The sequence below is a fragment of the Triticum dicoccoides genome, chromosome 5A (assembly GCF_002162155.2).
Source record: "Triticum dicoccoides isolate Atlit2015 ecotype Zavitan chromosome 5A, WEW_v2.0, whole genome shotgun sequence".
In the NCBI taxonomy this organism is placed as follows: Eukaryota; Viridiplantae; Streptophyta; class Magnoliopsida; order Poales; family Poaceae; genus Triticum; species Triticum dicoccoides.
Window position 1 is genome coordinate 640937996 of NC_041388.1, and position 71589 is coordinate 641009584.

At 45.1% G+C, this 71589-nt stretch overlaps 4 protein-coding genes, 4 non-coding genes and 1 pseudogene across 8 annotated transcripts; all 9 read left to right on the forward strand.

The window, feature by feature from the left end:
* The first annotated feature begins 20777 nt into the window (after positions 1–20777).
* Positions 20778–31609, forward strand: LOC119300283 (annotated as a pseudogene).
* LOC119303673 lies at positions 21943–24104 on the forward strand. Its single transcript, XM_037580804.1, has one exon. The coding sequence runs from the start codon at positions 22856–22858 to the stop codon at positions 23732–23734; it is 879 nt and encodes a 292-aa protein (XP_037436701.1). The 5' UTR covers positions 21943–22855; the 3' UTR covers positions 23735–24104.
* On the forward strand, positions 27714–27937 carry LOC119304748. Its single transcript, XR_005148460.1, has one exon. It is a non-coding gene; the product is annotated as a small nucleolar RNA U3 (small nucleolar RNA).
* Positions 31171–31390, forward strand: LOC119304747. Its single transcript, XR_005148459.1, has one exon. It is a non-coding gene; the product is annotated as a small nucleolar RNA U3 (small nucleolar RNA).
* A 1233-nt stretch (positions 31610–32842) lies between the features above and the next one.
* LOC119304749 lies at positions 32843–33061 on the forward strand. Its single transcript, XR_005148461.1, has one exon. It is a non-coding gene; the product is annotated as a small nucleolar RNA U3 (small nucleolar RNA).
* A 3723-nt stretch (positions 33062–36784) lies between these two features.
* LOC119304746 lies at positions 36785–37004 on the forward strand. The gene has a single exon (XR_005148458.1). It is a non-coding gene; the product is annotated as a small nucleolar RNA U3 (small nucleolar RNA).
* A 2206-nt stretch (positions 37005–39210) lies between these two features.
* Positions 39211–43212, forward strand: LOC119303674 (putative D-cysteine desulfhydrase 1, mitochondrial). Its single transcript, XM_037580805.1, has 2 exons — positions 39211–41018; positions 43093–43212. Exon 1 carries the CDS (start codon positions 39246–39248, stop codon positions 40452–40454), a length of 1209 nt encoding a protein of 402 aa, XP_037436702.1. The 5' UTR covers positions 39211–39245; the 3' UTR covers positions 40455–41018; positions 43093–43212.
* A 183-nt stretch (positions 43213–43395) lies between these two features.
* Positions 43396–44260, forward strand: LOC119303675. Its single transcript, XM_037580806.1, has 2 exons — positions 43396–43531; positions 43691–44260. Exons 1-2 carry the CDS (start codon positions 43459–43461, stop codon positions 43810–43812), a joined length of 195 nt encoding a protein of 64 aa, XP_037436703.1. The 5' UTR covers positions 43396–43458; the 3' UTR covers positions 43813–44260.
* A 20604-nt stretch (positions 44261–64864) lies between these two features.
* LOC119303676 (cytochrome b-c1 complex subunit 7-like) lies at positions 64865–67639 on the forward strand. The gene is made up of 4 exons (XM_037580807.1): positions 64865–65073; positions 65179–65336; positions 66458–66505; positions 67332–67639. The coding sequence occupies exons 1-4, from the start codon at positions 64968–64970 to the stop codon at positions 67398–67400; spliced, it is 381 nt and encodes a 126-aa protein (XP_037436704.1). The 5' UTR covers positions 64865–64967; the 3' UTR covers positions 67401–67639.
* The last annotated feature ends 3950 nt before the right edge of the window (positions 67640–71589 follow it).

Consider the following 71589-nt stretch of genomic DNA (forward strand, 5'->3'; position numbering starts at 1 on the left):
ATCACCGTCACCTTCCTTCCTCCAGCCACCAGAACCTTTTCATCAGACAGATGCTCTAGTAAACCCTTTGGATGTTAGTCACATGGAGATGTGAACTAGATTATTGACTCTAGTGCAAGTGGGAGACTGAAGGAAATATGCCCTAGAGGCAATAATAAAGTTATTATGTATTTCCTTATATCATGGTAAATGTTTATTATTCATGCTAGAACTGTATTAACCGGAAACATGGTACATGTGTGAATACATAGACAAACAGAGTGTCACTAGTATGCCTCTACTAGACTAGCTCATTAATCAAAGATGATTATGTTTCCTAACCATAGACATGAGTTGTCATTTTATTAATGGGATCAACTCATTAGGAGAATGATGTGATTGACTTGACCCATTCCGTTAGCTTAGCACTTGATCGTTTAGTATGTTGCTATTCCTTTCTTCATGACTTATACATGTTCCTATGACTATGAGATTATGCAACTCCCGTTTACCGAAGGAACACTTTGTGTGCTACCAAACGTCACAACGTAACTGGGTGATTATAAACGTGCACTACACGTGTCTGCGAAGGTACTTGTTGGGTTGGCGTATTTCGAGATTAGGATATGTCACTCCGATTGTCGGACAGGTATCTCTGGGCCCACTCGATAATGCACATCACTATAAGCCTTGCAAGCATTGTAACTAATGAGTTAGTTACGGGATGATTTCTTATGAAATGGGTAAAGAGACTTGCCGGTAACGAGATTGAACTAGGTATTGAGATACCGACGATCGAATCTCGGGCAAGTAACATACCAATGACAAAGGGAACAACGTATGTTGTTATGCGGTTTGACTAATAAAGATCTTCGTAGAATATGTAGGAACCAATATGAGCATCCAGGTTCTGCTATTGGTTATTGACGGGAGACATGTCTCGGTCATGTCTACATAGTTCTCGAACCCGTAGGGTCCGCACACTTAAATTCGGTGACGATCTGTATTGACAGTTTATGTGCTTTGATGTATCGAAGGTAGTTCGGAGTCCCGGATGAGATTGGGGACATGACGAGGAGTCTCGAAATGGTCGAGACGTAAAGATTGATATATTGGACAACTATATTCGGACATCGGAAAGGTTCCGAGTGATTCGGGTATTTTTCGAAGTACTGGAGAGTTACGGGAATTCATATTGGGCCTTAATGGGCCATACGGGAAAGGAGAGAAAGGCCTCAAAGGGTGGCCGCACCCCTCCCCATGGACTGGTCCGAATTGGACTATGGAGGGGGCGCCCCCTTCCTTCCTTCTCCTTTTCCCTTCCTTTTTTCCTATTCCATGTGGGAGGTGGAATCCTACTAGGACTAGGGAGTCCTAGTAGGACTCCACACTTGGGCGCACCCTATGAGGGCTGGCCTCCCCCCTTGCTCCTTTATATACGGGGGCAGGGGGCACCCTAAAACACAAAAATTGATCATTGATCGTTTAGCCGTGTGTGGTGCCCCCCTCCACCATAATCCACCTCGATCATATTGTAGCGGTGCTTAGGCGAAGCCCTGCGTTGGTAGCATCATCATCACCATCATCACGCCGTCGTGCTGACGGAACTCTCCCTCGAAGCTCTGCTAGATCGGAGTTCGTGGGACGTCATCGAGCTGAACATGTGCTGAACTCGGAGGTGTCGTACGTTGGGTACTTGGATCGGTCGGATCGTGAAGACGTATGACTACATCAACCACCTTGTTCTAACGCTTCCGCATTCGGTCTACGAGGGTACGTGGACAACACTCTCCCCTCTCGTTGCTATGCATCACCATGATCTTGCATGTGCATAGGATTTTTTTTAAATTATTACGTTCCCCAACAGAAAACTTGTGCTAACCCCTATGCATAAGTTCACAAGGTCACGAAACTCGCAAGTTGATCACCAAAACATGCATCAAGTGGATCACGTGATATCCCATTGTCACCACAAATAAGCACATGCAAGACATACATCAAGTGTTCTCAAATCCTCAAAGACTCAATCCGATAAGATAACTTTAAAGGGAAAACTCAATTCATCACAAGAGAGTAGAGGGGGAGAAACATCATAGGATCCAACTATAATAGCAAAGGTCGCGATACATCAAGATCATACCACCTCATGGACACGAGAAAGATAGATCAAACACATAGCTACTGGTACATACCCTCAGCCCCGAGGGAGAACTACTCCCTCCTCGTCATGGAGAGCGCCGGGATGGTGAAGATGGCCTCCGGAGAGGGATTCCCCCTCTGGAAGGGTGCCGGAACGGGTCAAGATTGGTTTTCGGTGGCTATGGAGGCTTCTGGTGATGGAACTCCCGATCTAGGTTTCTTTCTGGAAGTTTTGGGTTATATAAGAGGTGTTGGAGTCGGGAACAAGGCAGGGGGGTCGCCGGGCTGTCCAGAGGCAGGGGGCGCGCCCAGGGGGGTGGGCGTGCCCCCACCCTCGTGGGCAGCACGAGACTCTTCTGGCCCAATTCTTCTACTTCTTGGCCTTCTTCTGGTTCAAAAATAAGTTCCGTGAAGTTTCAGGTCAATTGGACTCCATTTGGTTTTCCTTTTCTGCAATACTCAAAAACAACGAAAAAACAGAAACTGGCACTGGGCTCTAGGGTAATAGGTTAGTCCCAAAAATCATATAAAATAGCATATAAATGCATATAAAACATCCAAGGTTGATGATATAATAGCATGGAACAATCAAAAATTATAGATACGTTGGAGACGTATCAGGAAGCAGGCCCATAAAAGGTGTCGAGGTCGATGCAATGCATAGTGTGCCTCCTTCAATCTCTTCTTCCTCTGCTTCTCCACTGCATCCTCCTCTGCTCCCTACGCCTTCGCTCGGTCCATGCGCATTCCGTCGCCATGGTGAAGGACAAGACGGCGGCCTTGGAACGCGCAAAAAAGGCAACGGCGGCGGCGAAAGACAAGAAGACGGCTCGGGGGACGTCGTCGCGATCCGGTCTGCCGCCGGGTTGGATCCAGGGGGACTGGATCCGCTCCACCATCGAGCGGGAAGATCTGGAGAGGCTTGCTGAGGACGGCATGATTGCCATTGGATTTTGGAGGCTGCCGGAGGGGGAATCTGAGCCTCAGTCGCGCGAGGGTGAGCATGTCCTTCTCACCACCCATGTCGACCGAGGTCTTTCTCTTCCTCCGCACCCGTTCTTTAGGGGTTTCTTGAACTTTTTCGGTGCGCAAATCCACCATTTTCCCCAAACTCAATCACGTATCTTGCTGCGTTCATCTTGTTGTGCGAAAACTCCTGGGTTGTCCACCACACTGGGGTCTGTTCAAACACATATTTACTTGTCGTTCCCAGTCGGCGAAGAAGGCAAATCCGAATGACGAAAAGACACATGTGAACCAGGTGTGTGGGGGTTTAGGAATTCAAACTAGGGGTAGAAGCACCTTTCCTTCCATGACCCTTCCCGAGTCAATTCGGGGATGGCAGTCGACCTGGTTCTACTGCAAAGACGTCCCGACTCCTGGTCAGTCGACCAGTCTCCCCCCTTTCACCATGGAGCGACTTCGCCAACCTTCTTCATTGATTGTGACCCCAGAGGAGAAAGGCGAGGTATCTCTTTTAGTCGACCAGGTCGTTAACTTAGTCCAGGAGGGTGTGACTGGCATGGAACTGTTGGAGGTGTTCCTCAGTCGACACATCCAGCCTCTCCAAGCCTGAGACCACCCGATGTGGATGTACTCAGGCCCTGGAGACACCGCTCGGGTCCACCCAGAGGAGGTCGCCGAGGAGACGGTGGCTCAGTGGCTGCAAAGCATCATCGGAAACAAGGATAACCCCAGGGGGTCCATGAGAGTTCAGCCATTCGACACCAACCACGAGCCGGAAGAGGCGAGGCTCAAAATACTGAGTGCTTTCTTCTTTCGATATGCAATTGCTTTTGAATCTGATTGACTCTTGTTGACTTGCGCCTTGCAGATTTATATCAAGATGTATTCGATGCCAAACGGGAAATAGCTCTAGGAGGGAGAGGAGAGCGCAGACGAAAGCGCCGATTGGCAATCCGAAGATGATAGCGACGACCCGGGCAGCAGCGAGGAGGTCGACTCGCCGCCCCGCTCAGAGTGTCATTCCAAACAATCCCAAGACCCTGCAGGTGGGCGCGGCAAGGCAGTTCCACCAAGCACACAAGTGCCAAAGCACACTCGGACTTCGACTCCAGAACCATTGGAGAAGGCTGCTAAGCAGCCCAAGGTTGTCCCGCTGAAGCCTCGGAAGGCCCTGCCCAAGATCAAGGTGGATGTCCCTGTTTCTTCTGCGTAAGTGTTTGTTTCTTCTCTTTGTCTTCTATGTTATTGTCGACTCGTCCACTTGCTTGATCGAGTGAGTTTTGGAGCTTTCAGTGCTGCTACTTCTAGGACGTCCATGTATATCGACAAGGAGCAAGATGACGAGGAAACTGCAGACGCGGCCACTTCTGGAGCAGGTACAGCTCCACAGCCATGCTCTTGCTTTGTCAACTGTCCCATCGGTCGACTGAATTCTTACGGTCGAGTGTTTTTGTAGCGCCACAACATGTTATTGAACTTCGAGACGACGATGACCATGAAGACGTGCCACAAAAGAACACAAGGAGAAGGGGCAGGACTTTGAGCAAGAAGGTGCCTGATAGCAAAGTGTCTCACTCGACATTAGCATCAAAACCAGTCGTTCAGCAACTTGGTGATCCGGTCCGTACTTCTGTTTCTTTTGTCGATCCGGTGTCGACTGATCAACCTTCGGCGTCGTGCAGACGGAACTCATCTACTACCTCGACATCTTCTTGGATCAAGAATGCGAGGGATGTCACCGAGTTGAACTTATGCAGAACTCCAAAGTGTTGTACGTTCGATACTTGATCGGTCGGAGTTAGAAGAAGTTCGACTACATCAACCGCGTTGTCAAACGCTTCCGCTTTTGGTCTATGAGGGTGCGTAGACACACTCTCCCCCTCGTTGCTATGCATCTTCAAGATAGACCTTGCGTGAGTGTAGGATTTTTTTTTTGAAATTGCATGCTACATTTCTCAACAGCGAGTGCCATCCTTTTTTGTATGCCGGCAAGTGTGTTGGCATGACCACGGCCGTGATGATGTGGTCGAACTCCCGCCTCTTTTTTGTGTGCTGGCATGTGTGTCGGCCGCTGGCAAGTGTGCCAACCCAACTATGTGGTTTTTTCTGAAGCTGGCATTGTATGCCGGCGTTGACATGGTGCCAGCATGAACTTTCGGGCGAAGACATGGCCGTTGGCATGAACTATGGTCACGGGCATTTTTTAAAAATTTATGAACGGACATGAAATAGGTCGACGCGTTGGACGCACTGTCGACACAAATCTCAAATGAGACGGACGCCGAACAAGCGACCGACCCAAACAAACGAAAAACGGACAAAAAACATCATCCGTTTAGCTTGGTGCGTTGGAGTTGCTCTTAGAGCATGTGCAACCAGGCGTCCACGGACAGGCTCGCTCGCGCATTTGAGCGGATACCTGGCGTGCTTCGTTCAGAGCGGTGACACGAACAAAGCAGTGGCCCGGAAGGCCGGAACGGAGCATTGGGAATACGCACGCACGCGCGCCGACGACAAGCACGCACATGGGGACACGTCGGCGGCGGCACCATGCATGCACACAAGCGCTCACACAGCACACACGCCGCCGACGATACGAGCACGTTGAGCAGCGCGTTGGGGAGGTAGTTGACGTTCTTCATGGTGGCTGTAGACTGGGGAAGGAATGAGAGAATGCACCTTGGGTGCTCTGAGTGTATTACTCAGGCTAATATACGGGGGGCGCCGAGCGCAGTTACATGAGGCGCGAGGTGGAGCTACAACGTGGGCGTGCACGAATACGTGCATGAGTGCTAGATTAGAGAAGTTACAGTCAACAGTGGCGAGGCGAGCAACGGCGGCCAGCATCGTACGGAGCACGCGCGGCAGAGCCATGGGACCGCGAACTGCTCAACCACGACGCCTTTTCAAGCCCAGTGGAGCCGCCGTCCCGTGATCGCGCACCGATCTGGGAAGACAAGGCCGCCGGCGCCGGGCATGGAGCGGGAGCAGATTCGGCGTTGCTCTTGCCGGAGCTGCCGCCCGTGGGTGGCACTGGCAGGCCCAACGAACCACTGACAACGCCGGGCCTTGAATGCGGATGCGAGGACCGTGGGACCAAACCAGAGGCCGGTCGATAGAGCAGTTATTGACGCGGTGCCGCGACCAGTTAGTAACGAATTCTACACCCATCTGCTTGCACCCTGTAATGAATTCGAGGGTGTTTGTTTTCAGAAACTTATTGGTCTAGGGAATAAGACTCTCAAGAAGGGACTTAGGGACTTACAGTTGTAATATGGCCTTATAGAGACTTATAAGTCTCGGAAACCAAACATGTAAGGATTTTTTAGAGACTTGAGACTTATAAGTTGGGACTAAAAAAAGTCTTAAGACTTATGAACCAAATAGGGCCGAAATCTGCCCTGAATCATCAGCCTGGTCGAGGCGACGTGTCATGCCGATGCCGCGCGTCGATCCATCAATCTGATGTATACCAGCGTACGTACGTATGTAGTACTCCCTCCGTTCCTAAATATAAATCTTTGTAGAGATTTTACTATAAACTACATACGGTGTATATAGATGTATTTTAGAGTGGCTGATGAATCAACAATCTCCCCTCCCCTCCCCTCCCCTTATTGGCTGAGTGCTTCGTGGAACCAAGCCAGCCACCTCAACTGACACTTGAACAGTACACATGCATATACGTAGGACGGTACTGGGAGTTAGCTAGCCCTCCCCCGTCACGTACAGTACATATACAACAGACGCAGCGGGTATGACACGTGCGCCTGTCCGAACGAGGGAATCCGACGTGCACCATTTGCTTCCATGAGCATTTTTTTTTATCAAAAAAGGGCTTGCCCCCTTCCGATTTTCATTACTGAAAACCATCCCAATATCCAACAGAGTTCTGAACAAACACCCACTACAGTGACACTAAACGCTGGCAGGTTCGAAACCGAAAGACCAAAAGGTCACCACTAGTAGAAAAGGGGGCTTTGGTCCAGGCCGGGTAACCCCATTAGTCCCGGTTCAGTTCAGAACCGGGACCAATGGGGGCATTGGTCCCGGTTCGTGAGCCCAGGGGCCGGCCGAGCCACGTGGGCCATTGGTCCCGGTTCATCTAGACCTTTTGGTCCCGGTTGGTGGGATGAACCGGGACCAATGGGCCTCGCTCCTGGCCCACAATCATTGGTCCCGGTTCGTGCCACAAACCGGAACTAAAGATAAGACCTTTAGTCCCGGTTTGAGGCACGAACCGGGACTAATGGGGATGAGACCTTTAGTCCCGGTTCGTGCCATGAACCGATACTAAAGGTCCCATTTTCAAACTATACCCCCCCCCCGATCGCCTTTTCAGTTTTAAAAAAAATAAACGAAAATGATGGAAATGTCAAAAAAATAAAAGAAAATAAGTTTTCCATGTGATATGTGGTCTAGTTGTTGGAAAAATTTGCAAATGTGAATTTTGACCTTATTTGCAAAATCTCTCTGAAATTTGTAAAAATTGGCATAACTTTTGCATACTAACTCGGATGAAAAAGTTTTTTATATGAAAAATCATCTACTCGAAAAGTTACATCCAAATTTAACCGGGGGAACCCCGTTAAACATTTTCAAAATCCTCAAAAACCTAATAGAAAAAAAGTTACAGGGCTTTTAAGATCTAGAGTGAAAAAAATCGAAAAAAATTCAAACAGTGGGCAAACTGTGGTCAAACAATGGTCAAACTAATTATTCTAGAATATTAGTGTTACTAAATAATTATTTCAGTTATTTCAATTTTGGTCAAATCTGGTCAAACAATGGTCAAACTAATTATTCAAGAAATATTAGTGTTACTAAATAATTATTGTTTTTTAAAACAATAGTTTCAAAATAAAACTATGAAATGTGTCACTTCATGCTCAAGCAAAATTCCTGAAGGTTAATAGGATTGACATCTTAGTATTGTCAGGAAAACAACAAGTGCAGACTTGGAACGAGGGAGAATAGAACCCGGAAGTTAAGCGTGCTCAGGCTGGGGGAGTGGGAGGATGGGTGACCGTTCGGGAAGTTAGATGATTTGAAATGATGAGGGGTGATTAGAGGATAAATTGAGAAGTGATGAGGGGTGGTGATTACAGACTAGAGGTTAAAATAATTCAGAAATTTGAAAATAAAAAAATTCAAAAAAAAACATAAAAAGGTGTAGCTCCACGTGGCCGCGCCCTTTAGTCCCGGATCTGGATTGAACCGGGACTAAAGGGAGAGGCATTAGTACCGACATTTTAGTCCCGGTTTCAGAACCGGAACTAAAGGCCCTTATGAATCGGGACTAAAGGCCATTTTTCTACTAGTGCACGTTGAGAGCTAGCCACAGCCAGCCCCCCCCCACTGCAGCCAACATCCAGCTTACTAGGAATCAGTCTAGAAACAATCAGGATAACAAAATAAAAGAAGCCCTGAAGCTAACAGCCACTAAAACAAAGCAGCAACGTCCGGATCCACAGCAGCAACAGTTCCAGCCTCCAATCTAGCGACGTTGATTTTCCATCCTTGCCTGGCTATGAACACCTCATTTGCTGCCCGTTCTAGTATTCTTGCTCCCAGCTCCAACATTTTTTTTGGCGGCTCCTTTATCTGCAAAATAGACCAGTCAATCAACCATCTGCACATCAGTTTGACAATATATAAAGGATCATTTATCCTTTTTTTCTCAAATATAATCGCATTTCTTCTTTTCCAAATAGCCCAGAACAGGGCAGAAACCCCTACCATGAGCATTTTCTTATCATCTTTGTTGAATTTTTTAATCCAGTCTCCAAAGCAATCTTTTACATTTAGAGGGACAGTTTTTAAACCACACACACATCTAACCAAACTCCATAACAGAGAAGCCACAGAACAAGAGAACAGGAGATGGTCAATTGATTCATTTTTCCCACAGGAAACACAATCTTTCCCTCCCTTCCATCCTCTTTTTAATAGATTATCTCTAGTTAAGATCCTTTTTTTATTGACTAACCATAGAAAGACTTTTAACTTTGCTGGTACCTTAACTTTCCACAAGTATTTTTGTGGGAAATTCACCCCTATAGTAATGATTTTCCTATACAAGGACCCCACAGAAAACTTATGATCAGCAGTGAGGGTCCAGGAAATTTTATCAGCCCCTCCCTTCATAGGGATTTCTTCACATCTTTTTTTTCATGCTTTTCCATAGCCCAAGGGTCTCCCTATGCCAAGTTCTCCTGAATTTGAACCCATGCCACCCTTTTTGGATAGCTTCTTCCACAGTAATGTTGTGGTCAAAGCATATGTCATATAATCTGGGATAAGCATCTCTCAGGGGTTTGTTATCCACCCAAGTATCTTCCCAAAATCTAGTGTTCTTTCCATTTCTCAATTCTTTTTTAACAAATTTATAAAAGATCTCTTTGATTTTTATCAGGCTTGTCCAGAACTGGGAATCTCCAGGTTTCTCACTAAATAATGCTAGACAGCCTCCTTTTCTATATTTTTCATCTAATACATCTTGCCAAAGCCCTTTTTCAGTTTCCAACTTCCAAAACCACTTAGCCAGCAATGATATATTCATAATTTCCAAATTAAGAATCCCTAAGCCACCTACATCTTTAGGTAGACAGCATTTTTCCCATTTAACTAGGTGATATTTTTTCACATTTTCATCTTCCTGCCAGACTAACCTAGCCCTGAAGAAATCAGCTTTTTTAACAATCCCTTTTGGGATTGCATAAAAGGACATCATGAACAAGGGGATATTGGGGAGACATGCCTGCACCAGAGTGATTCTTCCAGCAATGGACCCCAACAACTTCCCTTGCCAGCAGCAGCACCTTTTTTCAATTTTATCAGTTACACAGTTCCAATGAATATTTCTAATCCTATTTCCTGACACAGGCATTCCCAAGTATTTAATAGGAAGGTCCCCCATTTTACATGTTAAAATTTCCTGATATATCATCTGTTTTTCTTTGGCTTTGCCAAATAACAATAATTCACTTTTTATGGAAATTTATTTTGAGACCAGACATCTATTCAAAAGCCCCCAAAATAAACTTGAGGTTCTTCACACTTTCTATCTCATCTTTGATCAGAAAGATGGTGTCATCAGCATATTGTAGCATGTTTATTCCCTTATTATCTCCTGCTCTCAGCACCCCTTTGACTATATCCTGCCTCAGAGCATTGTTTATTAAAATAGCCAAGGCATCAGCAGCAAGTAAGGGAGACATAGCATCCCCTTGTCTCAACCCTTTAAATGTTTTAAAATATGGGCCAATCTCATCATTCACCCTAATTCCTACATGTCCCCCTCTCATAGTCTCCATTACCCAATCACACCATTTATCTGGGAAGTTTTTCAGCTTCAGCATCTGAATTACAAAAGGCCATTTAATTTATAATATGCCTTCTCAAAATCAACTTTGAAGACCAGAGCATCTTCTTTATTTTTGTGAAAAGAGTTAAGGGCTTCATGTAGAATAACCACCCCTGCCATTATATATATGCCTTTAGTAAAAGCAGTTTGCGTTTTGGAAATGACACGCGCCACACATCTAGCCGGTCTATTCATCAGCACTTTAGTTATGATCTTAAAGCTGGCATTTAGCAGACAGATAGGTCTGAATTTTTGAATTTGTTTGCCATCTTTGGTTTTAGGCACCAAAGTGATGATGCCATAATTGAGCCTAGCAATATTGACATCTCCTCTTGCAAAACTATCAACTAAAGCCTTCAAATCCCATTTGACCAGATCCCAGAAATCCTGATAGAAGTCAGCAGGAAATCCATCAGGGCCTGGACTCTTATTCCTCTTCATCTCAAAAACCACCTGGTGGATTTCATTTAGGGAGAAGGGAGCTAACAGCTCCTCTCTGTCTTGTGCATTAATTTTCACCATCTCTATCTCCTTTAAAGAAATATCAGACTCCTCTGGATGTCCAAATAGATTTTTGTAAAACTTAGTAATATATTCCATCAGTTTGTCTTCTCCTTCAATCACCCCATCCTCCTGTTCCAATGAGACAATCCTATTCTTCCTTCTCCTCCCATTCACCTTTGCATGATAGTATCTAGTATTCCCATCTCCATCTTTAATTTCTGCATCTTTATATCTTTGTAGCCATTTCATTTCTTCCTGTACCATAATTCTTTTTAATTGAGCTCTAAGCTCTTTCTGCTCCACTCTATCTACACTAGATAGCCCCATTATCTCAGCTCTCTTGTCCAACTCATCTAATTCTCTGATGATTTCTATTTTAATTTCTTTATACCAAGCATCCACATTCTTATTCCATCCTTTGGCTTTTTTCTCATATTTCTCAATCTCAATTGCCATCTTTCTAAAATATCACCTTTATATCTCTCATTCCATGTTTTATATACTAACTCTTTGAATCCCTCTCTTAGGACCCAAGCATTTTCATATCTAAATATGTACTTGTCTTTGTGTTCCTCCCATGTATCCAAGAACAGGGGGGTGTGATCAGATATCTCTCTGGTAAACGCTTGAAGAAAGGCTAGGGGATATTTCTCTTCCCAGGCTGGACACATAAGAACTCTATCTAATTTCTCAAAAGTAGGCTCTTCCTGATTATTAGCCCAAGTATATTGTCTCCCATTCAAAGGCAATTCCCTCAACCCAGCCTGTTCAATAATAGCATTAAACATAAAGGGCCATTGATCATTTGACATAGGTTTATCTTTTTCCTTGTCATTTCTGATTATGTTAAAATCCCCTCCCACCAAACAGGGCAAAAGGGTTATCATGATACAATCTTGCTAGTTCAGCTAGGAAGCTAGCTTTCCTCTCCTTCTAAGCATCTCCATATATAGTTATTAAATTCCAGTGCATTTTGATTTTTTTTATCAAAGACTAGGACTCTTAAAAAATATTTTCCCTTCTCCACCCCCTCAACATCAAAGATATCTTTGTTGATCCCAACTAGGATCCCTCCAGACATTCCTCTGGGAGGGTTCCAGTACCATTGGTAGTTTTTCCCCCCACACAAGTTGTGAAGTTCATTTTTGGTGAAATCTTTCTTTATTGTCTCAGATATCCCAATGAAATCTAGCTTTTGATCAATAATCATTTCCCTAATATATCTCTTTTTGTGATCTTGTCCTATACCTCTAACATTCCAAAAAAAACCTCATTATTCCTTTTTATTGAGTTTTATTCTGTCTTCCTTTCTTTTTCCTTTGCAAAACCCCAATCCCAACTGTTTGCTTCACACAGTCTAATGCTGGCGAGCTTTTTTTTGCTGCTTTTCTTCCCTGAGAGCAATCCTCTCAATTTTCTGATTTGTTTCTCCTCAATATCAGCATCTGAATGTTCAAAATCAGAACATATTTCATCAAGTTCCACATCTCCAGTATGAATATATACTGGTGTGTCTTTCAGCCCTTCTGTTTTCCCCTCAGGAATTCCTTTTTCCTCATCTCTTTTTTCTTTTTTTATATTCTGAAAATATATGTCTCTTCTAGCTCCCCCCCCTGTATGTCCATCCCCACCCCCTCGATTGAATCTAGCAGCTCCAAACCCTCTCCCAAAGTTTCCAGACATCTCCAACTCTACAGTCGGCGAGGGGAGGAGAAGGGGAAACCCTAACTGTTGGGATTGCATTCCTCCCATCTATGTCCCCTCTTTTATACCAGCCAGGGCCCTCCTTCCTTTTTTGGGTGGGCTGAGATTTGGCCCATAAGGCCTCCACCAAGATAGGCTCACGTCCACATCAGCATCAATCCTTTTTCCAATTGTGCCCCCAAAAAAGATTGGGGGTCCCAGACTTTCCAGAACATTATTTTGTTTAGATTTACCCTCTTTTGGAGCCAAATAGGCTGCAAGTGGGGTCATTTGAACTATAGTTTCCCCAAAATCAACATCCTCTCCCCCAAACCAGGGTGTGATGGGATATATTTTATTTCTTTTCATGTGTTCTTGCACAATTCTGGCATCTATCCTAGTAGGATTGAGATAATCTCTTTTTTTGTCACCCCCCTCATCCCAATTTCCATGAGCTTTATCTGAACCACAATAACCAACCAAAATCATATTGCCAACATCAGGATCCCCTAATCTAGGTCCTTTACGGATTCTGTTAATAGCATTTTTCCTATTCCCTAGTTTGTTTCTCCTGAATCCAGTGTCATCTACCTCAATCGAGGTAGTACCAACTAGGTATTTTGCAGGATTGAGCAAACCTGCTTTGACAACGGCGACCTCCCCCTCCCCTCCTCCTCAGAGCCCTCTCCGGCCAGCAGCCAGAATCGACTGCCAGCAGGAGAGCGCCCTACTGGCGGCGGGAGAGAGCCAGGAGGCGAGGTGAGCGCCTCGGGAAGCGCGGTGAGCGGCGCGAAAGCGAAGTCAGGGTCGCTGGCGCCCTGGCCCTCCGTCGTGGCGGCACATCCGCCTGAGCAGCCGCCGCCATGTCCTCTTCGATCTCGATTGGGAGCCACCTGGACCCCAGGGCTGGGATCCCCATCACCACCTCCTGTGGCTGCGCCGGTGGCGGCGCCCGAGGCTGGATCAGGCGGAAGCGGAGGGAGCGAAAGACCTTCCACTTCTCCCTCTGCTCCGGGATCAGAGATTCCGCCTCAAGCATCGCCCAGAGGATCACCCCCATCGCAGGCTGACGCTCATAGTTGGGGAAGCATTTGAAGATCTCCTCGCCCCGCAGCTTGTCCCGCACCATTCCAGATGCGTCGTTGAGAGCCTTCGCCGTCGGAAACCATCGATCTATCTCCTGAAGCCGTCCCATCAGCACCTCGTCGCCGGCGGACAACTCCCACATCTGCTACTCGCGGGTCGTCATGGAACCCTAACTCTCGGAGCAGCGGGGCGCAGTAGTTTTCGCAGATGAGATTTGGGTGGAGGGATGAGGCGGAGAGCCGAGTCGACGGCCAATTAACCTCGCCCTCTCTCCCCCACTCGCCATTACTCACCTCGATAACCGCTCCATTGCCGCCCCACCAGTCAGCCGCCGCGATATTCGCAACGTGGCAAGGGGACGAGATGATCTGACCCACCCGCAGCGCCGCGTCGTCGCACCAACCGCACGAATCCACCACCACCCCATCGGCGTCGAGGAGTTCCACCCGCTGCCCGCGCCGGCGAATCGTGCCAGGCCGGGGCACCGGCCGCACTGTGCCGAAATCAGGCACATAGGCGCAGGGGAGGCGTGCACCGCACGCGCTGTCCATCCCCCGGGCTTATCGGTCCCTTTTCACAACAGTTCCTCGTCTGCTCGTGTTGCCGCTTCCATGAGCATGAGACAAACAAAACAATCTGGCCGGCTCCAAGTTTGCACGCACGTGTGCCTGCCCGTGCATGCACATCGCAATTCCCCTCCGTACGTATCGAGACGAAAGCTCCAACCAACGGCAAAAAAAAGAGCGACAGAGAGAGTTGATGATTTGCGTAGTACTACATGCTCTTGGTTAAAAGAGTGAGCAAAAAGTACGTAGAGGAGATGTAAAATAAGCAACCCAACGACCCAAATCAAGCTCAATCTCCCTACATAGACATGCCAAGAGCGACAAGATGTACTACTAGTACGTACTGTATTTAGCATCACCGAACTATATGTGGGCTCGTTGGGATTAAAAACATGATCAGTGCACGATGGAAGCTGCGTCTAGTGCTTCCGAGGGATCTGATCCGATCACCTAATCGATCGATATTAGTAAGTGAATTTGTAATATACTCCAGAGTCCAGTCCAATCTACGTACGTACTCATAATCAGCTCCATACTGCCATACTGGTAGAAGTATACAGTGATCGATGGAGCTTAGTTGGAAGAAGAAGAATGTGAGGAGCATGTGGTTGTTAATTAATCGATCAGCACCATGCATCTTTTGTCTCACATCACAGCACACAAACGCAGCCAAACTGGCAAGCCCACACGTACGTGAGCGAGACACGGAACGTGGGCTGGTCCGGCCGCATGCATGGGACACGGCACGGACAGGTCGATCGGCCGTGCAGCAGGTTGCACACGTACGTACAGGACCATGGAGACCGACCGGCCCGGTCGATCGAGTCAGTCGGTCACTCACGTACACACCCGGACGGACCGGCGATTGATCGAGTGCGACGCAACGGGCAGCGATCCAGTAAGTTGGGCAACGACCGTCGTACAGTAGGTGCGTACGCTGAGTTTTGCAGGCAGGACGATCGAGGATCGATGAGAGACCGGCCGACTCGAGACTCGACCCATATTGTTGCGCGTGCGCGTGCGGCCGAAAGGTCTTCTGTAGTACCCGGCCACTCCAACCACGCGCTACCGAGATCACTGGAAGGCATTTGTGACACCGGTAACGTTGGATTTCTTTAGACCATCCACCAGCACCTGCTGTTAGCTCATTCTGAGCTCCCGATATTCCTACTGTTACAGCAACTTCAACGCGCGGACCCAAACGGACGACGATTTCGTCCGTTTTTTATCTGTTTGGATCGATCAGACGAACACGGATGTCCGTTTTCGCATTTGGGTCGTGCGCGTGCACCCAACGTTGGCCTGAACCCATTTTTAACGGCGCAAAAAAAAATGAACGTATGCATATTAAAAAAGAAAAACAACATTAATTAAACATTAAAGCCGGCCACGAAGACCGGCGAGAGTCCACGCGTCCACATTTTCATTTAAAAAAAATAAAAAACAGCCTAAACTACGAGGCGGCGCGCTGCCCTAGACATCCTCGTCGCCGTTCTCGGGGTCCGTGAGGTCGATGAGCGTCGACGCCGGCCCGGCCCAGGCGAACGCCGTGTTCTAGAGCGCCGTCATGTCGGGCAGTGCCGGCGCGGGGGTTTGTGCGGCTGCCTGTGCAGCCTCGGCCTGGTGCACCTCCTCCTCGGCCTCGCGCTGCTCCTCCTCGAGGTCGCGCTCGAGCATCTCGAGGTACTCGCCGTCGCGGCGCTCCTTGGTCACCCTGATGCTGCGCCAGTGCTCGAGGTACGCCTGCTCCTGCGCCGGCGTCGCTCTCATCCAGACCGGCGGTGCGCGTACCCACTCGCGCACTACTCCCATCCAGGAGTAGCACTCGATGGGGGACGGCTCGGACTCCGCCTCCGGCTTGATGGGGGACGGCGAGGCCACCGGCGGCACCACGCCGTCGCCCGCCGCGAAGAGGCAAAGGCCTGCGCTATTGCCGCCTCATACCGAGCCTCCTCTTTTGCCTCCGCCGCCTCCGCCCTGCGCCGCTCGTCCTCCTCGCACTCCCGGAAGTCGGCCGCAACTGCCGCCTGGTCCTCCTCGCGGACGACGAGCGCCGGTGGCGGCGACCTCCGGTCGACCTCGCACACGCCTCGTCGCCTCGCCTCCTCGTGCTCGAAGGCGAACCACCTCGCCCAGTTGGGCGAATCGGTTGCGTAGGTGGCCTCGCGGCGCTGCTCCGGCGTCAGCAGCGCCCGCCGGCTCCGCACCTCCTCCGCGTGAGCATAAGCCGACCGCGGCGCCGCCGCCACTGGGATCCTCTCTGGATCCAGATGTCAGTCGTGCGGCAGCGTCACGTCGGGATACGCCAGAGGCTGGCGGTGCTGCCAGTGCCACTCCGCCTGGTGCACTGGCACGTTCACGCGCTGCCTCTGCCGGCGAGGCGCCGGCGCCGGCGGAGGCGGGAGGAAAGGGGTGGCAGGGGAATTGCCCTTGGCCTTGCTGCCGCTGGCGCCGGAGAAGAGACCCATCTCTGTTGTGGTTGTGGTGGCTAGGGTTTGTCGGCGACGAGGGAGCAAAGGATGGCAGATGTGGACGGCGAGTTTGGATGAGGACGGCCCCGCCGCACGGTCGGCTTAAAAAGGACGAGCGTCGTCGCTGACGCGTGGGTCCGTCGTCATAATTTAAGTTGACCACGTGAGCAGCGGGTAGTTGGACGGCCGTCATGTGGGGACGCGACGGACAGCGGGAAGACGCGCGAAGCGTCCGTTCGGCGTCCGCGCCGACGAATTTGGGGCGCAAATTTGGGCCGCAAATGCGTCGGCGCGGACACGACGCGGACATGATTTGGGTTTGGGTCGGTGCGTTGGGCCACCATTTTTGTCCGCCCCGATCCAAACGGACACAGACGGACGAAATGGATCGGCCCTTTGGAGTTGCTCTTACCACCTTTTTATTAGCCGATTGATGGTGTAGTAATCCTTAATGATGATGACAAATAGGGAGGCACAGCACGCTGTTTGCTGTAGTAATACAGAAGCCTCTCGCCTGGTCTTGGTCCCGCTTTCGCGTAACCCCGAACCCAAACCACTGCTAAAAAGCTAACCCCAAACACAAGCCGCGCCGATGGTCGGGCAATCAAGCATCACTAGCTACTGTTACAAAAGTTAACTCTACTACCAGTAGCACCACAAAAGCAAGCAGAGGCTCATCACCGGTTGGGATCCTGACAAAGCGACAAGGCATAGCATGGCAAGAGCAATTAGCAAGCGTTCTGAGCGGCTCTTTAATCTTCCATGCCCCCAAAAGCACGAAGGATAAGTGAGGATCAAGCAAAGCCCCCGGCCCTAGGCCGGTGGCATGAGCGTGCATGCACGCTCCTCCGCCCGCATCCACGGCGCTGTCAGTGTCGCGCACACTGTGCCTGTGCATGACTATCTATCTATCTATCCAGCGTATGGTAGGAGTATCGATCATGAGCGATGAGTGCAACTTTTGACGCCGTGCGCGTGTCGTGTGCGACGGTGTGAGCTGTGATGAGTGCATAGCCGTAGGGAGGACGACAGTGTAGTGTGGAGGTGTCTCCGTGGCCCGCCAACTGGTGTCCCTATCATGGTGAGTGCCCGAGTGGCGCTAGCTGCTTGATGCTGGATTTCTTGGGCGATTTCCAAATGCGCATGTACAATACATGTTTGATTCCAACATATTCAGGGCTATTGTTTTTCGAAACGGAGTATCAAGGGAAGTTTGAATACGACTGCCGATGACCAACCGTCCGACTCACAGCTCAAAGCATGTCGGCGCATACACGCACACAGAAAAACAACCTGAATTCCATATATGCTTTGATGTTATGTTGTGATTCAAATTCAAGTACAAAGATAAAGGCTGACTTCTGACGAGCGGAGGGGCCCGTCCTTGATCATCCCCGAGATATGATCGTGTGGCGACACTTACAGAAGAAGGTGTGATGTGGACTCCTGCACATGTTTACATAGCAGGCAAAGACCACGGTTTGACCACACCCAACGCTCTAGATGCATGATCTGCCCTCCAAGTGATGTATGGAGCTAAGAATTCCACCCGACATTGTGCGACGTAACTGACAATATGCCACCGAGGAATTCCGCTTGTTAAGCTTTTCTTGTGGTACAATAAAACAGGTTTTATTATGCATCATTGTCTTTTTAATTATTGTAGAATTCAACATGTATGCTTTCCATGTATCTTTCATACAAAAGTCAGTGTGATGGCTCCTCCAGTGTGAATAATGCGCCCCAAGTATCTTTTCACATTCTTTTTTTCTTCTATTCCCACACGTTTGGAATTCTACTAACCAAAAGGCCCGTATCTTTTTCGTGTATGTTTTCATACAAAAGCAAGTGTGAATTATTTTGACATTCTAGCGTAAAAGATGATGGATTTAGAAAGAGACTAGAGTGGATGATGTTCCACTCGGTCAAGAAAACATATGGCATATACATGGAAGTTATCTTTTGGAGAGAATTTTCTAAACAAGCTAGGGTGGAGGCCACTTAACTAACATGATTCTTTTAGTTATCTTGTTTGTTTCTTCAATCCTAAACAATTGTATACTTACCTACATCAAGTATCATTACAGCTAACATCAATGCACCCGTATCACATACAAAAGATCTTATATAATGGTAATGTATGATACTTTTTGTCCCTGATGGTAGGCTTTTGCCCTAATGATGTAAAGACATTATTCATTAGCCACCTTTACCTTTTCCTTGTGATCATTATCACAGAATCAGGGGCATGCAAGAGCTTGTTCTGCCTTTACAACATAAACATGCATTTTTTTTTGTAATTTTCTCATATATTCAGGCCTCAGAAAATGCGCAATAACCTCCTGGGAACATAACTGCCTACATGGCAAAGGTCAAGATATGTCGAACATTGCCAAAGTGCCATGTCTCAATCAAAACCATTCGACGTCATCACTAAAACCTCTTGGAACGGGATGCTAGATCAAAGATGTACAATTCTACTAGTTAAGAGACTATTTTTCAGCTTTGGGGTTAGAGACCAGATATAGACTTTCAAAACAATCGAGAGATAAAAAACATATACTTTCCTCGGAAATTAAAGGAGGAAATTGAATGGTACATGGCTTTTGCCCTTTTGCTTTGTTGTACTAGCATTGTATTTTTTTCCCTGTAAGACAGTGACTGCCATATTACGACCCGCCATGAATTGTCTCTATTATTCGAAGGACCGACACACCCTTTTTCTTTTAAAGGACAGAGCTACACAATCTTCTTGTCACCCCCCAAATTAGCTCCATCCCACTAACGTTTTCTGGATGCAAAGCATCAGAAAATACCCAGCTGATGGACAAAATAATATATATTTCTCAGAAACACACGATGCTCCATATATTTATAGGGAAAGCAATAAGTAGCTATCTGTGAACATCAAATGCCTTTTTTTTTCCTTTTTGCTTTTCAGCATTGGAAATTCGAAAATTACACTTTCTTGTGAGATAGTGGCGGCCATATTATGATCCCCTCGACCCGCCATGAATTGTCTCTATTATTCGAAGGACCAACATATCTTTTCTTTTAAAGGACACAGCAACACAATCTTCTTGCCACCCCCCAAAATAACTCTATCCCACTAACGTTTTCTGGATGCAGGCATCAGAGATACCCAACCCAGCTCGGCCGTACACAGATTTGCATGCAAAGGAAAGCTGGGCATGCAGGGTGTAGGTGGCATCGTGCCAAATTTGCCAGCGCGTCAGAAAGCAAAGGGACAACCACGGGTCTGCATTATTCTACTACTACTACTAGTACACAGCACATTCCTACCTAGATTACACATGATGATGTACCATGAATCCGGAACTTTGCACGCTTTCTGGTGCTCAGGTAGGTTGACAGCAGAGCACTCTATGGTAGTGCAATTTACATTGCATTCATACTGTGGAAAACTTACAAGAGGGTACTGGATAATTACTTTCTTTTTTACTTCTTTTTATATTTTTTTCTCCTTTTGCAAATATTATTTTTGTATAATGAAAATCACCTTATAACTATTGTCCTACAGTTCAGGTTTCAAAAAAAAACTTACATCACCTAAGGGCATCTCCAAAGCGGATTCTCAAAGTCACCACATGCATGGTCCCCACCTACTATTTTTCTCTGTCCGGATACTTTGTGATTAGCATTGGATGACTCCCTCCCGCAATGTCCGCGGACCACGTTCGGACATAAAAATGGACATATACCAGAGACATTTGCGGGTCAACTTTGGAGTGCCCTAATAATGATTTTCTAGCTCCAGGTCTTTGTCTTCTCCATGCAGATTGCAGATCAACAAAAAGTCCCATGAGAAATTTTAGTTTCTATATATATAATTCATTCTAGTAATATAAGTAGGCCTTTTTGGACTTTCAGAATTTCTAAAATATCTTTTCCTTTAAATGCAAGTAATATGTGCATCCACCTCCCCTCCCGTTTCTATCAGACGGCCCTACATCCTTTCAATTTCACTTGCCAATATGGTCATGCGAAGACATCGTCATGGTCGCGTGCCTTTGCGTGGAGAGGAAGCAGAGGGAGAAAGGAAAGAGGAGTGAGTACTTGGATCGCCAGGAGGTGAGTAAATGCGAGCTCGTGGGTGTGCAGTTAACGGGTGAGATGGGCGGGGCCCAGGCCCAGGAAAACCGTTGTCCTTCTCATTGATGTCAGTTACCTCACGTCACTTTTGGGCTCTGGGCCAGCGGTTTTGGTTTGTTGCTCCAAAAGAAAATTAAGCGCCAGTTTGATTTGTTTTTTCAATCCATTTCTTCACCTATTTATTCACTAGTAGAAAAAACCCAATATTATACGCCACATGTGGTATAAAATATTTTGTATGGTGGGACCGGCATCACTGGTTGCTTCACATGATCTAAAGTCAAATTTGGGGAGGCACTATTGTATGCAGTGGAATTCTAAGCTGCGCACACACACCCGATGACCCAATCATGGAGTGCATGTACGGAAAAAAATACAATAATGTGATGATGTATAAGCAGTTGATGTGAGGGCAATAATTGAGAAAGCATGTGTCGACATGTAAGTATACACCATCTCTGATTAAAAAAAAAATTGGGTGACAATGGCAGGGCAATTCTCAAGTTGCCTTTGGTTTTTATTTGATTTATTTGGAGGCATCATCACCTACAAACACAAGTACTAGAGCCACCTTGCACCCACTGTACTATAATCAACCAAGTGGCCAAACATTTTTTTACAAAAAAATTAAAATCTCTCTCTCTCTCTCTCTCTCGCTAGAAGAAGAAATTACAACTAATTAAATTTTGGTCTAGAAAAGAAAAGGGACATCAAGAGATGGGCGCAGGGCAGCCGTGCATGGAGTAAACACTGGCTGCATTCGCTGTAGCAGGGTACAGACTCGAGTCATTTTGCACTGCAGTGCATGTGAACCTGTCCTCCTCCCACAACTCCCAACATTTTTCAAAAAGCTGCTGCTGGTTTTCTCATGGCAAAGGCAGCAGACCTCAAGAGAGAGCAAAAACCCAAGAGGAGAAAGTACTCCACCACACACAAGAGAGGGCCAAAATCTTTTTGGAAGGTTGCAAGCAGCAAATTGGCATGAGAGACAATTGTCTCCACGCACGCACCTCAGGAATCTCCCGCCTCATCCTCCTCATTCAGCCCACCGATCCAGATATCATCCAACGCCAGTAAAAAAAGGATCAGAAACTCCCCCTGCTTTTTCCTTTGTTGCTGTCTCAAGTCTCAACAGCAATGTCCCTCCCAACCTTCGGCCAGTGCCAACTGAAACTGTACTGTAGTGGCACGCACGCAAGCGCGCAAGAAAAGAAAACCATGGGCAATGGCAGCAGTTACTACAATGGCAATGGCAATGGCATGGCACCTGCTCCTCCTCCTCCTCCCTCCGTCTTCCGCCGTGAGCGTGAGTTGGCTGGCTGACAGTGAGCGCTGCGTGTCGTGCTGCGTTGTTGCCTTGTCTGGTAGGGCTGCCCCCATTGATTTGATCCCCCCGGACCTTTTGTCTCCTTCCTTTCCTTTCCCTTCCCTTCCCCCTCACCACTGCCGCTCGCCTACTACTACTACTTGTTCTCACTTCTTGGCCGCTGCTTCTGCTTGCTTCCTCGCTCTTCCCCCTCGTCCCTCCCCTCGCCTCCCTCCTCTGGCCGCTAGCTAGCTAGATACTGCAGTGGTTGCTGCTTGGCTTTGGCTTTGGTTGCTTGCTGGTGCTCTCCCCACTCCAGCTTGCTCCCCTCTCCACACCCCCCTCGGCGGCTTCTGCGGTGAAGGTGCGAGCTCCGGGCATGCCCCCCCGAGCTTGATTGCGGTCGACGGGGGTGAAGGTGGAAGCTTGCTGCCGGATCGATTGGGGCGCTTGCTTTCCGGGCGGTGCCGCTTTCGGCAGTAAAGGCGGGGGGATCTTGCGCCCACCTGCCGCCGGATCGACAAATCCCCCGCGGCAGCAATCCGTGTGGCTGCGGGCAGGAGGGTGCCGCGCGCCGCCGCTCCCCCTGTCCGGCATTGCGGGGAGCTCCGCCGAGCTCTGAGCGGGGGCCGCACGCACGCAAGGTGTTTGGTGAAAAGCGCGGCGCGGGCGAGCCATGAGGGACTTCCCGTCCTGCTTCGGGGAGAGCGGCGTCCAGATCGCGGACGCCGCGTCCTCCTCCAGCAGCGCCGGCAAGGGCGCGGCGCAGAACCTGGTCACCTGCCTCTACCAGACGCAGCTCGCCGGCCGGCCCTGCGTCGTCTCCGTCACCTGGAGCAAGAGCCTCATGGGGCAGGGCCTCAGCGTCGCCGTCGACGGCCTCTCCGGCCAGAGCCTCTGCAAGGCGGACATCAAGCCCTGGCTCTTCTCCAAGAAGAAGGGCTCCAAGAGCCTCGACGTCGACGGCGGCAAGGTCGACATCTTCTGGGACCTCTCCGCCGCCAGGTTCGGCGCCGGGCCGGAGCCGCTGGAGAGCTTCTACGTCGCGCTGGTCTCCGACCTCGAGCTCGCGCTCCTGCTCGGCGACATGAAGAAGGACGCCTACCGCAAGACCGGCGCCAACCGGCCGGCGCTCAACGCCGCCTTCGTCGCCAGGAAGGAGCACATCTACGGCAAGAAGATTTACTCCGCCAAGGCGCAGTTCTGCGACAATGGCCAGTTCCACGACCTGGTGATAGAGTGCGACACCGTCGGCCTCAAGGACCCGTGCCTTGAGATACGCATCGACAAGAAGCCGGTGATGCAGGTGAAGAGGCTGGCATGGAAGTTCAGGGGAAACCAGACGATCCTCGTCGACGGCCTGCCGGTGGAGGTGTTCTGGGACGTCCACAGCTGGCTCTTCGGGCCGACGACGGCGAGCAACGCGGTGTTCATGTTCCAGACATGCCAGGCGCCCGAGAAGTCGATGCCGTGGTCGTACTCGCAGATTTTTAGGGAGTCCCAGCTGCAGGGCCTCGGCTTCTCGCTCATCCTACATGCATGGAAGATTGAGTAGGTGCTTGCAGATCATAAGTTGCTTCTGCGGCCGCCTCCTTTCCAGTGCTAACAAGATGTTCCATTCAGTGTCTGTCTGTTCTTCCGAGTGCTATGGGAAACTCCAATATATGTTCTTTCAATTTATTTTATTCCTTTTCGGTTTCGCCATCTTCATAAACGATGTGTTCGAATTGTCTGGCAAGTTCCAGTGATATTCCAGTCTGTTTTTGTCATCTCTTCCCCTCCCCTGTGTTTTGTTCCTTAAGTGAGATCGGTTCCAATGCTCCAAGTAGTTGAACTATGGCAATGTTCTAAGAAAGAATGCTGTCATGTGTGTATACTGAAAGTTCAGATTTATAATTTTTGTGTATGGTAACAGTATTGTCTGATGATTGTTCCCCAATTTGTTCCCTGATGATCAGTAACAAATATTATCACAATGTAACTTTGGTCCATGTGCAAAAGTGGAGGTTTTAAGGAATCAAGACACATGGATTGCTTGAGCATCAAGTCTGTTACATTGATGACAGTCCTTTTTGTGCTTATCTGTAGATATCTGAATATGCCCATCTTTTGCAGGAGACAGATCATCCTACTGAGGATCATGGAGCTCAGATGATAAAACTTACTGAAGATCACCATATTCTGTGCAATTTGGTTGGTACTACCATTTTTATAGATCTCCCAAAATGATCATCTTGTGACTTCCTTTCTGTGGTTTCTTGGTGCTCTCTTGCAGTACTTTTCTTATTTCTTGTAGTCATCTGCATTGTGTGGCTAGCCAGTAAGGTGGGTGCAGCTCTACTTTTTATTTTCCCTAAGTGAGGAGGTTGCATTGACATCGCCACATCGGCTATGATGATCAATAGAATTAAGCAGCCTTTCCGCTTGCTGGACCACTTCAGCTGTGTTTTGAGATATTAAATAGCGTATTATCCCGAATCATACACAGTACATTCAAATCAGAGAGCCTGATTTTTCTCTCTCTCTTTCTGATAAGGACACCACTTTATATCTTCTTTTCCTGTTTGCATTTTGTAATTATCCTTATTGCATTTAATTCACTTGATGCTTCCGTTCCAACAGAAATTTTAGGTTCATCAATCGCTTTATACACGTTTTTTTAAACGTCAGTCAAAATCATGGGCCTCTGAAACGGGCTGAGTACTATTAAACCAGGCTAGACATGAATTAACTATGCTGTAGGTTGGCATTTGGTTTTCATTGGTTTGTTTATATGGATATTGTAAAGATACTCCTTTGGGGTTTGTTGTATCTCTCTCTACTCTGTGTGCATAGATAGACTTGAGTGGAACATTGTGTGGTTAACATAGATTGGGCTGCAAAGCTTCCTTCTTTTTGGTTACCTTGTTTCATCTGTCTGGATCAACCTCAAACTTATCAATTCAGTCTTTTAAATTGCAATAGAGGCTTCATAACCAGATTTATTTAACGTGCACTGAGACCATTCCATATGGACAGTTTTTGGTGGCTAAACGACTTGCTGACGATTCGCTTCTTTTGGACACAGTGTGCTGTTTGCTAGTTCCTGTCGATACATTTGGGGATTTATTGTAGCTACAATTTGGTTAGTTTCAAATATATTTGAAGCTTTATAAAAGCTTGCATTTGTAGTGAATGCAGACAGAGTATATGGCCTCCCTGAATGGTGAATATGGCTCTGCTTGACTTTGCATGTGTGTGTAATGAATCATTATTTCATTGCAAGCATATGACATTCGGAAAAAAAATGTGATTCGCTCTGCCACAGATTGCAGTGTGTTTTACATCCTGGGAATGCATGGTTTTATGCTCTGGCTTCGCCCTGTTTTGCATCATGACGTCTATAAGCACCTGTTTTACTAGATGAAGTGAATCAATTCTTCATTTGGAGGACACTGAGCAAGACACATAATTGCAACCACAATTCGTGTTCAAAATGGTGCGCATAAACAGGTAAAGGCAACTGGCAAAGACAGAGTTATAGTCTCTGCTGGTACTGATGTCCTTCTTTCGACTATTTGGAAAACAAAAATAATTCATTCCCTGCAGATCCCACTAATGTTATGTTTTCTTGGTGCTCTCTGCTGGACTCATGGTCTGCTGTAGAATGAGTGGAAAGTGCTTTGCTCTAAACTTATGGTTCCATTTTCTTAGTTACCACACAGGCCATGAGAAGTTATCATTTTTTTCCTGACATTAGTATTTGCACATTTTTGTGGTAGTACGAAGGTTATCTCTAGGGACTACGATAAACCATCTACTGTATAACCGATGAAACGCACATTAGTGTATTCTTATTGTTTACATGCCTCAATCAACGCTTAATTCTGCTGATTTTGTTCTTGCTACAGATAAAATTTTAGTTAATGAGTTCTGCCATAGATATGCAACCTGTTTGCTCTTTGTAGTTGTTCAAGTAAGAAATATAATGCCCCGGCCAAGCAACAGAATTGTTCCTTCAGTTTTCTTTTGATACTGAGTATTAGCACAAGATGTGATTGTTATAAGTCGTCTAATCATTGTTCCTGTAACCTCGTAACTTTGCAGATATGCCGAGCACTTGCTTATATACATAATTGTGTTGTCATCTGCCACCATGATATCAAACCACAGAACATTCTAGTGAGATTTTTAACCTCCTTTTCTATGCTTAATATGTTGTGCTGTTGTGTTTTACATATCTTCCATCAAATCCTGCAGAATTGTTTGGCTAGTTGGGCTTTCTTTACATCTGGAAGAACATTTACTAATCAAATTTGAATAACCACTACTCCAAGGAGTAATACATTTTTGCTAACCTAGTAAGCTTTCCACTGTAGGTTAACCCACATAACACGAGCTCAAAATCTAAATCTGTGATTTTGGCAGTGCAAAAGTCTTGGTAAGTTATCTTCTATAATAAGGTAGAAATTTAAATGTTCGAGTACTGCTGATTTCGAAAAGAACATGCTAAACTTTCTTGATAAGAACAAAAAAAAGGGTGTGCACTTATGCCAGTAACCTACCCAGAAATGATGATTTCTAAATTGTTTTCAAAGTAATGCTTTGCATATATCTCCTACATTTACTCAAGATATTACCGAGCACCAGAACTATATTTGGTGCAACTGAATGTACTACTGCCATTATTTTGTTGTGGTTTTGTTCACTGCAGACTGAATATCTGCTCTGTCATGGCAGAACTGCTTCCCCCATAGATTTTTTCATTCATGCATATAGTCTTTTACTCCCTGCGTCTCAAAATAAGTGTTGCTGATTTAGTAGAACATTAGTACAAAGTTGTACTAAATCAACGACATTTATTTTGGGATGGAAGGAGTATTTTACTCTCTAGCTTGTTCTCATAGTATTCATCCATCCATGCAGCCTCTTTTTCCTGGGGGGAAGTGGAGTTGATCAACCGGTTGTGATTACCAAGGTGAAATCTTGCAGTATGACATTTGGTAACTGTTTTCTCCTGCGACCTGCATTCTTTACAATGATATGTTCGGTCATAATGCGTCGCAGGTCTTGGGGTACTCCAACCAGGGAAGAGATCAAGTGCATGAATCCAACCCACACGGAGTTCAAGTTCCCACAGATTAAGGCTCGCCCGTGTCACAAGGTAATGTGTGCATATTTTACCCGTCATGCAAAATTGCCCGGTCTGCACAATTGCTGTTCTAGTTGGCGTGTACTTTCGGGACAGGGAGAGTTTTAACATTGGCACCAAAATAAGCATTCCTCAGATACTTAACAAAAAAGAAAATAAATTACAACGGACAAAAATGGAAAGCTGATGCAATGAGAAAAAAGGGCCAGGCGAGAAAGATGTTTCTCAGATGGGCCGGGCTCTGCCTGTGTTTCCAGCAGGCAGCAGCCCAACCTCACGGGCCAGCACCCAAAAAGCTCCCACCGAGGGGGAGCTGCGTGGCTGCACTCCTAACATTAGTCCCACCTCGCCAGTTTAAGGGGAGCGGAACCAGCTTATAAGCCGAGGCGCGGTAGGAGGTAGCACGACCTTACTTGAACAGGATCTGTTCTATAGGCTCGTACTGTTGCATCCTTTACCAATAAGGAGGCAAGCACTTCAGTCTGGTTGATGTATTCTGACCTCTGGGCCAGAGCGTGATTAACGGTCAGGATTACCCTGATGGGGCAATCTGATGGCTGTAGAGGATCGTTCCTGCCTGGCTCTCTCACGCCTGTGCAGGGTGGCCCAGAGGTTGTCTGACAGACTACGACATCTTTTTTTGCCTTGTGCTCGTTTTTTAAGTCTCTTTTTCAGTCACTCATTCTACATTCAGTATGTATTTCTATTTGCAATCACACATCTCAAATTATCTTTTTGCAATCACTCATTCTACATTCTCCCCCCGTTCACTTTTATAGATAAAGAAGACCAAAAATGAAGAATAATAAGAATACTGATGATAACTAAGGTAATGAACAAAGAGAGAACAATGAATTAAGGAAAAAAAAGTGATGTGGCTAAAAAAGGAGAGTGAAATCTGAACAAAAGACTGGACTAAACAGTTACCAGCTTTATGCACATATGCTAACTCCATTTTATCAAGAATTTTCGTAAAGTATGACATGTTTTTTTTGGTGGTTGGTTCGCTTCTTTTGGACACAATGTGCTGTTTGTTAGTCCCTGTCCATTCATTTGGGGATTTATTGTAGCTACAATTTCGTCAGTTGCAAATATATTTGAAGCTTTATAAAAGCTTGCATTTGTAGTGAATGCAGACAGGGTATATGCCCTCCCTGAATAGTGAATATGGCTCTGCTTGATTTTGCGTGTGTGTGTAATGAATCATTATTTCGTTGCAAGCATATGTGCTTCGCAAAAAGAAAGTATGCGACTCACTCTGCCGCAGATTTGCAGTGTATTTTATGCTCTGGCTTCGCCCTGTTTGACATCATGACGTCTATAAGCACCCTGTTTTACTAGATGAAGTGACTCAATTCTTCATTTGCAGGAGACCGAGCCAGATGTGGTTGCAGATTCTGGTGCTGAATATGGTCACATATTTGCAAGCACAATCCGTGGCCAAAATGGTCTGCCTAAACAGGTAAAGGCAACTGGCAAAGACAGAGTTATTGTTTCTGCCGGTGCTGCTGGCCTTCTGTGGACTACTTGGAAAACAAGAAATAGATCTTGTTTCCAAGGTGTATTCCATGGAGATCCTACTTATGTTTTTTTTTGTGCTCTCTGCTGGATTTGTGGCCTGTCCTGTAAAAAAGAGGGGTGCAGGTGCCAAACATGCCGCGTCAGGTGTCTAGGAAGCTTAACCAAGTAACACGCGAAATCCTCAGTCGTGAGTGAGATTTCCAAATTGTTTTGAAAGTAATGTTTTGCATATATGCAGGTCAAGTGAGAGCTGAATATCTCCTACATTTTCTCAAGATATTACATAGCACCAGAACAAATTTGGTGCAACTGAATATACCGCTGCCATTTGATTTGTTGTGGTTTTCTTCACGGCAGACTGAATATCTGCTGTGTCATGGCAGAGCTGCTTCTCGGACAGGTTCTGTTCATGCATGTAGTCTTTTATTTTATTCTCTAGCTTCATAATATTCATTCATCAATGCAGCCTCTTTTTCCTGGAGAAAGTGGAGTTGATCAGCCGGTTGAGCTTATCAAGGTGAAATCTTGTATGACATTTGAAACTGTTTTCTCCCTCGACCTGCATCCTTTACAATGACATTTGTTCAGTCATAAGTTAAAAAAGAAGACATTTGTTCAGTCATAATAGTGGGTCGCAGGTCTTGGGTACTCCAACAAGGGAAGAGATCAAGTGCATGAATACAAACTACACGAAGTTCAAGTTCTCCCGAACTAAGACTCGTCCGTGGCACAAGGTAATGTGCATGTATTGTGTTTGTCATGCAAAATTGCCTGGTCTGCACAATTGCTGTTCTAGTTGGCGCATACTTTCGGAACAGGGAGAGCTTTACCGTTGACTAGGGTGCTGATAAACTGCGAGAAAATTCTCGAAACAGGCTTTCGCCCCACTTTATATATAAAACAACAACACGGTACAATACATGGCCCTCTTACAAAGCAGATAGAAAGATATAACAAGAAGCCTATAGCTAGCCTAATGCCTCACCTAGGACCGACCGACGACATCAAAACTCCATGGCAACACCCCCAGGAGGGTGACGGCGCAATGCGTTGGCGCTGCCGAGTCTGAGTACAAACAAGGGTTTTCACCCGGAGGCTTGGCACATGAACAAGACCCACGACTACGTCTTCAAGAAGATAACGACACCCGCGGGCGCCGCCGGTGCTGGCGCCAAGTGCGAAGCTTTCGTTCAGGAACTCGCCAATCTCACTAGGAGGTGCCCTGGTCACCACCACAACGAGAGTCAGGCCAACCCCACCAGATTAGGGCACCAACAGAGGAGGCTAGAGCCTTCTGCCACCCTTGCCGCCCACACGGCCAAGAGGTGAAGGCACCACTGCCACCATGGAGCCTGCCGGAAAGCCCACCGTGGATCCCGCCAACCGGGGCCGCTGCCCCGGCATCCTCAGACAACTCAACACCGACGCCAAAACACGTGTCCGCCACCCCAACCAAGCCACGAGCCTCCACCTCGACATGGACAGAGAGGGCCCGGAGCACGCGCAGGAGAGCAACCAGCCCTAGCAGAAGGACCAAGTTCAACCGCTGCTCCGGCGGCCAACCGCGTCACTTGCCAATTGCCAACTACTCCCTCCGTTTCAAATTACTCGTCACAGAAATGAATGTATCTAAAACTAAAATACATCTAGATACATCCATTTCTGCGACAAGTAATTCAAAACGAAGGGAGTAGTACTACCGGGAGAGGAGGGCGTCTTCCCATTAGAAATGGACACTCTAGATCCAGGGGGGGGGGGGGCATGGCAACCGGCACCTCCGGCTGCCAAGCACCCAATTCCATCGGATCCCTGTGACTCGCTCCGCCCCCTTTGCACCACCGCTCCAATCTACAACAACCTGTCGCCATGCGCCTGCAGTCGAAGATCGTCACCGCTACCCGATGTCACCGGGCAGGCACCCCCACCCCCACCCCCACCCTGGAGGGAGCATGGAGGAGGCCGCCGACCTTGAGAAAATCAAGGCTCATCAATTTAGAGTTTCTCAGTTTTTTTAGTAGACGAGTTTCTCAGATAATCCGGCCAAAAAAAGCATTCCTCAAATACTTTTGACAAAAAGGAAAATAAGTTACAACGAATGATGCAACGAAAAGGAAACGAAAAAGCCACACGAGATAGATGTTTCTCAGATGGGCCAGACTCTGTGTATCCAGCAGGCAGGAGCCCAACCTCACGGGCCAGCAGCCCAGCACCCACGAGTCAGCCCTTCTAAGCTCCCATCGAGGGCGTTGCTGCGCAGCTGCACGCTTAACATTAGTCCCACCTCGCCAGTTTGCGGGGAGCGGAACCAGCTTATAAGCCGAGGCGCGGCAGGAGGTAGCACGACCTTACTTGAACAGGATCTGTTCTATAGGCTCGTACCGCTGCATCCTTTACCAATAAGGAGGCAAGCACTTCAGTCTGGTTGATGCATTCTGACCTCTGGGCCAGAGCGTGATTAACGGCCAGGATTTCCCTGATGGGGCAATCCGACGGCTGTAGAGGATCGTTCCTGCCTGGCTCACACCTGTGCAGTGTGGCCCAGAGGTTGTCTGACAGACTACAAATCTTTTTTTTTTCACTTCTTTTTTTAGACTGCAGTTGTCTCTGTAATAATCTGCAGAACGAGCTGCACTTGACTTCCTGGAACACGACGTCTGCCGGCACGAGCTGCAGCTGCAGCTTGAGCGCGCATCTGACCTGGAACTTGCACCTCGAACAACCCCCGTCGCGTTCTCCTTCCTGAACTCGGCCACACTGGCGTCGCCTATCAGAAAATGAACACGGATGGAACTGAAGAGTAATCAAATATATACAGAGGGAACGATAACTGAAGATTGAGGGATGAAACTCATGAAAGACAAACATAACTGGCAAGTTTTTTCCTTTTCGGTTTGTCATCTTCATAAACGATGTGTTTGAATTGTCTGGCAAGTTCCAGTGATATTCCAGTCTGTTTTTGTCATCTCTTCCCCTCTCCCTGTGTTTGTGCCTTAAGTGAGATCGGTTCTAATGCTCCAAGTAGTTGAACTATGGCAATGCTCTAAGAAAGAATGCTGTCATGATGTAAGGTATATACTGAGAGTTCAGATTTATATTTGGTATTTGTTTATGGTAACAGTATTGTCTAATGATGGCTCTTCCCCTTTGTTCCATTATGATCAGTAACAAAAATTATCACAATGTAACTTTGGTCCATGTGCGAAAGTGGAGGTTTTAAGGTCTGTTACATTGATGACAATCCTTTTGTGCTTACCTCTAGTTATCTGAATAGGCCCATCTTTTGCAGGAGACAGATGATCCATCTGAGGATCATGGAGTTCAAATGCTAAAACCTAAGTTAGTGCAAAGTTGAGTCATCTATTTTGGAACGGAGGGAACTGAAGATTACCGTATTGTGTGCAATTTGGTTGGTACCATTTTTATAGATCTCCGAAAATGATCATCTTGTGACTTCCTTTGTGTGGTTTCTTGGTGCTCTCCTGCAGTATTTTTCTTATTCTTTTAGTCATCTGCATTGTGTTACTAGCCAGTAAGGTGGGTGCAGCTCTACTTTTCCTTTTCTAATCAAGTGCATGAATCCAAACTACACGGAGTTCAAGTTCCCGTAAATTAAGGTTCGTGGCACAAGGTAATGTGTCATGCACAACTGCTGTTCTAATTTATTTTTATTTTTTGAAAGCAATTGCTTTCTAGTTGGCACATACTTTTGGAACAGCGAGAGCTTTAACACTGAGAAGTGTGCTGATAAACTGTGAGAAGTTAAGGCTCGTCAAACAATTTAGAATTTCTCAGATATCCCCACCAAGAAAATCATTCCTCAGATGGGCCGGGCTTGTGTACTCAGAAGGCATCGGCCCAACCTCACGGGCCAGCACAGCACACCCACCCACGAGACCTTCTAAAAGCTCCCAGGGGGTGCTGTTGCGCAGCTGCACGCCTAACATTAGTCCCACCTCGCCAGTTTACAGGGAGCGGAACCAGGTTATAAGGCGAGGCGCTGCAGAAGGTAGCACGACCTTACTTGAACAGGATCTGTTCTATAGGCTCGTACCGCTGCATCCTTTACCAATAAGGAGGCAAGCACTTCAGTCTGGTTGATGCATTCTGCCCTCTGGGCCAGAGCGTGATTAACGGCCAGGATTCCCTGATGGGGCAATCCGACGGCTGTAGAGGATCGTTCCTGCCTGGCTCACACCTGTGCAGGGTGGCTCAGAGTCTGTCTGACAGACTACACAATCTTTTTTTTTGCCTTGTGCTCGTTTTTAGCCAGCATCTTTTTTCAGTATCTTTTTACATTCAGTCTCCTATACATTGTCTACGTTTCCATTTTCGGACAGTTTTAACCACATATTCTATTTGCAATCACACATCTCAAATTATCTATGACATGAGTATATAGCTCATAATATAACGGTGGCAAGAAAATCTGAATAACTAATGGCTGGATGACAAGAAAATCTGAAGAACTAATTTTGTGTGTGTGTGTGTGTGTGGTGTGTGTCTGTGTGTAATGATTCATTATTTCGTTGCAAGCATGTCTGATTTGCCAAAAGAAAAGAAAAACTATTGGTTCACTCTACCATAGATTTGCAGTGACTTTTACATCCTGGGAATGGATGGTTTTCTGATCTGGCTTCGCCCTGTTATGGCTCATTATTCACACAAAGCCTAGGCAAAATTGTTGATCAAGTTTGTACCTTGTTTCTAGATGAAGTGACTCAATTCTTCATTTCCTGGACACTGAGCCAGATAAGGTTGCAGATTCTGGTGCTGAAGCTGGTCACATAATTGCAACCACAATCCTTGGCCGAAAATGGTCTGCCTAAACACTAAACAGGTAAACGCAATGCTACATTAATCTCTAAAATCTACATTGTGGCTGTGAAGCAAAATTTGCTGATATGGCGGTTAATGAAATAGTCTGTCAGGGAAACTTCTGATGATAACTTCTGTCAGGGAAACTTCTTTTGGGGTTGTATTTCAGGGAACTGGTTCTTTTGGGGTTGTATTTCAGGGAAACTTCTGGCCTTTGTATTTTCTAAACTGGCCTCTATGCTCAACTGATTGTCGAAGGCATATAACCTGTTATTGTCAACTCTTCAGGCCAAACGTCAGGAAACGGGAGAAGTTGTTGCCATAAAAAAGATTCTTCAAGATAACTGGTACAAAAACAGGGAATTGTAAATTATGTATATGCTTGACCATCCTGACATTGTCGGTCTTAAGCAGTACCTTTTTTAACCACTAAAGGGGATGGGCTTTATCTTAATCTTGTCCTTGAGTTCGTTCCAGAGCCAGTAAACCGGATGAAAAGACAGTACAACAGAATGAATCAAAGAGTGCCCCTCATTTATGCCAAACTATAGACTTATCAGGTCTGATATGACTTGGCAGTCCTTTTTCTGAACGAGATGTTATGCTTTACAGTTACACAATTGTCCTCCATCTCCACTTTTTTTACAAAAAACTATTCTACTGTTAATCTTTGCACTAGGCATACATGTTACCAAAATTATCTACATGCTGTCATGTGGAGCTCATGCTACAGAATTTCCTTGGTTACTAAATACATCAGTATATGATATGTTCCCTATTTAGTTGCAGCACTTTTTTGTCCTCAGGCCTGCTCTAAACTTATGTTCCAATAGTTGAGTACTGTATTGGGACCTTTCTACAAGTTTCAGATTAGTGGCTTCACTAACAATCTAAAATGAATTCTGAGACATTCAAGCATACAGCTGAGCTAGTCTGTCAGTTCTACTGTCTTTGGATTTATTTTCTAGTACAACTTTCTTCTTGTATGTTTAGTTAATTGTAAGGTTCTCTTTTCTTAGTATATATCAGTATATCACGCAGGCGATGAGATGCTATCATTTTTTTCTGAGATAAGTATGTGCACATTTTTGTGGAAGTATGAAGGTTTATCTCTAGGGACTACGATAATATAACTGATGAATTGCACATTAGTGCATCCTTATTATTTGTATGCTTCAACTAATGCGTGATTCTGCTGATTTTTTTCTTGCTACAGATGAAATTTTAGTTAGGGAATTCTCCATACATTTGTAATCTGTCTGCTCTTTGTAGTTGTTCAAGTCAGAAATGTAATGTCCTGGCCATGCAGCAGAGTTGTTCCTTCAGTTTCCTTTTGATACCGAGTATTAGCACAATATGTGATTGTTATAAGTCGTCTAACCATTGTTCCTGTAATATAATTGTGTTGGCATCTGCCACCGTGATATTTTTGAGGGAAACAGCAGGACTCTGGACTCTGCTGCATATTTTTATTAATTTTCAAATAAATGGTACAAATAGGAATTCTTAAAAAGAAAATAAAGAGCTATACAGGGAAAAAATCGAAGGAAACTACAAGAAATAAACAAGAGATACAACAAAATACAGCAGGTACAAGGTGTGTAGATCATCTGAATGCTGCCACCCAGTGAGCCACGCCACTGTACTCCTTCCTCTGAGCTCTGTAAGTAGGCCATTTCATCTCCTCCTTGAAACACCGTCTGCAATTATACATATTTGGAGGAATTTGGTTGAAGATGAAATCATTTCTGGTAATCCAGATTGCTCAGGAAATCAATAAAATAAAAACCCGCAAAAAATAAAAGGTAGGTTGATCAAATGCTTGAGTTGCTCAACTTCCTCCTGAACATCTGACTGGGTTGATGTCCAAGAAGGACAAATATATTGCCAGCACATTTTAGCAAATGGGCATAGGAAAAACAAGCGATCTCTTGTTTCCAGCATTTGCCTGTTACACATAACACAGGTATAATCCTGTAAAAAGAAGCTCTTTCTCTGTAGCATGGCCCTAGTATTCTGTCTGAGTGTCTGTTATTCACCAGAAGCCGCCACCGTGATATTAAACCATAGAACGTTGTCGTGAGATTTTTAACCTCCTTTTCTATGCTTAGTATGTTGTCCCAAACATATGTTTCCCCAAATTCCGCTTGGTTGTTTGGCTAGTTGAGCTTTCTTTAGATCAGGAAAAACATTCTCAAATCAAATTTGAATAACCACTAGTACATTCTGTACTAACCTAGTAAGCTTTCCACTGTTGGTTAACCCACATATCAAAATCTGTGATTTTGGCCGTGCAAAAGCCTTGGTAAGTTATCTTCTATAATTAGGTAGAAATTTAAATGCACGAGTCCTGCTGATTGCGAAAATAACATGCGAAACATTCTTGGTAAGAACAAAAAGAAAAGGTGCGCACTAATGCTAGTGAGAATTCAGTTGATCAGCTGGTTGAGATTATCAAGGTGAAATCTTGTACAGTACGTACGACATTTGGAACTGTTTTCTCCTGCGACCTGCATTCTTTACAATGACATGTTCAGTCATAGTGCGATCGCAGGTCTTGGGGGTACTCCAACAAGGGAAGAGACCAAGTGCATGAATCCAAACCACACGGAGTTCAAGTTCCCACAGATTAAGGCTCGTCCGTGTCACAAGGTAATGTGTGCATATTATATTTACCTGTCATGCAAAATTGCCTGGTCTGCACAATTGTTGTTCTAGTTGGCGCGTACTTTCAGGACATGGAGAGTTTTAACATTGACTAGCGTGCTGATAATTTGTGAGAAATAATAAGTGACAAGTGGATACTGTAACATTTGAGAACAACTTCTGAACTGTTACTAGTAACAAAAATGGAAAGCTGATGCAACGAAAAAGGAAACAAAAAAGCCATACTTTTTTTTGAGGTAGGAAAGAAAAGCCATACGAGACTGATGTTTCTCAGATGGGCCGGGCTCTGTCTATCTAACAGGCAGCAGCCCACCAACCTCACGGGCCAGCACTTACCAGTCCTAAAAGCTCGCACCGAGGGGGCGTTGGCCGTTGGCGCTGCTGTGCAGCAGCATGCCTAACATTAGTCCCACCTCGCCAGTTTACAGGGAGCAGAACCAGCTTATAAGCCGAGGCGCAGCAGCAGGTAGCACGACCTTACTTGAACAGGATCTGTTCTATAGGCTCGTACCGCTGCATCCTTTACCAATAAGGAGGCAAGCACTTCAGTCTGGTTGATGCATTCTGACCTCTGGGCCAGAGCGTGATTAACGGCCAGGATTTCCCTGATGGGGCAATCCGACGGCTGTAGAGGATCGTCCCTGCCTGGCTCACACCTGTGCAGGGTGGCCCAGAGGTTGTCTGACAGACTACAAATATTTTTCCCTTCTGTTTTTTAAGCCAGCCTCTTTTTTTCAAAATAACTGAAGAAGTGATAGTTAAGTACTCTAAGTTACTGAACAAAGTGATGGCTAAAAAAGGAGAGTGAAATCTGAACAAAAGACCGGGGACTAAACAGTTACCAACTTTATGCACATACGCTAACTCGGTTTTATCAAGAATTCTTGTAAAGTATGACAAGCTTTTTAAACTAAAATTTCTAAAAACTGATCCTAAAACTGAGAAAAATGTCTGAAGATTAGCACATAGCTAAACTCTCATGACTGAACACTGACAAGACTAAGGACTAGTAATTAAAACTCAGAAGCTCTGGCTACAGTTGGTGGGTGACTGACCTCGCCCGACAGCACCACCTCCACTTCAAACTTCTATTTTTTCTCTTAGAAAAACAGTATGTAAGTTCTCCATGTAGGGTGCTGCCGTATTGATACTCGACCTAGCGCTTAGTATAGCTGAAGAAGAATACACTGAAATCTGATATGAGCCTTCATGTTCCTAGAAAATTATAACTGGCAGAAAAGCAAATGGATATTAGTAATGAAAAGCAAATGAAATTACAAGAGTCTGAAACCTGAGCTGAGACTTCATGTTTCTAAATAAGTTATAACTGGCAGAAGAAGAACAAGAAAATGCAATGTCTGGTGACCAAAAGGCCAAAGAGACCAAAAACCGCCTACTGACTAGTGATTTTTTAACGGAAGATTACTCACTATTGGTGCAAAACAAAACTCCCCTTGTAATGAACTAGCAATAGGCAAATGAAGAAAGCTGCACAAAAACTACTAGTAGCACAGATGGTTGCACTAGGCCATCAAAAAGAAAAACAGGAAGCAAAAGCTAGCAGCAAGCACCAAGCACCACTTGAAAGATTGTGCATTAATCCATACAGATGTATAGTTCTTCACAGAAAAAGGACAGTAACGTGTTAAAAAACAAGTTATATTCCGTTAACAGAGTTCAGTACTAGAAACTATGTAAGCAAAAAAAATATGATTTGCGAGTAAAATTGGTGAAATTATCCTAAAAATGATTAACACTAGTTAGTCGCTCCAGAAAACAAAATGAACCCCACGCAACTAGTTGGTAAGATGAAAGAAATAGCCTCACGAGCATTACACTTTCACATTGCTATAGCAGCATCAACAAGATAAAAATGATCTACTGTCCACGCGATGAACAAGATGAAATGGGCCGGCAAAAACCACCACTAGTCACAATATGTTACTGTAGCTTGCTTCTAGCTGGCTTTCTACCAATTTTTTTTACTTGATAATCAGGGGCTCTCCCACCGGCTCCATTTTGTATAAAAATGATCCCAGTTCAGTTTTTTTTGTAGCAGCAGAAAGTAAAACAGGAAACTTTCACTCAACTCTGGTCTAAGAAGTAAGAACAGCACTGTCCAGATACTGCACTCGTACAGCCCATATTTTCAGCAGTTATGACTGTACTAAGCAGCAGGAATCAAACACACGGAGGGAACAGATTACAACACTCAGGCCTGATCACATCACATGAATGCTATCATCGAGCTCTGGATGCAGATTTAGGAACTGTACCAAAAATTCATGTCTGCCTCAATTAAAATGGACCCATCTTAGGCAAAGGCAGGAGCAGGGTACATGGCGAACCTTGCAAGAATCTGGAACTGAGTCACAAAACCGAACAGAGGAGCAAGGTTCTGAAACAAAGCTCCCTGAACCGAACGGAGGGCCAAGCACACGGCTGACTGGGGAAACCAAGCCATGGTGCCCGTCGACTGGGTGGCGCGCATCGGCGCCTCCAGCCGCGGCGACTACCGGCGGATGGGACGAGGCACTGAGCGAATGGGGGCAAAGGCGGGGCTCGCCGTACCTGCCTCGCCGGCGACTCACCACTCGCTCTTGGCAGGGCCAATGGGGGAGCCCCCGCCGTGCTCCTCTCCATCCCCTCCATTTCCTGCCTCGTTCCCTCGCCGGCAGCTCGCCTCCCCGCCCTCGTCCCGCTGCGATGTGACAATGGTGAACTGACACGTGCCTCCGCATATAGGAAAAAAAAAGCGTGGGCGCCCTGGAAACTGGGCGGGCCGGGCTTCAAACCCGGTAAAAAACGTCGCCCAAAGCCCACATGAGCGACAGGCCCGACGGACAAACCCACGAGAACATCGCTCTTTGACTCAAAAGAAAAAAAAAACGAGAACATCGGTCTGAGATTTCAATCCGCCGCCGCCGGAGCAATGGCGCTCGGCACCTGCGTCCTCCCTTCGTTCTCTCCCCAGGCTGCCGTCCTCCGCCGTACGTCCACCGTAGCCAGCGCAGCTGCAGCCTCCCGGATCGGCGGCTTCCTCTCCAGCAAGCCCTACGCGCTGCCGCCCTGGGCGTCGGGCCTTTCCCACGCCCCGTCCCACACCTTCTCCCTCGGCCACTTCCCGACCCCGATCCACCGGTGGAACCTGCCCAACCTGCCCAAGGGCACGGAGGTGTGGATCAAGCGGGACGACCTCGCCGGCATGCAGCTGAGCGGCAACAAGGCGCGGAAGCTCGAGTTCCTCGTGGCGGACGCCGCCGCGCGGGGCGCCGACTGCGTCGTCACCGCCGGCGGCATCCAGAGCAACCACTGCCGGGCCACCGCCGTGGCCGCCAAGTACGCCGGCCTCGACTCCTATCTGATACTCTGCACCCCCAAGCTCCTCGTGGACCGGGACCCCGGCCTGGTCGGCAACCTGCTCGTCGAGAGGCTGCTGGGCGCGCACATCGACCTGGTCTCGCAGAGAGAATTTTTGAAGTTTGGGAGCGTGGCTCTCACCGAACTGCTGAAGAAGAGGCTCCTGGAAGAGGGGCGGCGGCCGTACGTGATCCCTGCCGGCGGATCGAACGCACTGGGGAATTGGGGATACATCGAAGCAGTAAGGGAGATTGAGGAACAAATTCAGTCATCTGATGGTGGTCTTCAGTTTGATGACATTGTTGTCGCGTGCGGCAGCGGCGGAACCGTCGCCGGCCTCGCTTTGGGATCGCAGCTGAGTAGCCTGAAGGCCAAAGTCCACGCCTTCTCTGTCTGCTATGGCCCTAAATACTTCTATGACTGTGTTCAAGGTCTGATCGATGGGCTTCAGTCTGGTCTGGACTCACATGATATAGTCAGCATTGAAGATGCCAAGGGCTTGGGTTATGCCAAGAGCACGGGTGATGAACTTAGATTTGTGAAGGATGTCGCTGCGGCGACAGGCATCGTGCTCGATCCGGTCTACACCGGGAAGGCGGCTTACGGTATGCTGAAGGACATGTCAGATAATCAAGCCAAGTGGGAAGGGCGAAAGGTCCTGTTTGTTCACACCGGTGGTCTCCTTGGGTTGTATGATAAGGTGGATCAGTTGTCGTCTTTGGCCGGGGGCTGGCGCAGAATGGACCTTGAAGAACCTGTGCTCCATGCAAATCTCAACTAGGACTGGCTGTTTATCTTTTTTGACTAGTGTTCCTGATTTTGTGCACCCACGACCACGAGGCCACGGCCATAGCATTTGAATACTACTCCCTCCGTTCCAAATTACTCGTCGTGGTTTTAGTTCAAATTTGAACTAAAACCACGACGAGTAATTTGGAACGGAGGGGATACTTTACGGGAATTCATTTGTGTGTTTTTCTGCCAGGATGACTTGATCTGCAGTGCTAGCGGTTAACAAATCAATACTGAGGTTGAGTTTCGTGGTATTAAAAGTTTCTCTAATTCTTAGAGAATATGGAATAGTACCTTTAATAATAGACTTTCAAATAATTTGTTCTGTTCCTTTGTGTCATGCATTTGAAAATTTTGTCTTATCATTTATGGTAAAGCTTATCATCAATTGTAAAATTATGATTCTAAAACTTGTCTATTCTGGGGTTATCTTAAAGGAAATTGATTAAATCTATTCATATATCTTAAAGGAAATTGATTAAATGTATTCATATAACACTGGACGAGCACTTGGAACATGGGCAAGATGTTTGCTGGAGACCCTCCAAATCAGGTAACTGTACATCTCAAAGTGCCTACAGAATCTTCTTACATTAACCAAAAATAAATGATACTATCACTGAGATGAACTTTAATCAGATTAGCCTCGGCTTTGTTAAACAAGTTTGGAAAAATGAAAATGTTCTTGCTAGTGTTCAAACTTTTGTTTGGAGACCACTTACTAAATCTTTGGCTGTTGCATGGGAGAATTTTAAAAAGTTTCTCCCAACTGCGATAGATTTGGAGATCTTGAAACAGACGAACACTAATTCTTCAACTGCCCTTACTCCAGAGCTATTTGGTTTCACTCTATCCATCCTTTTGAACTGAGGCCCACTCTGATGATAATTTCACATGCGCTAGTTTTATTCATACTATCTTTTCTCAAGCACCTGAGTCTTCTGTAATTGATTATGACCTCTATCTTCTCTGGCACATTTGGAAAGCTAGAAATGATCCAAGTTTTAAGGGGGAAAACACCACTATCCATTCTGTTCTGCACACTGCTAATGCGCATGTCGCTCTCACGCTCTAGCCCTTTGTGCAGAGACCTCCCTCCCCTGCCAGTCTAATGTTTTGCTGGTACCATCTATATTTAATGGAGCAGATCGACTGACAGACGGTGAACATCATCCGGCAGCAACTTGCTTCTATTTCTCAATCTCATGCTGCAGGTCTTGAAATTTACATTTGTGCCAACACGCCATGCATCTCTGCATGTATCAAAGTGCAAGCTCTGCTTCTCTGTAGCTGATGCAGAAGCTCATGCTTTACTTGTAGCCACACATATGTTCGATCAGCTTCAAATCAATAACTGCACCCTGTTATCTGATAATATAGCTGTTGTTCAAGCAATCGATGCGACATATTCCTAATGCCATCGGTTGAATGGAAACTCAGGCCAACCATCTCTTCGATCAGACAAGTGGGTCATGCCATTAGTGCAGGATTCCTTCACATATCTAGAGATTGAAATAATCAAGGATGTAACATGTTTATCTAATCAATGAATACCCCTGAGGTGTCTTCCTTAAAAAAACATGTGTGCTTAGAAACATGCTAATTTTACACATATAATTTGCTGTCCCAAATAAAGATACTTTGTACTGAATGTTGGGTCGAGCTCGTGAGCGTAACACATCATTAAGAGGGATTTACTGCATTTTAGTATTGATTAAGCGAATTTTATATTAAATTCTCACATAAGGAGAGGCTTGCAGTAGCGAAAAGGTTTGGTGACTAGACATAATATATCTATCTAAAAATAAAATGTTAGTTTAAGCTTAGCACATAATTAATTAATCTTAAGTGACTTCCATACTATGCTAAACAATACTATGTGTGAATCGTGATACTCCTAAAAGTAGGCAAGATAATGTTTCATACTTGTAATCTTGCGCCACCCAAAAGCAGCAACCATTTACTTGTACTGAAAGCTAAGAATATTGAACCACCATGATATACCAAGACCAGCCACCAGTTTTCTAGTGTATTCAGGTGAACTCTTGCACTACAAGTTTAACAGATTTAGTTCATGGGCTCCTATTCTAGAAGAAAAATTAAAAAGTCCATGTGCAGTCCTCATCAGTATATAATATAGTACTACGATGGTGATGGCGCTGAAATGCAGTTATCGCCGCGGGTATTTCAGAATTGGCAGCACTCACTCACATTATTCTTTTTCATGTTTCATACTTGTAAAGTGTGTGTATGTGTGTGAACTGCAATTCTCCTAGAAGTAGGTGAAATCATGTTTCATACTTGTAAAATTGCACCGCCCAAAATCAGCAACCGTATATATACTTGTACTAAAAGCTATGAATATTGAACTGCCATGCTATTCCAAAACCAGCTACCATTATTCAAGTGCGCTCTTGCACTGCAAGTGTAGCTGCCGTTACTAAAAACTAAGAATAGTTGATTCAGCTACTATTCCAGGAGAAAAAGAAGGTTCATCTGCAGTCCTCCACCAGTATAGATTATGTAATGATAGCGATGATGCCGAAATGCAGATTTTTGTTTTGTTTTTTGCTGTGGAGATTTCAGAATTGGCAGCACTCACTCACATGATTCTTTTTCATGGTTAGGTTTGGGGCCGGCCACGGCCTTGTCGAAAGGGGGAGGAGGTAGGAAGAGTAAGAAGAGGAAAGGGACAAGATACCAGAACAAAATGGCTGAAAAGCACCATGATTGGGTTGCAAGGAAGGAAGCCCAAGACATGTGGCAGGGGTGGAGGGGAAGAAGGGTACAGTGCACTGAACTTCACCTCGTGCCAAAAAGCAGGGCCTGATTGATGGTTACTTCCTCTCTAACCTAGACCCCTTTTTGTTTCCTCTCCCCTGCATACATACATCCCTGCCTTGCAGCCTCTGCTCTGCTCCCCCATTTCACCCCACCCCACCCCATGAGGCCATAACCCTCGGGCTCTATCATCAAGGCTTCCTGCCTTCCTCATGGGGTGGCTCCGCTCCCTCTTCTCCCCCCTGAGGAAGATCATTGTCCGCGCACATTCGGCGCGCAAATACCGTAAGATCGACCGACTTCTCGTCTTCTTTGCTTTGTTGTGGAAATCTTGATTTCTTCTGTTGTAGCATTGTGGAGGGTTGGGGGGAATGGGGCTCTGTTTTTCTCTTCCTTGTGCCATTGTTGTTTGCTAGGCACTGACATTGTTGTGCTTGTTGGCAGGGAGGGGGATGAGGATCCTGTACAAGGACGTCAAGTCCTGCGAGGACGAAGATGTGCACGTCCTGTGGTCCATCCTGGTCGACTCGCACCGCCACCCGGCCATGGTGAAGCTGAAGCTCTAGGACGGCCATGGCGGCGGCACGCGGTTTTCGCCGTCGAGCCGGCGGCCATCATCTTTCGTGTGGAACTGCACAGTTTCAATGGCAATGCCGTCCGGGAAAAGACGAGCAGATACTTTCCTTGTGTGTGTGCGTGTGTGACACCGGTCTGATGTGTGCATCTTGTGACTTTGTGGGTGAGGTTGAGACGTCGCCTTTGCTTTGATGTGAGTGTGAGGTTGAGCTGATGTATCTGTATATAGAAAGCTCTGGGTGCCTTACCTAATGGTATTGAGTTTGGTTTCTTTTCCATTGTTTTTTGCTCAGTCATAATTTCTCGGTTGACTTGTGTGCTTGTTGTGTGTTTGCGCTTTCAATTGTTTGTGGATATTTGTATTATATTGCTGTGTATGGGTTTGTATAGCAGAGACATTGATGTCAAGATTGTAAAATAATGCGGTGGTTCTACCCATTTTTATAATTTATTTAATAGCTACCAAACTAATCGACCGACACGTCTTGCATAATCTAAGAACAGAATAAAAGCGTTAAAGGATTTTAAAAGCTGGTTCATGGCAAAAAGAAAGTAATTTAAAAGACAAGTTTGAGAACTTCCATGGCACATCGGAATTTATCTCCTTTTAGAGCTAAAATCATATACATTGTTGTAAAGGACACCAATACGGCTCGACGCACGTTGTCACGTTCACCGTTACATCAGCATAGACGACATCTAGCGCACACGCACATGTTTGCACGGTGGACTAACGGCCTATCACGCGCTATGATCAGCTCACTCACGTTTGCACTTTACCTACGCCTCGTTATAAATTCATCAATCTATGATGAATACTAAGAGCATAAATCTTTTTTTAAAGAGCATAATCCATCCTTTCTTCACCCGCAAAAAAAATCCATCATTTCTTAAAAAAGAGCATATTTTACATAAATGAACCTTCTATAATCCAAAGAGGCCTTAAAGAAAAACAACAACTTCTTTAGTCAAAAGAATTATTATTTTTAGAGCAACCATAATGTTCACAGGGACACAAGCTATGTTCTGTGGGAAGGCGAGCCACATATTTCGTTCACACTCTAAGCTACAAGCAACTTTGACTAAATTATAAGCCTCGAAATTACATGACCTAGGGGGCGGAGCCAACGACATTCATATCAACATTTGTAAAGTAATGCACTGAATCTTAACCATTTTTTAATTTAACACTAAAGCTAGCTAACAAATCGACCTACACATCCTGCATAATCTGAGAAGTAACATAATAAAAGTGTTAAAGGAATTTAAAAGCCAGTTTGCAAAAACAAAAAAATGCGATTTGAGCAGACATGAGAACCTCCACGTCACATCTGATTTTCCACCCCGTTAGAGCCCAAATCATGTACATTATTATAAATGACACCAACACGTCGCGACCCACATGCACATTAGCACACGCACCATCTACATGGTGCACGCGCAGTTTTGCACGGCAGACCAACGACCCGTCACGCACTATGACCAGCTCACTCACTTGCGCTTTGCCTTTACCGTGTTGTAAATTCATTAACCTATGATAAAAACTAAGAGCATAAACCCGTTCTTCAAAAAATAGCATAAATCCATTCTTTTGAAGAAAAGAGCATATCTCACGCAAATGGGTTTTCTATAATCTAAAGAGGCATTAAAGGGAAAAACAACAACTCTTTTTAGCTGAAAAAACAATTATTATAGCAACCGAGAAGCTTTATTGCACAGAGGGATACAAGCGATGTTCGGAGGGGAGGCTAGCCAGATATTTCGCCCACACTCGGAAGCTACAAGCAGCTCTGCCTGAATCATGAGTTTCAAAGTTAAGCGATGTGGATGCCAACACTAGTAAAACAATGCAGTGGTTCTTACCCATTTTTTTCAATTTAATAGCTGGCTAACTAGTTGACCTACACGTCCCGCATAATATGAGGAGTATAACAGAACAAAAGTGTTAAAGGATTTTAAAAGCCAGTCCGCAAACAAGAAAAGAACAACACCAACGCGGGTCATATAGCAATCTTAATTTAGAAAGATAAGATTGAGAATTTCCAAGACACGTTGGAATTTTGCGCCGAGATCATATATGTTACTGTAAAGAACAACACCAACGCGGCGCGGCGCGATCTGCACGCGCATTGTCACGTTGCCGTCACATCAGCACACACACACACATCTTCACGGCGCACACGCAGTTTTGTAAGTGCTACGTCTTGAGCTTGCGTTGGTTTTCCCCGAAGAGGAAGGAATGATGCAGCAAAGTAGCGTAAGTATTTCCCTCAGTTTTTGAGAACCAAGCTATCAATCCAGTAGGAGCCCACGCTCAAGTCCCTCGTATCTGCACAAAGCGATAGCTACCCGCAACCAACGCGATTAGGGGTTGTCAAGCCCTTCACGGTCACTTACGAGAGTGAGATCTGATAGATAGAATATTTTTGGTATTTTTGATATAAGGATGCAAAGTAAAAAGTAAAAGCAAAGTAAATAGCAAAACAATATAAAAGTGATGGAGATTGATATGATGAGAATAGACCCGGGGGCCATAGGTTTCACTAGTGGCTTCTCTCAAAAGCATAAGTATTCTACGGTGGGTGAATAAATTACTGTTGATCAATTGATAGAATTGTGCATAATTATGAGAATAACTAGGCATGATCATGTATATAGGCATCACGTCCGTGACAAGTAGATCGAAACGATTCTGCATCTACTACTATTACTCCACTCATTGACCGCTATCCAGCATACATCTAGAGCATTAAGTTAAAAACAAAGTAACGCCTTAAGCAAGATGACATGATGTAGAGAGATAAATTCATGCAATATGAAATAAACCCCATCTTGTTATCCTCAATGGCAACAATACAATACGTGCCTTGCTGCCCCTTCTGTCACTGGGTAAGGACACCGCAAGATCGAACCCAAAGCTAAGCACTTCTCCCATGGAAAGAACTACCAATCTAGTTGGCCAAACCAAACGGATAATTCGAAGAGAGTTGCAAAGATAACCAATCATGTATAAAAGAATTCAGAGAAGATTCAAATATTATTCATAGATAGACTAGATCATAAACCCACAATTCATTGGTCTTAACAAACACACCTCAAAAAGAAGATTACATCGAATAGATCTCCACAAGAGAGGGGGAGAACTTTGTATTGAGATTCAAAGAGAGAGAAGAAGCCGTCTAGCTACTAACTGTGGACCCGAAGGTCTGAGGTAAACTACTCACACTTCATCGGAGGGGCTAGGATGATGTAGAAGCCCTCCGTGATGACGGCCCTCTTCCGGCGGAGCTCCGGAACAGGCCCCAAGATGGGATCTCGTGGATACAGAAAGTTGCGGCGGTGGAATTAGGGTTTTGGCTCCTGTTCTGATCGTTTGGGGGTACGTGTGTGTATATAGGAGGAAGGAGTACGTCGGTGGAGCACCGAGGGGCCCACGAGGCAGGGGCGCGCCCCCCACCCTCGTGACCACCCCTTTGATCCCTTGCAGTAGGGTCCAAGTCTCCTGGATCACGTTCGGTGAGAAAATCACGTTTCCAAAGATTTTATTCTGTTTGGAGTCCGTTTGATATTATGTTTATCCGAAACACTGAAATAGGCAAAAAAAAATAGCAATTCTAGGCTGGGCCTCTGGTTAATAGGTTAGTCCCAAAAATAATATAAAAGTGGAAAATAAAGCCCAATATAGTCCAAAACAGTAGATAATATAGCATGGAGCAATCAAAAATTATAGATACGTTGGAGACATATCAGGCATCCCCAAGCTTAATTCCTGCTCGTCCTCGAGTAGGTAAATGATAAAAAGAGAATTTTTGATGCGGAGTGCTACTTGGCATAATATCAATGCAAATCTTCTTAATTGTGGTATGAATATTCAGATTAGAAAGATTCAAGACAAAAGTTTATATTGACATAGAAAATAATAATACTTCAAGCATACTAACAAAGCAATTATTGTTGGAAATATGCCCTAGAGGCAATAATAAAATGATTATTATTATATTTCCTTGTTCATGATAATTGTCTATTATTCATGCTATAATTGTGTTATCCGGAAAGCATAATACATGTGTGAATACATAGACCATAACATGTCCCTAGTGAGCCTTTAATTAACTAGCTCGTTGATCAATAGATAGTCATGGTTTCCTGACTATGGACATTGGATGGCATTGATAACGGGATCACATCATTAGGAGAATGGTGTGATGGACAAGACCCAATCCTAAGCATAGCACAAGATCGTGTAGTTCGTTTGCTAGAGCTTTTCCAATGTCAAGTATCATTTCCTTAGACCATGAGATCGTGTGACTCCCGGATGCCATAGGAGTGCTTTGGGTGTACTAAACATCATAACGTAACTGGGTGACTATATAGGTATACTACAGGTATCCCCGAAAGTATCTGTTGGGTTGACACGGATCGAGACTGGGATTTGTCACTCCGTATGACGGAGAGGTATCTCTGGGCCCACTTGGTAATGCATCATCATAATGAGCTCAATGTGACCAAGTGTTTGGTCACGGGATCATGCATTACGGTACGAGTAAAGTGACTTGCCGGTAACGAGATTGAACGAGGTATTGGGATACCGACGATCGAATCTCGGGCAAGTAATGTACCGATTGACAAAGGGAATTGAATACGAGATTGATTGAATCCTCGACATCGTGGTTCATCCGATGAGATCATCATGGAACATGTGGGAGCCAACATGGGTATCCAGATCCCGCTGTTGGTTATTGACCGGAGAGTCATCTCGGTCATGTCTGTGTGTCTCCCGAACCCGTAGGGTCTACACACTTAAGGTTCGGTGACGCTAGGGTTTTTGAGATATTAGTATGCGGTAACCCGAAAGTTGTTCGGAGTACCGGATGAGATCCCGAACGTCACGAGGAGTTCCGAAATGGTCCGGAGGTAAAGATTTATATATAGGAAGTCCAGTTTCGGCCATCGGGAAAGTTTCGGGGGTAATCGGTATTATACCGGGACCACCGGAAGGGTCCCGGGGGTCCATCGGGTGGGGCCACCTATCCCGGAGGGCCCCATGGGCTGAAGTGGGAGGGGAACCAGCCCCTGGTGGGCTGGTGCGCCCCCCATGGGCCTCCCCCTGTGCCTAGGGTTGGAAACCCTAGGGGTGGGGGGCGCCCCACCTGACTTGGGGGGCAAGTCCCCCCCCCTTGGCCACCGCCCCCCTAAGGGGCCCTATATATAGTGGGCCGAGGGAGGGCAGCCACACCAAAGCCCTTGGCGCCTCCCTCCCCCCTCGTAACACCTCTCTCTCTCGTTGGAGCTTGGCGAAGCCCTGCCGAGATCACCGCCGCTTCCACCACCACGCCGTCGTGCTGCTGGATCTTCATCAACCTCTCCTTCCCTTGCTGGATCAAGAAGGAGGAGACGTCTTCCCCAATCGTACGTGTGTTGAACGCGGAGGTGTCGTCCGTTCGGCACTTGGTCATCGGTGATTTGGATCACGACGAGTACGACTCCATCAACCCCGTTCCCTTGAACGCTTCCGCTCGCGATCTACAAGGGTATGTAGATGCACTCCCCTTTCCCTCGTTGCTAGATGACTCCATAGATTGATCTTGGTGATGCGTAGAAAATTTAAAAATTCTGCTACGTTCCCCAACAGTGGCATCATGAGCTAGGTCTATGCGTAGTTTCTATGCACGAGTAGAACACAAGTTGTTGTGGGCGTCGATTTTGTCAATTTGCTTGCCGTTACTAGTCTTATCTTGATTCGGCGGCATCGTGGGATGAAGCGGCCTGGACCGACCTTACACGTACGCTTACGTGAGACTGGTTCCACCGACTGACATGCACTAGTTGCATAAGGTGGCTAGCGGGTGTCTGTCTCTCTCACTTTAGTCGGATCGGATTCGATGAAAAGGGTCCTTATGAAGGGTAAATAGAAATTGGCATATCACACTGTGGTTTTGGCGTAGGTAAGAAACGTTCTTGCTAGAAACCTATAGCAGCCACGTAAAAAACTTGCAACAACAATTAGAGGACGTCTAACTTGTTTTTGCAGCATATGCCATGTGATGTGATATGGCCAAAAGGATGTGATGAATGATATATGTGATGTATGAGATTGATCATGTTCTTGTAATAGGAATCACGACTTGCATGTCGATGAGTATGACAACCGGCAGGAGCCATAGGAGTTGTCTTAATTTATTTATGACCTGCGTGTCAACTTATACGTCATGTAATTACTTTACTTTATTGCTAAACCGTTAGCCATAGTAGTAGAAGTAATAGATGACGAGACAACTTCATGAAGACACGATGATGGAGATCATGGTGTCATGCCGGTGACGATGATGATCATGGCGCCCCGAAGATGGAGATCAAAAGGAGCAAAATGATATTGGCCATATCATGTCACTATTTGATTGCATTTGATGTTTATCATGTTTTACATCTTATTTGCTTAGAACGACGGTAGCTTAAATAAGATGATCCCTCACAATAATTTCAAGAAAGTGTTCTCCCTAACTGTGCACCGTTGCGAATGTTCGTTGTTTCGAAGCACCACGTGATGATCGGGTGTGATAGATTCTGATGTTCGAATACAACGGGTGTAAGCCAAATTTACACACGCAATACACTTAGGTTGACTTGACGAACCTAGCATGTACAGACATGGCCTCGGAACACGGAAGACCTAAAGGTCGAACGTGACTCGTATAGAAGATACGATCAACATGAAGATGTTCACCGATGATGACTAGTCCGTCTCACGTGATGATCGGACACGGCCTAGTTGACTCGGATCATGTATCACTTAGATGACTAGAGGGATGTCTGTCTGAGTGGGAGTTCATTAAATAATTTGATTAGATGAACTTAATTATCATGAACTTAGTCTAAAAACCTTTGCAAAATGTCTTGTAGATCAAATGGCCAACGCTCATGTCAACCTCAACTTCAACGCGTTCCTAGAGAAAGCCAAGCTGAAAGCTGATGGCAGCAACTATACGGACTGGGTCCGGAACTTGAGAATCATCCTCATAGCTGCCAGGAAAGCATATGTCCTAGAAGCACCGCTAGGTGAAGCACCCATCCCAAAGAACCAAGACGTTATGAACGCTTGGCAGTCGCGTGCTGATGATTACTCCCTCGTTCAGTGCGCATGCTTTAAAGCTTAGAACCGGGGCTCCAAAAGCGTTTTGAGCAACACGGAGCATATGAGATGTTCGAAGAGCTGAAAATGGTTTTCCAAGCTCATGCCCGGGTCGAAAGATATGAAGTCTCCGACAAGTTCTACAGTTGTAAGATGGAGGAAAATAGTTCTGCCAGTGAGCACATACTCAAAATGTCTGGGTTGCACAACCGCTTGTCCCAGCTGGACATTAACCTCCCGGACGAAGCGGTCATTGACAGAATCCTTCAGTCGCTCCCACCTAGCTACAAGAGCTTTGTGATGAACTACAATATGTAGGGGATGGTGAAAACTATTCCTGAAGTATTTTCAATGCTGAAATCAGTGGAGGTGGAAATCAAAAAGGAACATCAAGTGTTGATGGTCAATAAAACCACTAGTTTCAAGAAAGGCAAGGGTAAGAAGAACTTCAAGAAGGACGGCAAGGGAGTTGCCGCGGCCAGTAAATCAGTTGCCGGGAAGAAGTCAAAGAATGGACCCAAACCTGAGACTAAGTGCTTTTATTGCAAGGTAAAGGGACACTGGAAGCGGAACTGCCCCAAATACTTAGCGGACAAGAAGGCCGGCAACACTAAAGGTATATGTGATATACATGTAATTGATGTGTACCTTACCAGTACTCGTAGTAGCTCCTGGGTATTTGATACCGGTGCGGTTGCTCATATTTGTAACTCAAAACAGGAGCTGCGGAATAAGCGGAGACTGGCGAAGGACGAGGTGACGAGGCGCGTTCGGAATGGTTCCAAGGTCGATGTGATCGCCGTCGGCACGCTACCTCTACATTTACCTACGGGATTAGTTTTAAACCTCAATAATTGTTATTTAGTGCCAGCTTTAAGCATGAACATTGTATCTGGATCTCGTTTAATACGAGATGGCTACTCATTTAAATCCGAGAATAATGGTTGTTCTATTTATATGAGAGATATGTTTTATGGTCATGCCCCGCTGGTCAACGGTTTATTCTTAATGAATCTCGAACGTGATGTTACACATATTCATAGTGTGAATACCAAAAGATGTAAAATTGATAATGATAGTCCCACATATCTGTGGCACTGCCGCCTTGGTCACATCGGTGTCAAACGCATGAAGAAGCTCCATACAGATGGACTTTTGGAGTCTCTTGATTTCGAATCATTTGACACGTGCGAACCATGCCTCATGGGTAAAATGACCAAAACTCCGTTCTCCGGAACAATGGAGCGAGCAACCAACTTATTGGAAATTATACATACTGATGTGTGTGGTCCAATGAGCGTTGAGGCTCGCGGTGGCTATCGTTATGTTCTCACTCTCACTGATGACTTAAGTAGATATGGGTATGTCTATTTGATGAAACACAAGTCTGAGACCTTTGAAAAGTTCAAGGAATTTCAGAATGAGATAGAGAATCAACGTGACCGAAAGATAAAATTCGTATGATCAGATCGTGGGGGAGAATATTTAAGTCACGAATTTGGTATGCACTTAAGGAAATATGGAATCGTTTCACAACTCACGCCGCCTGGAACACCTCAGCGTAACGGTGTGTCCGAACGTCGTAATCGCACTCTATTGGATATGGTGCGATCTATGATGTCACTCACTGATTTACCGCTATCATTTTGGGGATACGCTCTAGAGATAGCTACATTCACTTTAAATAGGGCACCGTCTAAATCCGTTGAGACGACACCGTATGAATTATGGTTTGGGAAGAAACCTAAGCCGTCGTTTCTAAAAGTTTGGGGATGAGATGCTTATGTCAAGAAACTTCAACCTGAAAAGCTCGAACCCAAGTCGGAAAAAATGTGTCTTCATAGGATACCCTAAGGAAACCATTGGGTATACCTTTTACCTCAGATCCGAAGGCAAGATCTTTGTTGCCAAGAACGGGTCCTTTCTGGAGAAAGAGTTTCTCTCGAGAGAAGTAAGTGGGAGGAAAGTAGAACTCGATGAAGTACTGCCTCTTGAACCGGAAAGTAGCGCAACTCAGGAAGATGTTCCTATGGTGCCTGCACCGATAGAGAGGAAGTTAATGATAATGATCAAGGTACTTCGAATCAAGTTTCTACTGAACTTCGAAGGTCCACAAGGACACGTTCCACACCAGAATGGTATGGCAACCCTGTCCTGGAAATCATGTTGTTAGACAACGGTGAACCTTTGAACTATGAAGAAGCAATGGCGGGCCCAGGTTCCAACAAATGGCTTGAAGCCATGCAATTCGAGATAGGATCCATGTATGAAAACAAAGTATGGACTTTGACAGACTTGCCCGATGATCGGTGAGCGATAGAGAATAAATGGATCTTTAAGAAGAAGACGGACGCGGATGGTAATATTACCATCTATAAGGCTCGACTTGTCGCTAAGGGTTATCGACAAGTTCAAGGGGTTGACTACGATGAGACATTCTCACCCGTAGCGAAGCTGAAGTCCGTCCGAATCATGTTAGCAATTGCCACATACTATGATTATGAGATATGACAAATGGACGTCAAAACGGTATTCCTTAACGGCTTCCTTAAGGAAGAATTGTATATGATGCAGCCGGAAGGTTTTGTCGATCCTAAGAATGCTAACAAGGTATGCAAGCTCCAGCGCTCCATCTATGGGCTAGTGCAAGCATTTCGGAGTTGGAACATTCGCTTTAATGAAATGATCAAAGCGTTTGGGTTTATGCAGACTTATGGAGAAGCTTGCGTTTACAAGAAAGTGAGTGGGAGCTCTGTAGCATTTCTCATATTATATGTGGATGACATACTTTTGATGGGAAATGATATGGAACATTTGGACAGTATTAAGGCCTACTTGAATAAGTGTTTTTCAATGAAGGACCTTGGAGAAGCTGCTTACATATTAGGCATCAAGATCTATAGAGATAGATCGAGACGCCTCATAGGTCTTTCACAAAGCACATACCTTGATAAGATATTGAAGAAGTTCAATATGGATCAATCCAAGAAGGGGTTCTTGCCTGTGTTGCAAGGTGTGAAATTGAGCTCAGCTCAATGTCCGACCACGGCAGAAGATAGAGAAAAGATGAGTGTCGTCCCCTATGCCTCAGCCATAGGGTCTATCATGTATGCCATGCTGTGTACCAGACCTGATGTAAACCTTGCCGTATGTTTGGTAGGAAGGTACCAAAGTAATCCCGGCATGGAACACTAGACAGCGGTCAAGAACATCCTGAAGTACCCAAAAAGGACTAAGGATATGTTTCTCATATATGGAGGTGACGAGGAGCTCGTCGTAAAGGGTTACGTCGACGCTAGCTTCGACATAGATCTGGATGAATCTAAGTCACAAACCGGATACGTGTATATTTTGAATGGTGGGGCAGTAAGCTGGTGCAATTGCAAGCAAAGCGTCGTGGCGGGATCTACATGTGAAGCGGAGTACATGGCAGCCTCGGAGGCAGCGCATGAAGCAATCTGGATGAAGGAGTTCATCACCGACCTAGGAGTCATACCCAATGCGTCGGGGCCGATCACTCTCTTCTGTGACAACACTGGAGCTATTGCCCTTGCCAAGGAGCCCAGGTTTCACAAGAAGACCAGGCACATCAAGCGTCGCTTCAACTCCATTCGTGAAAATGTTCAGGATGGAGACATAGATATTTGCAAAGTACATACGGATCTGAATGTCACAGATCCGTTGACTAAACCTCTTCCGCGAGCAAAACATGATCAACACTAGATCTCTATGGGTGTTCGATTCATCACAATGTAACTAGATTATTGACTCTAGTGCAAGTGGGAGACTGTTGGAAATATGCCCTAGAGGCAATAATAAAATGATTATTATTATATTTCCTTATTCATGATAATTTTCTATTATTCATGCTATAATTGTGTTATTCGGAAATCATAATACATGTGTGAATACATAGACCATAACATGTCCCTAGTGAGACTCTAATTAACTAGCTCGTTGATCAATAGATAGTCATGGTTTCCTGACTATGGACATTGGATGTCATTGATAACGGGATCACATCATTAGGAGAATGATGTGATGGACAAGACCCAATCCTAAGCATAGCACAAGATCGTGTAGTTCGTTTGCTAGAGCTTTTCCAATGTCAAGTATCATTTCCTTAGACCATGAGATCGTGTGACTCTCGGATGCCGTAGGAGTGCTTTGGGTGTACCAAACATCACAATGTAACTGGGTGACTATAAAGGTATACTACAGGTATCCCCGAAAGTATCTGTTGGGTTGACACGGATCGAGACTGGGATTTGTCACTCCGTGTGACGGAGAGGTATCTCTGGGCCCACTCGGTAATGCATCATCATAATGAGCTCAATGTGACCAAGTGTTTGGTCACGAGATCATGCATTACGGTACGAGTAAAGTGACTTGCCGGTAACGAGATTGAACGAGGTATTGGGATACCGACGATCGAATCTCGGGCAAGTAACATACCGATTGACAAAGGGAATTAAATACAGGATTGATTGAATCCTCGACATCGTGGTTCATCCGATGAGATCATCATGGAACATGTGGGAGCCAACATGGGTATCCAGATCCCGCTGTTGGTTATTGACCGGAGAGTCGTCTCGGTCATGTCTGCGTGTCTCCCGAACCCGTAGGGTCTACACACTTAAGGTTCGGTGACGCTAGGGTTTTTGAGATATTAGTATGCAGTAACCCAAAAGTTGTTCGGAGTCCCGGATGAGATCCCGGACATCACGAGGAGTTCCGGAATGGTACGGAGGTAAAGATTTATATATAGGAAGTCTAGTTTCGGCCATAGGGAAAGTTTTGGGGGTAATCGGTATTGTACCGGGACCACCGGAAGGGTCCCGGGGGTCCACCGGGTGGGGCCACCTATCCCAGAGGGCCCCATGGGCTGAAGTGGGAGGGGAACCAGCCCCTGGTGGGCTGGTGCGCCCTCCATGGGCCTCCCCCTGCGCCGAGGGTTGGAAACCCTAGGGGTGGGGGGCGCCCCACCTAACTTGGGGGGCAAGTCCCCCCCTTGGCCGCCGCCCCTCCTTGGAGATGGGATCTCCTAGGGCTGGTGCCTCCCTAGGGGCCCTATAAATAGTGGGGGGAGGGAGGGCAGCCACACCAAAGCCCTTGGCGCCTCCCTCTCCCCTCGTAACACCTCTCTCTCTCTCTCTCGTTGGAGCTTGGCGAAGCCCTGCCGAGATCACCGCTGCTTCCACCACCACGCCGTCGTGCTGCTGGATCTCCATCAACCTCTCCTTCCCTTGCTGGATCAAGAAGGAGGAGACGTCTTCCCCAACCGTACGTGTGTTGGACGCGGAGGTGCCGTCCGTTCGGCACTTGGTCATCGGTGATTTGGATCACGACGAGTACGACTCCATCAACCCCGTTCCCTTGAACGCTTCCTCTCGTGATCTACAAGGGTATGTAGATGCACTCCCCTTTCCCTAGTTGCTAGATTACTCCATAGATTGATCTTGGTAATGCGTAGAAAATTTAAAATTTCTGCTACGTTCCCCAACAATTATGTCTTCTCAAAATAACACGGCCAAAGAAAGTTATCCCTACAAAATCATATAGTCTGGCTATGCTCCATCTTCCCCACACAAAGTATTTAAATCATGCACAACCCCGATGATAAGCCAAGCAATTGTTTCATACTCTAACTTTTTCAAAACTTTTTCAATCTTCACGTAATACATGAGCGTGAGCCATGGATATAGCACTATAGGTGGAATAGAATGGTGGTTGTGGAGAAGACAAAAAAGGAGAAGATAGTCTCACATCAACTAGGCGTATCAACGGGGTATGGAGATGCCCATCAATAGATATCGATGTGAGTGAGTAGGGATTGCCATGCAACAGATGCACTAGAGCTATAAATGTATGAAAGCTCAACAAAAGAAACTAGTGGGTGTGCATCCAACTTGCTTGCTCACGAAGACCTAGGGCAATTTGAGGAAGCCCATCATTGGAATATACAAGCCAAGTTCTATAACGTAAAATTCCCACTAGTATATGAAAGTGACAACATATGAGACTCTCTATATGAAGAACATGGTGCTACTTTGAAGCACAATATATGAGACTTGCTATATCATGGTGCTACTTTGAAGCACAAGTATGGAAAAAAGGATAGTAGCATTGCCCCCTTTTTTTGGGGCCTTTTTTTTCTTTGGCCTTTCTCTTTTTTTTGGGGACAATGCTCTATTGAATGATGATCATCACACTTCTATTTATTTACAACTCAATGATTACAACTCGATACTAAAACAAAGTATGACTCTATATGAATGCCTCCGGCGGTGTACCGGGATATGCAATGAATCACGAGTGACAAGTATGAAAGAATTATGAACGATGGCTTTGCCATAAATACTATGTCAACTACATGATCATGCTAAGCAATATGACAATGATGGATGTGTCATGATGAACTAGATGGTGGAAAGTTGCATGGCAATATATCTCGGAATGGCTATGGAAATGCCATAATAGGTAGGTATGGTGGCTGTTTTGAGGAAGGTATATGGTAGGTGTATGATACCGGTGAAAGGTGCGCGATATTAGAGAGGCTATCAAGGGTGGAAGGGTGAGAGTGCGTATAATCCATGGACTCAACATTAGTCATAAAGAACTCATATACTTATTGCAAAAATTTAGAAGTTATCAAAGCAAAGTATTACGCGCATGCTCCTAGGGGGATAGATTGGTAGGAAAATACCATCGCTCGTCCCCGACCGCCACTCATAAGGAAGACAATCAATAAATAAATCATGCTCCGACTTCATCACATAACGGTTCACCATACGTGCATGCTACGGGAATCACAAACTTCAACACAAGTATTCTTTAAATTCACAACTACTCAACTAGCATGACTTTAATATTATCACCTCCATATCTCAAAACAATTATCATGCTTCAATCTTTTTTTAGTATTCAACACACTCAAAAGAAAGTCTCACAAATCTTGAATACCAAGCATATTATTATTAGGAAAATTACCATGCTATTAAGAGACTCTCAAATTAATTTTAGTGAAGCATGAGAGATCAATAGTTTCTTTAAAACGAATGCACCACCGTGCTCTAAAAGATCTAAGTGAAGCACATAGAGCAAAATTATAACGCTCAAATGATATAAGTGAAGCACATAAAGCAAAATTATCTAGCTCAAAGGATATAAGTGAAGCACATAGAGCAAAATTATCTAGCTCAAAAGATATAAGTGAAGCACATAGAGTATTCTATCAAATTTTAATTCATGTATGTCTCTCTCAAAAGGTGTGTATAGAAAGGATGATTGTGGCATACTAACAAACAAAGACACAAATAATACAAGACGCTCCAAGCAAAACACATATCATGTTGGTGAATAAAAATATAGCTCCAAGTAAATTACCGATGGAAGTGGACGAAAAGAGGGGATGCCTTCCGGGGCATCCCCAAGCTTTGACTTTTTGGTGTCCTTGGATTATCTTGGGGGTGCCATGGGAATCTCCAAGCTTAGGCTCTTGCCACTCCTTGTTCCATAATCTATCAAAAGAATTCACCCAAAACTTTAAAACTTCACAACACAAAACTCAAGATAGAAAACTCGTGAGCTCCGTTAACGAAAGAAAACAAAAGACCAATTCAAGGTACTGTAATGAACTCATTCTTTATTTATATTGGTGTTAAAACTACTGTATTCCAACTTCTCTATGGATTATAAACTATTTTACTAGCCATAGATTCATCAAAATAAGCAAACAACACACGAAAAACAGAACAGTCTGTAGTAATCTGTAGCTAGCGCAAGATCTGGAACCCCAAAAATTCTAAAATAAATTGCTGGACGTGAGGAATTTATCTATTAATCATATTCAAAAATAATTAACTAAATAGCACTTTTCAAATAAAAATGACAGCAGTTCTCGTGAGCACTAAAGTTTCTGTTTTTTACAGCAAGTTCAACAAGACTTTCCCCAAGTCTTCCCAACGGTTCTACTTGGCACAAACACTAATTAAACACAAAAAACACAACCAAAACAGAGGCTAAATAATTTATTTATTACTAAACAGGAGAAAAAAGCAAGGGATAAAAATAAAATTGGGTTGCCTCCCAACAAGCGCTTTTCTTTAAAGCCTTCTTAGCTAGGCATTGATAATTTTAATGATGCTCACATGAAAGACAAGAATTGAAGCACAAAGAGGGCATCATAAAACATGTGACAAACACATCTAAGTCTAACATACTTCCTATGCATAGGCATCTTTAGGCAAACAAATTGTCAAGCCAAGCAAAAACTAGCATATGCAAGGAAGCAGAAAGAAACAATAGCAATCTCAACATAACGAGAGGTAATTTAGTAACATGAAGATTTCTACAACCATATTTTCCTCTCTCATAGTAATTACATGTAGGATCATAAGAAAATTCAACAAAATAGCTATCACATACAATATTTTCAACATGATCCACATGCATGCAAAGTTGACACTCTTCCAAAATAGTGGGATTAACATTAACTAAAGTCATGACTTCTCCAAACCCACTTTTATCAAGATTTTCATAAGATTGAACATTCTCCAAATATGTGGGATCTAAAGTTGACACTCTTCCAAACCCACTTTCAATAATATTGCAAACACTATTATCAATCTCATATTCATCATGGGGTTTAAATAAATTTTCAAGATCATAAGAAGAATCACCCCAATCATAATCATTGCAACAAGTAGTAGACATAGCAAAACTAGCATCCCCAAGCTTAGGGTTTTGCATCTTATTAGCACAATTGACATCAAGAGAATTTATAATAAAAGCATTGCAATCATGCTTTTTATTCAAAGATCTATCATGAGTCACTTCATAAAGCACTTCATCATGATTTTCAGATTTACGGATTTTAGGCAAAAGCTTATAAAGATAATCTAGTGCATCCAAATCACTAGGAATTGGTTCATCATAATTGGATCCCTTAAAAAGATTGGCAAGCGGATGAGGATCCATAGATCTTAAGTTTTCTGTTTAGTAATAAATAAACAATTATTCCAACCATACGAGCAAACAAGAAACGGGCAAAAAAGAGGCAAACAAAGAGGGAGGATAGAGAGAGAGAGGGCGAATAAAACGGCAAGGGTGAATTGGGGGGAGAGGAAAACGAGAGGCAAATGGCAAATAATGTAATGCGACAGATAGGGATTGTGATGGGTACTTGGTATATTGACTTTTTGCGTAGACTCCCCGGCAACAGTGCCAGAAATCCTTCTTTCTACGTCTTGAGCTTGCGTTGGTTTTCCCCGAAGAGGAAGGGATGATGCAGCAGAGTAGCGTAAGTATTTCCCTCAGTTTTTGAGAACCAAGGTATCAATCCAGTAGGAGCCCATGCTCAAGTCCCTCGTACCTGCACAAAGCGATAGCTACTCGCAACCAACACGATTAGGGGTTGTCAAGCCCTTCACAGTCACTTACGAGAGTGAGATCTGATAGATACAATATTTTTGGTATTTTTGATATAAGGATGCAAAGTAAAAAGTAAAAGCAAAGTAAATAGCAAAACAATATAAAAGTGATGGAGATTGATATGATGAGAATAGACTCGGGGGCCATAGGTTTCACTAGTGGCTTCTCTCAAGAGCATAAGTATTCTACGGTGGGTGAACAAATTACTGTTGAGCAATTGATAGAATTGTGCATAATTATGAGAATATCTAGGCATGATCATGTATATAGGCATCACGTCTGTGACAAGTAGATCGAAACGATTCTGCATCTACTACTATTACTCCACTCATCGACCGCTATCCAGCATGCATCTAGAGCATTAAGTTAAAAATAGAGTAACGCCTTAAGCAAGATGACATGATGTAGAGAGATAAATTCATGCAATATGAAATAAACCCCATCTTGTTATCCTCAATGGCAACAATACAATACGTGCCTTGCTGCCCCTTCTGTCACTGGGTAAGGACACCGCAAGATCGAACCCAAAGCTAAGCACTTCTCCCATGGAAAGAACTACCAATCTAGTTGGCCAAACCAAACGGATAATTCGAAGAGAGTTGCAAAGATAACCAATCATGCATAAAAGAATTCAGAGAAGATTCAAATATTATTCATAGATAGACTAGATCATAAACCCACAATTCATTGGTCTTAACAAACACACCTCAAAAAGAAGATTACATCGAATAGATCTCCACAAGAGAGGGGGAGAACTTTGTATTGAGATTCAAAGAGAGAGAAGAAGCCGTCTAGCTACTAATTGTGGACCCGAAGGTCTGAGGTAAACTACTCACACTTCATCGGAGGGGATAGGATGATGTAGAAGCCCTCCGTGATGACGGCCCTCTTCCGGCGGAGCTCCGGAACAGGCCCCAAGATGGGATCTCGTGGATACAGAAAGTTGCGGCGGTGGAATTAGGGTTTTGGCTCCTGTTCTGATCGTTTGGGGGTACGTGTGTGTATATAGGAGGAAGGAGTACATCGGTGGAGCATCGAGGGGCCCACGAGGCAGGGGCGCCCCCCCTAGGGGGGGTGCCCCCCACCCTCGTGACCACCCCTTTGATCCCTTGCAGTAGGGTCCAAGTCTCCTGGATCACGTTCGGTGAGAAAATCACGTTTCCAAAGATTTTATTCCGTTTGGACTCCGTTTGATATTATGTTTATCCGAAACACTGAAATAGGCAAAAAAATAGCAATTCTGGGCTGGGCCTTCGGTTAATAGGTTAGTCCCAAAAATAATATAAAAGTGGAAAATAAAGCCCAATATAGTCCAAAACAGTAGACAATATAGCATGGAGCAATCAAAAAATATAGATACGTTGGAGACGTATCAGTAAGCCCAACGTGTTAGAATACAAGTTGTATAGGGATAGGAAAGTGGTTTAACTTGTATCCCTGTCTATCTCTTCTTCTCTCCCGTATCTTCTGTAAATCTCCCGAGAGGATCATGATCGATCTTTCAACTTGTACATCAAGGCATTGGCCATATATATACTATTGGAAATATGCCCTAGAGGCAATAATAAAATGGTTATTATTATATTTCTTTGTTCATGATAATTGTCTATTGTTCATGCTATAATTGTGTTATCTGGAAATCGTAATACATGTGTGAATACATAGACCACAACACGTCCCTAGTGAGCCTCTAGTTGACTAGCTCGTTGATCAAAAGATAGTCATGGTTTCCTGACTATGGACATTGGATGTCATTGATAACGGGATCACATCATTAGGAGAATGATGTGATGGACAAGACCCAATCCTAAGCATAGCTCAAAGATCGTGTAGTTCGTTTGCTGTAGCTTTTCTGAATGTCAAGTATCATTTCCTTAGACCATGAGATTGTGCAACTCCCGGATACCGTAGGAGTGCCTTGGATGTGCCAAACGTCACAACGTAACTGGGTGACTATAAAGGTACATTACAGGTATCTCCGAAAGTGTCTGTTGGGTTGGCACGAATCGAGACTGTGATTTGTCACTCCGTATGATGGAGAGGTATCTCTGGGCCCACTCGGTAATGCATCATCATAATGAGCTCAATGTGATCAAGTGGTTGATCACGGGATCATGCATTACGGTACGAGTAAAGTGACTTGCCGGTAATGAGACTGAACAAGGTATTGGGATACCGACGATCAAGTCTCGGGCAAGTAACGTACCGATTGACAAAGGGAATTGTATACAGATTGATTGAATCCTCGGCATCGTGGTTCATCCGATGAGATCATCGAGGAGCATGTGGGAGCCAACATGGGTATCCAGATCCCGCTGTTGGTTATTGACCGGAGAGTCATCTCGGTCATGTCTGTATGTCTCCCGAACCCGTAGGGTCTACACACTTAAGGTTCGGTGACGCTAGGGTTGTTAGGAAGACTTGTATGTGATTACCGAATGTTGTTCGGAGTCCCGGATGAGATCCCGGATGTCACGAGGAGTTCCGCAATGGTCCGGAGGTGAAGATTTATATGTAGGAAGTTGTCATACGGTCACCGGAAAGGTTCGGGGGCATATCGGTATTGTACCGGGGCCACTAGAGGGGTTCCGGGGGTCCACCGGGAGGGGCCACCTCTCTCGGAGGGCCTAAAGGGCTGTAGAGGAAACGGAACCAGCCCTACATGGGCTGGCCGCATCCCCCCCTTGGGCCCATGCGCCTAGGGTTGGGGGGGGGAACCCTAAAGGGGGCGCCCCCCTTGCTTGGGGGGAAAGCCCCCTCCCCTTGGCCGCCGCCCCCCTCTAGGTCTCATCTAGAGGGGCCTGCCCCCCTTCCTCCTTCCCCTATAAATAGAGGGGCAAGGGGAGGGCTGCACACAACATCTAAGGCGCAGCCCCTCCTCTCCCCAACACCTCTCCTCCTCCGTAAGAGCTTGGCGAAGCCCTGCCGGAGTACTGCAGCTTCACCACCACCACGTCGTCGTGCTGCTGTTGGAGCCCTCTTCCTCAACCTCTCCCTCCTCCTTGCTGGATCAAGGCGCGGGAGACGTCCTCGCTCCGTATGTGTGTTGAACGCAGAGGTGCCGTCCGTTCGGCGCTAAGATCTTCGGTGATTTGGATCACGACGAGTACGACTCCATCAACCCCGTTCTCTTGAACGCTTCCGCTCGTGATCTACAAGGGTATGTAGATGCACTCCTCTCTCCCTCATTGCTAGATGACTCCATAGATTGATCTTGGTGATGCGTAGAAAATTTTAAAATTCTGCTACGTTCCCCAACAGTGGCATCATGAGCTAGGTCTATGCGTAGTTACTATGCACGAGTAGAACACAAAGCACTTGGGTCAGATGATGCAACAAATTATAGAAGCATTGTAGGTGCATCACAGTACTTGACTCTTACACGTCCTGATATGTCATATTCTGTTAACAGAGTATGTCAATACTTGCATGCTCCTACTACTTCTCATTGGACAACAGTCAAAAGGATTTTGAGGTATCTCAAGTTTACAGAGGGACTTGGTCTTCAGATTGTCAAGTCTTCATCTATGCTTGTGTCAGCCTACTCTGATGCAGATTGGGCAGGGTGTGCTGATGATAGAAGGTTAACAAGTGGTTTTGCTGTATTTCTAGGAACAAATCTTGTGTCATGGAGTGCAAGAAAACATGCAACAGTCTCAAGGTCAAGCACTGAGGCTGAGTATAAAGCTTTGGCTAATGCAACAGTGAAGTAATGTGGATTCAGACATTGTTACATGAACTTGGAATTAAAGTTCCACAGGTTGCAAGATTATGGTGTGATAATATTGATGCAACCTATCTTTCAGCTAATCCTGTTTATCATGCACGGACAAAACATATTGAAGTTGATTTTCACTTTGTCAAAGAAAGAGTGACACGCAAACTGCTTGATATAAGGTTTATTCCAACAGGTGATCAACTTGCTGATGGATTCACAAAGCCTCTGACAATGAGGAGGTTATATGATTTCAAGTACAATCTCAACCTTGGCAAACAGGGTTTAGATTGAGGGGGAGTGTTAGAATACAAATTGTATAGGGATAGGAAAGTGGTTTAACTTGTATCCATGTCTATCTCTTCTTCTCTCCCGTATCTTCTGTAAACCTCCTTAGAGGATCATGATCGATCTCTCAACTTGTACATCAAGGCATTGGCCATATATATACATCGCGGCCCGAGACAAAGGGTTCTACGCTTCCTCATACAACGGCCCGTCACGCGCTATGACCAGCTCGCGCACGTTTGCGCCTTACCTTTGCCGTGTTGTAAATTCATTATTTGATAAAATCTAAGAGCATAAATCAACTCTTATAAAAAGCATAAATCCATTCTTTTGAAGAAGAGAGCATATCTCACATGAATGTTTTTTTTTTCTTCTGTAATCCAAAGAGGCTCTGAAGGAAACCACAACCCTTATTCCGGCCCATTTCACTCTCTCTCTCTCTCAGTCTCTCTCCTACGACCCCGGCCCAAGAGGGAAACCACAACCACCCCACCTCCCCTCCTCCTCCCCAAATCACAAACACCGAAGAAGAGAGGAGACGAGAAAGGGGATCGCCGCCGCCGCCGCCGCCGTCGCCCAGGATGACGTCGATGCTGTCCGCGTTCTCGTCGTGGTTCGTGAACCCGCGCCGCAACCCGCTGGCCCGCATCCACATGCTCACCATCTCCAACCGCCTCAAGAACTACGGTAACCTCCGATCCGATCCGATCCTTCGTCGTCTCAATCGTACTGTAGATCTGATCTCCGCGCGAGACCTGGTGATCTGAATGCGTGCGTGCGTGATTGCTCCAGGCCTGAGGTACGACGACCTGTATGACCCCTACTTCGATCTGGACATCAAGGAGGCGCTCTGCAGGCTGCCCCGGGAGGTGGTCGACGCCCGCCACCAGCGTCTCAAGCGCGCCATGGACCTCTCCATGAAGCACCAGTACCTCCCCGACGACGTCCGGGTCCGTCCCTCTCCCTGCCCCCTCCCGCCCCGCCCTCTAATCTGCGCGGATCTTTCTCGATTCGCGTGCCCACGTGCCTCCGGTTTGTGGGATGTGGATATGGCGTACGATTTACCTGATCGATCCTGGCCTTCTCGAGGGCCTGTGCGGTAGCTGCGATTTCTCTTTGTGTTATGGCTGATGAGAAATTGGATCTTTTGCCCCACTTTACTTCTCCATAAGATCATTTGCCCCCCCCCCCCCCCCCCCCTGAGAGGCTACCGGGTGGGGCCCGGGGCCATTGTCATTGAGACAATCACAGGGCAAATCATCCAACCCCTTGTAAAGTGGGGCAAATCATCCAATCCCCCGGCTGATGGTTGCGCGTCTAGCGAAATGAATGGGGAAAGTGAGGTGCATAGTGCATTTCGGTTGCGTATGTGGTCTAGATGAATCTACTGGGATGGTGTCTCGGATGCTCCATTCGGTTCATCCACGCTGCATTGCAATTCGCACTATTGTTTGTTGCCTAAGAAACCGGTGAATTAGATGCTGGAGATTTCAATAGTTTGGAGGAGAGAAGTTGTACCCAGCAATTATGGAATTCATATCTGAGTGAGAAATGGTCATGGTTTAGGTTTGAATAGAATTTGAAATGTCACATGAGAATAAAGGATTAGGTTTGATAATAAAGCATAAAATTGTTGAAATCTATTATATTATACTAGCGAGTCAGATTATTGTTCACAATTTTTGCACGGTTTAATTAGTCCTGCGGTCTTATGGTGTCATTTTTCAGTATGTAGTTTGAATCGCTATTTATGATGCATCAATTGTTTCGAGGTTTATATGTATTTTGGTGTACAAAGTTCTTTCTCTGGATGCATTTTGCTTAGATGGGTTTGAATGAATACCCAGCCTGTTGATTTATTCTTCAGTGCTGAAGATGTTATAGATTATTTCCCCCCTGAAGATCCATTAACTCATATGACCTGTGAAGTGCTGATGTGTGAGAAACAGGTCATTATGAACTAACCATTCTTTCAGGTTCAGTAATCAGCTGTTGATTACCATTACACTAGCTATTATCAAACATATGTAATAAACACAGGTCTTCTGAAACCTTTATTTTTTCTGTACAGGCACTACAGACACCATTCAAAAGCTATTTGAGCGACATGCTGGCTCTGGTAAGTGCATTTGCTGATGCTTGCCTTTTGTATTTTCATGTATTAATAACTTACGATATTCTGTATGCTGCTTTGAAATATTTACCCACTTCAAGTACAAGTGTGCTACATTTCGGTCATGCTGTAGACTTCAGCCTTGCACTTTTCTGCATCACCGTGTTTATGCAACATGTATAGATTAGCTTCAACTGCCAATCCGTTAATAGTGTTTGGTACTATGAGCCGGACGGAGAATGGACCTTCTGATACAAACTCATTTGTCTGATTTGACGAATGGAGTGGGTTGATCCATCATCCCAAAACCATTGGATGGCCCCATGATTGGGCAATCCATCATAGGATGAGGTGTGATGCCTCAAATTAAACACCCTATGTGTTTTATGTAAAGCAGTTTCATCAAGTTCCTCCCTAAACCATGCTATCTTGTAGTTTTCTTATCCTTTACATCTTTGACCCTGAATATTAATCTCGCTCCTTACTTTTCTTGGCCATTTTGCATTTAGAGCATGTTTTGTGAGATGAGTAGTTGAGTACAAGATGGTACAAGCATACAGCCATAAAATTTGTGAATTCATGATCTATGTATGTAAGGTGGGACTGATGTATATAGCATCCCAACACCTCTGCCAACTTAGTTTGGCAGTTCCTAGAACTAATTATTATTTCTACATACAAGTATTTCTCCAAACAAGACTGGTGTTAACCTAAATAATTCCTGGGCTTCAAGCCGGTGTTTTGATATTATCCTGTGAAGCTATTTACCATTTCAATACCATTAAGACCTGTTCCAAGTTGGCTAATGTTTTGATCTCACATTCTGTTGCAGGTGAAAAAGGAGGCAGCAGAGCGTAAAGCACTGGGAGCCCTTCCTCTCTATGAGAGAACCCTTCCTTGAAGACATCTTCCTTGATATGCGCCACAGCTTTTGCTCCTTGTAGCATCACAATGCATGAAATAAAATGCAGATTATGACACTGTTCCTCCTTCGGGTTTCATGTCCATTGCCTGTAGCAGTTTCTTGTGCCCCTTCCCAAATTAATTGCGACAGAATTTCTGTTGCTGTTGCTGATATAAAAGTTTATTTTGGTTGATGGAATTGTTGCTATAGAAGTCTGAACAACTCTGCTCTTGGTCTTTTTTCCATTGAGCAACGTTTTTGTTGCTTGCTTCTGGGTTTACGCTGCCCATTTCGACAGATCTGTGGTGCTAGTGATCTGCTATGTTCCGTGAATTGTTCTTCCGAGCTTGCCTAGAGATGTTTCTTTCTCAAAGTTCTACAGTGCCGTAAACCAACTACAAATTGTCCTAGTAAGAACTTGAAAGAGTAGAAGACAATGAACTTGAAAAACAAAACAAAACGTACTACGAAGAAATCTTAATTCCTTTGTTCAAGGAGTAGAAGAGAGTTTATATGAAGCTTGGGAGAGATACTCTAAAATTTTAAATCTTTTCCCTAACCATGGTTATGCTGACTGTTATACACCATATGTTCTATCATGGAATTAATGATGAATCCAAGTCTACTCTTGATTTGAGTGCAAGTGGGCGTTTTATGGCTTTAAATCTTGAAGAAGGAAAGTCACTCATCGAAATAATTATGACTACTAAGGAGCAATGGAATATTGAATAACCAGTGAAGCCAACATGAAAAATCTATCATGTTGAAGAAATGGAAGAATTTGAAAATGTTGCTCAAGAAAAAGGTAAACCTATTGAATAAGTTATTAATGAAAAAGTGGATATATTTAGTATTTATCAACAGGAAGACGAGCTTAGAGAGACGATGAATAAATTTAAGCTTCACCAAGAGAATTTCAACAAGGATCTTCGAAGGTGTATTTACCATAATGAAAAGGTTATATCTTATCTCTCTGAAGAAGTAGATGGCTTGAGTCATGCCATGAAAAATCTTGATAAACATTCCTGCATGATAGAAACTCAATGCTCGCAAATCTCTGAAACTCAATCTTTGATTCTTGCCCAACTTGATAAAGATAATCTTGTTTCTTATAACTGGATTGACACTCGTAGTGGTAAAAAAAGGCATGACCCTAAAGGACCTGCATGGTACGAGAAGGAACAAGCAGCAAACAGGAGAGAAAGTCAGAGCCAGACCCAAGAAGATAAAGAAGTCCTCTACGACAATCCAGAACAGGAAGAACCCGTCCGACAAGATGCACAAGATAATGAAGTAGAAGGGGAGAATGACAAACAAGTTGATCCCAACACAGAAACCGATGGTGAATGAAGAAGAAGAAGCTGCCGCAGAAGCTGATAGAACTGTAGAACCTAGGTGGAAAAAGAGACTAGACCACCCTATCCAACAAGGGGTGGAAACAATCAAGCTTCGAGGAATCAAGATAAAGGTAAAGAGAAGGAGAAAGAAAAAGATAAATGTAAAACGAAGAAAAACCTTCCTTACCCTATAACTGTTAGACCACCTTCAAATGATGAACTCTTGAAAATCTTAGAGTTTCATTGCATGTGACCGAAATATTAAAGATTCCCACTTTTGCTAAGTTCATGTGTGATATTGTTAACAATAAAAGAAGTTTGAATCTGAAAGAATAGGTGACTATGATAACAAAGTACCCATTTGAGGACAAGGTACCTAGGAGACCCAGGTATACGTACAATCTCTTGTTCAATTGGTAATCTCGATATAAATAACGCTCTTTGTGATATTGGAGCTGGAGTCGGTGTGATGCCCCTAGCTCTCTATCACAAATTGAATTTGGAGAATGCGTTCCCACAGGTATAACCTTGCAGGCACCATACATCGGCGGCTTGCCAGGCCACGAGGCAGAGCAGCGGGTCCGCGCCGAAGACGAGGCCCAACCACCATACCAAATTGCCGACACCTCCTCATCCTGCCGCCATCACCATGGATCTAGTAGCTTAGCTAGCTTGCTAGTACTTGATTGATCGGTCGATCTTGGTCGGGAATCAAAGGAGATGAGGATGGATGGAGGTTTATATATGTAAAAACAAATCGAAGCTTAAAAATGTACTTTTTACGATGATAGCCTAGTTTGTTTTGGTATAGAAGGGATTCTTATGTATCAAAGGAAATAGTTTATGTCAAGTCCTTGCTCATGGGAAGCATCTACATGACTATTGCCAATCCAAGACGCAGTGCGTTGGCTAGTTCTACCATATAGCAAGCAAAGTTGTGTGGCTACAAGGATTTTGTTCTCTCTGCTAATCTTCACAAACCTCATGTAGCTAGTAACCAAATTACTGACCTGATGTATGTTATGGACCAAACGACACAGAACTGACTATAGATTACAACGTAAAACGGTAGGTGAGAAAAAGAAGCATTCTCCCTGTCAATAACTTTTTTTTCGAGGGACTGTCATGAATATTTTGGACTGCACCAACTAAACACCCCAAGGCCAAGCCAGCTAGCACTTGGCATGCTACACATACACTATCAAGGGAAAGGTAACATCAGCTTTGTACAAAATATCAGTAGAGTTTCCTCTGTTTTAAGGACATCCAGAACATGCAATTAATATATTCTACAAGCTCCATAATAGGTCACATGCATAATCATATCTAACAGTTAACCAAATATGAATCTCAACAAAATATTTCTAGCAAATGAATAGTTAACCGACATATGGTGAAATAAAAGCTTCAAATACTCCATAACAGTTCAACACGACATAATGACCTCTAAAGTGTTATCAACAACATAGCCCTAATGTAAGGTATAAATGCATGGGTTGTGCAGTGAAGAATAAACTGAAGGTGCTACTCGCATAGCACCTTGATGCATGCATGTTGCGGCAAGGTTTACCTGGAAACATTAAAAGAACAAGAGGGTGAGTACAAAGACTCAACAAGTACATAAAGGATTAATAAACAATGCACATGTCAAAACACTAAGTCTCTATTCAGCATCATGCACTCATCAACACATGTGTTGGTGTAATACATGCTTACATGGTCATCTCATCTCATTTAATTGGGTATACAGGTATCACTTGAGTGGACCCTCGTCGGCATCTACTCACTCCAACATGTGGAGATTGCCTCCAAAGTGGGCGGCAACCCTACCTTGTAGTTCTCAATGTGCCTACAGAAGTAGGCTACACTTTTTCCATTGCCATCATGAGTGCAAAGTCAAAATTAAGACCAACCAAACACCCCCTTAGTAGCCTCATTGTGCCCTTAGAAACGAGTTCTTTTTTCATCCCGGTGACATTCAAGAAATAAACACTTTCTTCCATTGCTATCATGAGTGCAAAGTCAAATTTAAGGTGACCATTGAAGAGTGACACTACAAGCAGTGTGTGAGGCTACCTAATTGATGCCTGAACCAAACATATGCAAACTAGCTAGAAACACGAAACTAACCCATCTTGGGCAGAAAACTAAAGGTGATATCCCCACAAGTAAAAGAAAAAAACACACAAAAGGTGGTATGCAACAATAGCTGCAAAACAGATCATACCTAATTTGAACATCTACATGTGAAAAGATTGCCATTCAAGTCAAAATCACGGAGATGCTTGGTGCCTGAAACAGCATGTTGACAGCTAGCAGTTGTAAAACGAAACCGAGCATCTCTTGCAGCCCTGTTATCTATCTGAAGCCTCCTATGTTGTTCTGCCAAGAACTCATCGCTGTAAACACCGGCCTCGATATGAAATGTCATCAGCTCCAGCACTCTCGCGTTCAATACAAAGAATTCGGCAAAGTTAACATGCGGCCACGTGCCCAGATACGTTTCCAGCACCACAATCTTCAGATGGATGTCATGGCATCTTATAAAATCCTTGTGTTTACGACGCCACCAATTTGTTTCGGATGATACACTGGACTGAAAATAAAGATAAATAAAAACATTAACTATGCTTGCATGCATGAATAGCTAGAATACCAAAGTTACGAAATCACCACCTTGACGTGTAGCTCCTCCAAGTTTGGAAATAATCTCATCAAGCGGACAATGTTGTCCAAAATAAGTTGGTCCATATTGACGGCTATACTCCTGACATTATTGCGCACCACCTTAGTCGTCGGGCTATCATCAAACAATCCCTTAATGCAGCATGTGTTACAAAATTAGGCCA

What these genes read in the sequence shown, in the direction of transcription:
- LOC119303676 (XM_037580807.1), top strand. Translation starts at nt 64,968, where the DNA reads ATGACGTCGATGCTGTCCGCGTTCTCGTCGTGGTTCGTGAACCCGCGC. An exon ending in CAACCGCCTCAAGAACTACG is followed by an intron (nt 65,074 to 65,178) that starts GTAACCTCCGAT and finishes TGATTGCTCCAG; the next exon opens with GCCTGAGGTACGACGACCTG. An exon ending in ACCTCCCCGACGACGTCCGG is followed by an intron (nt 65,337 to 66,457) that starts GTCCGTCCCTCT and finishes TTTTCTGTACAG; the next exon opens with GCACTACAGACACCATTCAA.
- LOC119303673 (XM_037580804.1), top strand. Translation starts at nt 22,856, where the DNA reads ATGAGGGACTTCCCGTCCTGCTTCGGGGAGAGCGGCGTCCAGATCGCG.
- LOC119303674 (XM_037580805.1), top strand. Translation starts at nt 39,246, where the DNA reads ATGGCGCTCGGCACCTGCGTCCTCCCTTCGTTCTCTCCCCAGGCTGCC.
- LOC119303675 (XM_037580806.1), top strand. Translation starts at nt 43,459, where the DNA reads ATGGGGTGGCTCCGCTCCCTCTTCTCCCCCCTGAGGAAGATCATTGTC. An exon ending in ACATTCGGCGCGCAAATACC is followed by an intron (nt 43,532 to 43,690) that starts GTAAGATCGACC and finishes GCTTGTTGGCAG; the next exon opens with GGAGGGGGATGAGGATCCTG.